Genomic DNA, 72,089 nt, shown 5'->3' with positions numbered 1-72,089 from the left:
GTAAGCCACACCCTCGAACGCGAACCTCAAGAATCGTCTGTGATGGGGGGCTATCTGGATGTGAAAGTAAGCATCTTTCAGGTCCAGCGAGAAGAACCAGTCCTCGGGGCAAATCTGCGTGAGGATCTGCTTCAGTGTCAACATCTTGAACTTCCGTTTCATGAGAGAAAGGTTCAGATGTCTGAGGTCTAAGATGGGTCTGAGACCGCCATCTTTCTTGGGGACAAGGAAATAACGGCTGTAGAACCCCGACCCGCTGTCTGAGGGAGGAACTATCTCTATGGCTCCCTTCCTTAACAGCGTCATCACTTCGGTGCGGAGGACCTGAGCATCGTCCGGCTCTACCGAGGTGGGAATCACTCCGCGAAAACGCGGGGGTCTTCGGGCGAACTGCAGTGAGTATCCGTGTTTTATTATCCCCAACACCCACTTGGACACTCCGGGGATGGCCTGCCAGGCCTCGGCCCGCGTGACAAGGGGCTGGATAGTGTCGGATGGCAGACCGCTGATCAGGGGCCTGAACACCGACGAGTGTGGAAGAGGAAAAGTGCTCTCTTTTTGAAAATGTGAAATATTTATTGTGTTCGCCATAACAACGGCGCTTTGCGTGGACGCAACAACAGTGGGCCCAGGTCGCACAGCAGACAGGCGAGAGAGCTTCTGGGGTGGTCCGGCCGCAGCGGGACTTTGCCCCTTCCTCTTTCTTCCCCAACGATCAGGAGGATTTAGAGGGCGTCGGGTCCAGCACAATCCTTTGCCGGGGGCCCTGACGTCTAGGCGGTTTAGCGCGCCTAGTGGGGCGAGCTGGGTGCTGCTCCTTAGGGGGTGCCGCCTGGGGGGTAGAAGGGGCAGGTTTGCTCTGGTGCTGAGTCGGCGCAGTCCTGGGGCGACTCGGGGCAGAGGTGGAGCGCTTGGGCAGGAAGTGTCGCATGGCTTGGGACGACTTCTGTGCTGCAGTGAAGCGTTCTGTAAACCCTTCTACCGCTGGTCCGAAGAGGCCGCATGGAGAGACTGGGGCATCGAGAAAGGCCACTTTGTCGCTCTCCTTAATCTCTGTTAGGTTGAGCCAGAGGTGGCGCTCCAGCACAACCAGGTTGGCCATGGATCGTCCGATGGCCTGGGCCGTGGCTTTCGTGGCTCGCAGAGCCAAATCAGTGGCGCTGCGGAGGTCACGGAAAGCAGGTTCACTACAGCTAGACTCATCCAGGGAACGGAGAAGCTTTGCCTGGAACACCTGCAATATGGCCATGGTGTGCAGAGATGAAGCGGCTTGGCCCGCAGAAGTGTAGGCCCTGCCAGCCATGGCAGAGGTCGTCCTGCATGGCTTGGAAGGAAGGGCTCTCTTATTTTTCCACCCCACAGCCGCGGGGGGACAGAGGTGAGCAGCCACGGCCTCATCCAGGGGCGGCAATTGCTCATAGCCCTTCTCCTGAGAGCCATCTACTGAGCTGAGAGCTGCAGAGGAAGTGCGTAGGCGGGCCGAGTAGGGGGCGCGCCACGACTTTGTCAGCTCGTCATGAACCTCAGGGAAGAATGGGGCAGGTCGCTGGCGGGGGGCCTGGCGGCGTCCTGGCAGGTACCACTCGTCCAGCCTGCTGCGTGTCGGCTCTTCAGGGGGGGCCCACTCCAAATGGAGTTCCTCAACGGCCTTGGAGAGGATGCGGAGAAGCTCGGCATCCATCCCAGCTCTGGCGTCGATGGGCTCCAGTGACGGCAGGTGGGCGGGGTCAGAATCGCCGGCCCAGTCCTCCGTTTCAGAAGCCGCGAGTGACATGGAGTCGTCAAGCGGCTCGTCCTCCGATCCGCCAAAAGAGACGAGGTCGCTCGCTTCAGCCGAGGGACGCTGCTCTGGGCGTGAGAAGAGGACAGGGGACGGCTCTCTCATTGGAGAGGGTGAGGCACGCGGGCGCTGAGCCGGCGTGAGCTCACCCAAATCCGGGCGCTGGGCCCCTCTTCCCCGCTGTCTTTTCCTGGCCGGCTCGCGGGAGGAAAAAGACGGGAGGGCGCGAGGGGCGGGATTACTTTCATTAAAGAAAGCAATCCGCGAGCGCAGAGAGGCGAGACTCATGCTTTCACAAAAGCAGCATGAAGTCTCAGTGAGTGCAGCCTCAGCATGGGGTTTACCCAGGCAGAAAACACACTCACCATGGCCGTCGTCCTCATGCAGAGGGGCTCTGCATGTGCCACAGCTGTGGCGCGGCATGGCCGTCGCCGTTAAAACGGCGTTAGAAACGCTCTTTTAGAGCGGTGAAAACCGCTGGAAAAAGCTCTTTTAGGATCGCCGGATGGCGGCAGGAGATCGCTGAGAAGCGGCCGGAAGCGGGAAGCGGGCGGCCCGAGATCGGCGCTGAGAGCGGCTGTCTGCGAGTACGCCGGCGCTGCAGGCGGTCGGCGGTCTCAGCTGGTCCGCTGCGGTGCCTCTTCGACGGCGAGAGCTCGTTCCAGGCGAAGGCGTTCAGCAGAGATCCAACGAAGTGAAGTCGTCGCTGAAGGAGTAAGATCTGATTTCCTCTGGCGATTGCCTGCTTATATAGCCATTCGCCCCGCCCATTCTGGCGGGCTTTGGCGCGCTGCATCGCCACAGGCTCGCGCAGCTACGCAGCGCTGTCATTGGTTTAAAAAAGTTTACAGATTAAACCAATGGCAGTGCAGTTGCACTGCGTTATTGAAAAAAGGCTTCAGTATCGAGGAAAAAAGGAGCTTTTCCCCATACGCAGTATGAGTGAAGTATCGAAAGGGAACATGGTATAGTTTTTTTTTTTTTTTTTTATTAAGTGAAAGATCTGCATTTGTGGTTAAAAAGTATATACTTATACATAAGTTGCTGTTTTTGTTGTTGTTGTTTTGTTTTAGTTTTTTTTTTTTGTTAGCTTGTTTGTTTGTTTTTTTATGACCAATCGTTTCACTAGATAAGACCCCTATTCCTCAGGTGGGATCATGCAGAGTCTGCATTAAAACTGGAGTTTGGACCTTCAGCCCGTTGACCTCCACTGAAGTCCATTATATGGAGAAAAATCCTGGAATGTTTGTCTCAAAAACCTTGATTTCTTTGCGACCGAAAACAGAAAGACGTGAACATCTTGGATGACATGGGGGGGTGAGTAAATCATCAGCAAAGTTTTATTTTGGAAGAGAACTAATCCTGTGTTTGTGGGTTTGTGTGAATATATTTGTGCCTATGTTATTCACACATCTCTCTGTCCCTCTGCTGTAGGGTGCGTGTGATATGACCAGTAATTGTTTCCTAGGAGAAACACAGGACAAGTATGAACCAAACCTGTCAGACACTTATAACACATTAACTCACACAAACAACCTCTCTGCTCATTAGAGGCTGTTGTTGATTTTACTGCACTCACTGATCATTTACAGATGCACCTCTGTGTTCGTGTCACACGAATTCTTTTATAAGTTTATAAGTGCCTCATACTTTTCTTTCAGTTAATGTATAGTTGTTTTCCATGTGTGTGTGTGTGTGTGTTTGTGTGTGTGTGTCTAAAAGGGGAAGAAAAGATAATCCAAAAATATTGTTGTGAAAACTCTTATTACTGTGTTGAGGCGAATGTTTTGGTTTTCAAAATGATTACAACGCCATGTTTGTTCTCAAAAGCTTAAAGCAATAATTTGATATAAACCAAGTTTATAAGTTTTATATTGTTTCGATATGAAATCATTATATGTATACCGGATACCTTTATGTGTGTATTGTCGCAGTCTGAAGAAGTTTCTGTCTCTTCTTCCCCAGCCACAGTGAGGAAACATCAGTAGAAGTGCAGCCAGACTGTCTCAGCATCCGCTGCAGATGTCAGCCACATTTATCATTCTGACTCCAACAATAAACTCTTAAGATGTTTTTGTTGGTTTGTTTATTTGGTCGGTTCATGAGTCTAGCTATGCTTAATCTTAATCTTAACTGGTAAATATCTATATGTAATTAACAACATGTCCTCCAACCAATACGCCCGTATATGTCGTTTGTCAAAATCCTTGAACTACGACCAATCAAAATCATATATTACAGTTTCGCCACTATCGGCAACAGTACACTTCATATTAATGTTTTGTACACTTTTATCTACATCATAATTTGCGATTCGTTGGTGGCTCATTATGTTGTATGACGATATGCAATCATTCGATCATGGGTTAGATCCAAGAGCACGTGCATGAACGCACATGTTCATAAAATGTAAATCGTGATTTTGCATTATTTCTGTGAGGCTAGGTTCAGGGGCGGGTTTTGGTGTGGACATTCTTATGAATTATCCACCTAGTAAAATATGTATGAATTGCCATGAGATCAGACCACAAGCATAAAAGTAGATAATCAGAAATGTAAATCATTACATTATATTATTCAGTTTTGCTAAATGTGATGGTTTGCTGGTCAGGTTGGTCTGGGGTCTGGTTTAGGTTCATGCTGGGAGACTAGTTAGAACTGCTAAAGACCATCTTGGCTAGGCTGGGAGAACAACAGATGAGCATAAGCTGGTTTAAGCAGCCTTTATTTCAATAGGATTTGATAAATTATTGCTAGATAATGCATATATTCACATTTTTAGGGACAATAAAATATTTATCAGCATCTGATTCACTTGTGTTAAATTTGTTCATCAGCAGACTGATAGATTGGTAAACAAACGACTGCAGCAAAATCATTGAATATTAGATGCATAATTAGTTGAATCCATGCGCTTTCTCTGTTCTTTACACCAAGCACAAGCTTCTAATGCGTAGCTTAATAGCTTTATAAATATTCAACTGTCCAGCATCTGTTCTTAACATATATACCATTAATTGATATCGTTTAATACTACAAACGAGTAGATGAAAAAGGTGGATAAGTTATTGCTCTGTCGTTTTCCTGTCATCGTTTGGAGGTATAATTCAATGTCAATTCCAACTGGGATTTGACCCTGAGACCCTCTGAGTGTCTAACACTTAACTTCAGTGTATCATCTATAGCACGTTTTACCTTTAAATAAACCACATCTTTGTTTGCAGGTTAGTCCCAGTGAGATTTCAGATCTCAGATTTTTTCTTATTTCAGAGATCCTCAGATCAGTCTTTACCCTGCAGGGAGCTCTGCCTTTTATACTATTTTAATTTGACAGCGCGGTAGGCTATTTGATTTTGACTGTATGGCAGATTTTTACACCTTGTATAGGTGGAGTCAGAATCAATGTTCAGCGATTATGCGCTCACCAGGTGTGTGTGTGTGTGTGTGTGTGTGTGTATGTGAATTAGCTGATGTGTAGGGCCGGAGATTGACCCTGTCGGCACTCTTTCCATGTTGCTGCTACAGAGCTTATTTCTGCTGCCTCTTTGTTATTCTTGTCCTCGGACAGGCACTGCATCATGGATCTGCTTGTATTTTCTCTTGGGATGGCTAAAATACAATGTTCAAAGGTTCGTCTTTCTTTTCCGAATAGCTCTTTGTCCCTCATGTGTCCTGTCAAGGTTTGCAAAAACTGCAAACAAACTGATCTTTTCTAGAAAATTTACATTTTGATGACAGGATAGTTATTTTGCCACTCACACCATTAAATACATTAAAAGTGTAAGTGTGTGTGTGTGTGTATATATACTTACTGTTGATATTTATAACGTGACAGAGGATTGTTGTTTCAAATAAATGTATATTCATCAAGTAATGATAAAAAATATATTATAAGATTTCTTATTTTTTTATACTAATACAAAGATTTTGTTTTTTAATCATGTAGAGTCAGCTGCCTATTTAAAAAAAAAATTAAAATTAAATTTGTGATCTGATGTATCTTGTATCATCCTGAAGGGTTTTGTTTTGACACGATGAGCGGCTGACTGTGCAATATCTGACTTATTACAAGCCTTCTTAAGTAATACATAAATAAATGGACATGAAATATTGATTTAAGTCAAAATAATTTTATTAAGAGGGAAGACAGGCACTGATACGAAAGACACAGAGACACAAAGCTAGCATGCATGTCAAAAAAAAAAAACCCTCTTAAAAATAGCTAATAGAAAATAGAAAATATTTGACCGATCAGTATTCCAGAAAGCTGTGTTTTAATAAATATTTAATCTAATATTATAATCTAATCTAAAAATTTAATAAAGTTATTCTACAGTGATTACAAAAGTTTTTGTCTTTCACATTTTTATTTCAGTTTATATTCTCCAGTTTCCTAAAGTTCTTAGACGAGTCTGTTTTAATTTGCAGCTAATAGCACATTTTCTATTATTAATGTGGTTCTTGTTAGGAAAACATTGTATTGAAATCTCTCATATTTCTTCAACTACTTCACACTGATCTCCAGCTGCTATGTTGATATTTTCAGCCTAATGTTTTTATTTAATTATTTATTTATTTTTTAACAAAATAAAAAAATGAGTTTAAAAATCTCTGTCTTACTGGTATTGATCTTAAGATCCGTGGCCTTTGACCCGCCTGCCTTTAGCTGCTAGTGTTTGCTTCCTCGCAAGCACTGTTAGTTCCTTCAAGAAATGCAAATGTGGTCTTTAGTCATTCTTTTATGCAGGTACTCAGAATATATTTGGATGTAAGTCCGAACATCTCTCTCTCTCGCTCACTTATTCTCCACAGAAATGAGGTCCACCCAGGTGTTCATTAAGGGCTGATCGATTCATCTCTGGCTCAGCTGATATCATATTTCCCTCAGAAAGTGCTCCTGATGAGCGGCATTATTGAAAACTGTAGATGTGGATGAGCAGCAGCAGGAGCCTTTTCTGCTTACAGTACAGCATAATGAATGATGTGATATTGCTTTATAAATATGCACATTGCCTAGTTGTGCTCGCTGATGTGAGATCCTGCGTAAAAAAACATTGACTTTCTGTCAATAAGTTTGTGATGGAGAGTAAAACAGGGTCGTATTTATTTGACTCATACTCATTGGGGATTGTAGCATTAAATGCCGAAGACATCAATCCTTGCCATGGGGCATTTGTGTTTGCATTTTCTCAATATCTGTTTATAGGTGTGTGCATTTCTGTGAGCTGCTCTGTTTTATGTTAGGGTCTATATGATTGGACAAGTATTAAGGTCAAATATTATGAAAGTTGCTGCCGCTGGTCATTCTCAGGAACACATTGCCATTTGTGTGTCACTGTTACTTACTAGATAAGAATTTAAGAATAGCACGATATAGATACTGAGACAGAAAAAAAAAAGAAAAAAGGAAAGGTAAGATGAGATGAACAAGAGACCGAGTTTACTATTTAAATGTTTGTCCTCAGTAAGATTTTTTTATTTTTTTAAAGATTTTTTTTTAAATACTTACCAAGGCTGTACTTGTTTGATCAAAAATCAAAAATAAAAATTAATATTCTGAATAATAATTACAATTAAAAAGATTTGTTTTGTATTTTAATTTAAATATCATCTATTATTTTTAACTGAAATATAATTTATTCCTGTGATGGCGAAGACGATATCCTTCAGAAATCATGCTAATATGCTGACTCAAGAAGAATTTATTATTGTTATCAATGTTGAAAAATGTTTGTATTGTATTGTACAGCATTGAACAGTAAGAATACAACATAGTGATTTATTAACAGAAACAAAATACTAATTAATAAATAAAGAAATATAAATATAAATATACAGAATGTTTGTTTGTTACAGAACTCAATAATATTGTAAATATATTTTTTATATACATTATAATGTGCAGTTGACCGTTTTGGCTTATTCAGACCAAAAAAACTATTTAAACTTAAAAACTATCTAAATCTAACCAGGTTGGCAGAAAACATGTTTTGAAAGAACATGGTTATTGATTTTTTTTCTTTCTTTTCCTGATTGCAGTTTGTGATCTATTCCAAAAAACACAGAAACCAGGAAAGCTATGAGAATATATATATATATATATATATATATATATATATATATATATATATATATATATATATATATATATATATATATATATATATATATATATATATAAAATATTATAATTATAATTATTATTATTTTTTTTTATTATTTTTTTTTTGGGGGGGGGGGACTTTGTAAGTGGAAGAAGAAAGAAAAAAGAAGTGTAAGATGATCATGCCACTGATTGCTCTGTTGGCTGAGAATGACCATATTACTGCACTTAAGAGTAATTATTTTTATTATTTTATTATTTTTAACTTTAATCAGCAAGAAAGTTGCGGGAGAGAGAGAGGAACCAGACACCACACAGGACACACATCTGAACCTGCGTCTCCCTTGTGTGCTCATGTTTGCTTGCTTTTTGCTCTCATTCACATTCCTCCCCCTCTCCCTCCATCACATGCTTTCATGCTGAAGATAGTCTTTCTGGTTAGTGGTGTATCTTGTGAAGAACTCCAGAATGAAAGGAGATAAGAGGAGCCCGACCTCCTACAATCACTTACTTGTTGGGATGATATTCCCCAGCTCTGGCAGTGTCTGTGTGGGATAGTCGGGCCCAGAGGAGGGGGCAGATTGGCTGATAACATGTCTTTGTCTGTGGTCATTCAGCGTTTCACTGATATCTCTTGACCTCGTTTTTATCTGGGTGCTGTGCCTGTCTGACATTCCATAGTTCCAGCCTCCTCTTTAACCCCCCCAGCCCCCAGATATCTTGTTCTTGGTATTTGGAGAATTTTGAAACTGAACTCAGCGGTTTTCCACTGGTCCCTATTACATTCTCAAAATGACAATGATGTGTTCAGAGACCCTTCAGGACATAATAGCCAGAACCTCAAATAGCACAGGCATGTTCTCAGAGATATGGCCATGAATGTACATTTGTCAGTTCTCTAAAGGCCATTTCTCTCTCTTCCATATGTTTAGGATCATACAGTGTCATATTAAAATATATATTTAAATTAGTGCTGTCGAACGATTAATTGCATCCAAAATAAAAGTTTTTATTTACATAATATACAGTATTGTTGAAAATAATAGCAGTACAATGTGACTAACCAGAATAATCAAGGTTTTTCGTATATTTTTTTATTGCTACGTGGCAAACAAGTTACCAGTAGGTTCAGTAGATTCTCAGAAAACAAATGAGACCCAGCATTCATGATATGCACGCTCTTAAGGCTGTGCAATTGGGCAATTAGTTGAATTAGTTGAAAGGGGTTCGTTCAAAAAAATAGCAGTGTGGCATTCAATCACTGAGGTCATCGATTTTGTGAAGAAACAGGTGTGAATCAGGTGGCCCCTATTTAAGGATGAAGCCAACACTTGTTGAACATGCATTTGAAAGCTGAGGAAAATGGGTCGTTCAAGACATTGTTCAGAAGAACAGCGTACTTTGATTAAAAAGTTGATTAGAGAGGGGAAAACCTATAAAGAGGTGCAAAAAATGATAGGCTGTTCAGCTAAAATGATCTCCAATGCCTTAAAATGGAGAGCAAAACCAGAGAGACGTGGAAGAAAATGGAAGACAACCATCAAAATGGATAGAAGAATAACCAGAATGGCAAAGGCTCAGCCAATGATCACCTCCAGGATGATCAAAGACAGTCTGGAGTTACCTGTAAGTACTGTGACAGTTAGAAGACGTCTGTGTGAAGCTAATCTATTTTCAAGAATCCCCCGCAAAGTCCCTCTGTTAAAAAAAAGGCATGTGCAGAAGAGGTTACAATTTGCCAAAGAACACATCAACTGGCCTAAAGAGAAATGGAGGAACATTTTGTGGACTGATGAGAGTAAAATTGTTCTTTTTGGGTCCAAGGGCCACAGGCAGTTTGTGAGACGACCCCCAAACTCTGAATTCAAGCCACAGTACACAGTGAAGACAGTGAAGCATGGAGGTGCAAGCATCATGATATGGGCATGTTTCTCCTACTATGGTGTTGGGCCTATTTATCGCATACCAGGGATCATGGATCAGTTTGCATATGTTAAAATACTTGAAGAGGTCATGTTGCCCTATGCTGAAGAGGACATGCCCTTGAAATGGTTGTTTCAACAAGACAATGACCCAAAACACACTAGTAAACGGGCAAAGTCTTGGTTCCAAACCAACAAAATTAATGTTATGGAGTGGCCAGCCCAATCTCCAGACCTTAATCCAATTGAGAACTTGTGGCGTGACATCAAAAATGCTGTTTCTGAAGCAAAACCAAGAAATGTGAATGAATTGTGGAATGTTGTTAAAGAATCATGGAGTGGAATAACAGCTGAGAGGTGCCACAAGTTGGTTGACTCCATGCCACACAGATGTCAAGCAGTTTTAAAAAACTGTGGTCATACAACTAAATATTAGTTTAGTGATTCACAGGATTGCTAAATCCCAGAAAAAAAAAATGTTTGTACAAAATAGTTTTGAGTTTGTACAGTCAAAGGTAGACACTGCTATTTTTTTGAACACACCCCTTTCAACTAATTGCCCAATTGCACAGCCTTAAGAGCGTGCATATCATGAATGCTGGGTCTTGTTTGTTTTCTGACAATCTACTGAACCTACTGGTAACTTGTTTGCCACGTAGCAATAAAAAATATACTAAAAACCTTGATTATTCTGGTTAGTCACATTGTACTGCTATTATTTTGAACAATACTGTATGCAATGAACAAAACATATGTTCTTATAATATTTGCATGTGTATTTATACATAATGAATATACACAGTACACACGCATATATTATGTAAACAAAAACTTTTATTTTGGATGCAATTAATCGTTTGACAGCACTAATTTCAATCAGTGGTATTTTTAGTAAGTTTAATTATAGATTAATATAAAATATGTTTTGTAAAAAATACAAGTAAATTGTTCAAACATATGGATTTTTATTTGTCCAGTTAGTAGTTATTTTTGGATTACCTATTAAATTATTTGGACAACTTGTCTGTTATTTTATTTCTATTTTTATATGTATGTATTTCTTTTGTTTGTTTTATTTATATTTATTGTGTGTGTGTGTGTGTGTGTGTGTGTGTGTGTGTGTGTGTGTGTGTGTGTGTGTGTGCGTGTGTGTGTGTGTTGGCATATAAACCCCGTAAGTCAAAAAGTATGACTATCTAATAAAATATTAGATATAAAATGTATATAACTATATGTTTATATTTTATAAAGACCTTTTTTATGCTCACTATGGCTGTATTTATTGAATTAAAACATACAATAAATATTGGGAAATATTGTAAAAATGTATTGTAACTTTTCTGTTTTCAATTTAAAATGTAATTTATCCCTGCGAGGGCAAAGCTGAATTTTCAGCATCCATTTCTTCAGTGTCACATGATCCTTCAGAAATCATTTTAATATGCTGATATGCTGGTGGTCAAGAAATATTTTTTATTATCAGTGTGGAAAATTGTGCTACCTAAACATTCTGTGGAAACTATTATACACTACCATTCCAAAGGTCAGGGTAAAGTAATATAAAGTAAAATAAAATGAATACTTTTGTCAAAAGTGGCGAACAAAACATTTATAAAAAATCTATATAAAATAAATGCTTATTAGATTGATTTCTGAAGACACTGAAGACTGGAGTAAAGGCTGCTGAAAATGAAAATATAAGTGTAAAGCAGTTCTTTCGTGGGAAGAAGGAGGCGGGAATCGGCGGACAATCAAATGACTTTAATAATAAAATAAAGACAAAACAGCGTGACAGCCCCTCACAGACGACTGCCGCGCACAAACAAAACCAAAACATAAAATAAAACCCAGGCACGGTCCTCTCTCGTTCTTCACTGTCGTCGCTCCTTCCATCCGTGGGACTCGAGACCGGTGAGTGTCGCAGGTGTCGCTGATTTCTAATCACTCCACCGGCCTCGCTCTGTTACCACTGCTCTCGGTCCCGCCTCACTCGTCACAATAAGTTATTTTTTTTAATTCTCAGCGTGCACCTTAATCTCAATTTGACGTCAGATATTATTCAAGAGTTGAGCAAGATGCTGTAACATCATGTCATGGCAATTTATTCCAGTGGTAACTAGGTTAAAATAGGAAGTTAATCCCGCACAGAAAATGGTTTAATGTTTATGTAAGCCAATATGTTTGATGTTCCCTTTATATCATTTTTTTTTCAGCCTTGCTGTAGTGTAAATATATGTTGGTTAAAAAAATAAAATCTTATTATCCAGTGGTGTGGATAAACCCCACAAATGAAGACTAAATGGAGTCCTCATCTTTACTTAAAAGCCATAAATCTATTATTGTGAATACTTATTGTGTCTGTTTAATTTCTACCATTATTTATCCTCTTAGTAAAAAGAGTGCTTGGTGTTTTTCTGTTGCTGATTAGTCATGTGGGAGTTTTCAATTCAAAGCCTCGTTTTTTTTCTTCTTCTTCTTCTTTCTTTTTTTCAATTTTTCACCCCTAACAGCCAATCAGGAAAACTGGATAAAAGGCCAGAGAAGTTTAATGTTCAGAACAGCTCTCTAATCACAGTCAGTGTGGCAGGACTGAATAAACATCCGCAATCAGAGTCTTTCATTCTCAGGCCAAGAAGCAAAAAAGATGTTCTGGATTGCTTTGAATGAAATTATGAGCCTGTGATCCAATGTGTGTTTTATATATATATATATATATATATATATATATATATATATATATAGAGAGAGAGAGAGAGAGAGAGAGAGAGAGAGAGAGAGAGAAAGAGAGAGAAAGAGAGAGAGAGAGAGGTGAGTTGTCACAAAAGACTGGATGTCAGTAACTATCTCAGCACAAAAACATGTTTTTGCCAGCAGTGAACATATATGACACCGAATTTAATTCCTAGATCTTTTTTTTGTTTTGTTTTAGTTTTTTTAATTCTGTCCTCCAAATTAATATTCTAATAGCATTGCTTTATAAATATTTTATAAATGTATAAATATAGCATATTCTCCTGTTGAGGAGACAACAACACTGACACATAATCAAACAAGAGGATTATGATAGAACAGGTTTTTAGAACAAGGACGTTTTGTTCCTTAGCAAGTCAGTTGTCACATTTACTGTATATTGGCGCTAATGACAAAAACCAAAACATTTTTGTATATTCTCATTTTGTGTTTCATAATTGGTTTTACTACAGTGGGTCAACTGTAGAGCATGTTGCATTAAATTTCAATGTGTGTTATATATATATATATATATATATATATATATATATATATATATATATATATATATATATATATATATATATATATATATATATATATATATAGCATGTATATATATATATATATATTTATTATAACCTTGTAAAATGTTTTTGTATTTAAGACTTGACAACAGATTTGACAACTAGCCCTGGTCTGACCTGTATACTGTATGTAATCTGTGCCTTTGAGAGAGAATAACATCAAATAACTATAGCATAAAATAATTCTGCATTTATAGACAGAAAGGCCACACAATTTGAAGCCCCGATTTTAATGTATTTTTTTTTTAAAGTCTTTTCAGCACTTTGTATTGGTTTATGGCAATATGGTGTTTAGGAAACTATCCAATGGGCTACACAGGTTCAGACAAAAAGTATATATATACTTATATATATATATATATATATATATATATATATATATATATATATATATATATATATATATATATATATATATATATATATATATATTTATATACTGTATATGTGTGTTTGTGTGTGTGTGTGTGTGTGTGTGTATATATATATATATATATATATATATATATATATATATATATATATATATAGTTATAGATATAGCTCGATTTATAGTTATTTGAAGCTTTAAGATAGAACAGTACACACTTGCACACATGAAGATAACCACAATGTCAGATGAAGTATCCACAGGCCAATAAGAGAACAGAATCGTCTTTTTTCCTTTTTTTTTTTTTTGTCCACCGCATCCACGCTTTTCTAAAGATAGTCATTTCAGGAGAACACTTGACCACACTGATTAAGAAGAAAAAATAAACGACTATAGAAAACAGTCAAGTCTAAAACGGATAGTTGAGTTTATAATGCACATAGTTTGGGCTGCTCTCTGTACAGTATGTTTGTACAGTGTGTACGCATGTGTGTTTATGTTTGTGTGTGTGCGTGTCAAAATGGGTAAAGGGCTCAGATAGGAATAGTTTACAGTGGACTGTAAACAGAGACACATTGATAGAGCGGAGAGAGCGAGGAAACAGCCGTGTCCATTGATCATCCATTTTTCTCCTTTTGTCTCTCCATCACTCCTAAGCTCTTTCCCTCTGTTCTTCCCTCTTCTCATCCAGTTTTTGTTTGGAGGAGATTTGGCAAGGTTTCTCAGTCCTGCTGAGATTTCTCAGGGTCCTTACGTCATCAGATCGCATCCCATATAATCTGTTTCAGATGTCCGACAGAGTTGGGAACGACCAGATCGGCCGTGATTGAGTTCAATTTAAAAAAAAAAAAATGAAGGCAACTTTATAAAAGAAACCCTTGATGCTTTTGGCCGGTTACATTACTGTGCAAACTCACGCTTTTTCTGGAATGTCCACACGGAAGGTGCTAGGAAATCCTTTTGCGTGCTATAGGGCAAAAAAACAAGAAAACACGATAATCATTAAAATCTGAATCTTACCAGTCCAAATATATTTCCCCAAAATGAGCTGATGAAGTAAAAACATCACTTAAACTACGTTTATCCATTCACCACAAAAACATCACGTTTATCTCTGGACAATTACATTAATATATAAATCAGATCATATGTTTGATTGATAACTGTATCAATGATTTATTGTGTGATTATTCAGTCAAATATTGAATGTAAAATGCACTTTATATCCCTTGTGCTGTCCTGAAAATCTAAGCTTATGCAGTTTTTGAGGGGGGAAAAAACATTATTTGTGGATAATTTTGGTAATGTTCAAAATTTTTCAGATAAATTAGGATAACTGAAAGAAAACAAGTTGATAAAAAGATTCAATTTAGTATTTGGAAATACTATAGCATAAGGAGAAATTCATAAGCAATTTTTAAAAGACTATTCATTTTCGATGAACTAGTGTGCCACCAGTATTTTCACCAGCAAAAAAATATGTTTTTTAAGTCAGTTATTTCTATGTTTTGTGTCAGTAGTAAATATCAGTTTACTTTTCCAAACATTATTTTTGCCATTAATTGTAATAATCCAGTGAGATTTTTGTTTGCACAAGGAGTCTGACAGCAGAGATCTGATCTCACCATCATCAGTCTGTCTGGAATAACATGAAGAAACCGAACAAACTGAGACAGACTCAATCCAGAAGAACTGTGGCAATGTCTCCAAGACACTTCAAGAAGCCTACCTGCAAAGCTACCTGAAAAACAATGCTCAAGTGCATATAAGACAAAAGCTTTTTTTAACGCAGTGTGGCCACACACCAAATGTTGATTTTATTTAGTTCAGTTAATATAATTTATGGCATTATTTCTGACAGCATTCTCACGTTACAGCATTTTTACCAAAATGTTTGCCTAAAACTGTACTGTAGGTTTCTTGAGGCGTTTTGGAGACATTGCCACAATTTTTCTGGATTTAGTCTGTCTCTGTTTGTTCTGTTTCTTCATATGTATATATATGTATATATATATATATATATATATATATATATACAGTACTGTAAAAAAGTATTTTAATGCATATATATATATATGTGTGTGTGTGTGAGTGTGTGTGTGTATGTGTGTGTGTGTGCATTTTTGCAGATAGACTAGACTAAACTAGACTAGAGGTGGTGCTTAGGATATAAGAACCATCATATCCATGTTTTTGGGAGAATACAAACACATGCACATGCACACTTTGTCTCCGCCCACAGGAAAGCACACAGTACACTTGTCCATGCTTTAGTCCAGTAGTAGAAGGTAGTAGTACCGCATTAAAACAGATACAGTGACAAGATACTTGATGTCTCAGCAGCTGTGAGCGTACACTACCACAGTTTGCATGCTATAATCAGAGGTGAAGAGGCAGTCACAAGTGTGATTACAGTAGAGCTGTGGCGTATGGTGATTAGAACAGACATAGAGGAAAACACATGTAGATAATGTTGGATTTTGTAGGATGTATATGAAACCCGAGAAATAACCACTGCCATTCAATATGGAATGCTGTGTATTTCTGTTTATGTCATATGATGGACACAGTGGCTGAAAATGTGCTAAATCATGATTATGTGAGATGCAGAACCTTGTGATGAGATATAGACATGTTGTACAGACATACCATGTGTCTTACATGATTACGATGAGGATAACTTTCAGCTTAAGGAAAAGTCACAGCACAAAGTATGTGTTTATGTAGGTCTGGATGACAAATTAGTTGCAAATTCAGCATTCATGAGCCAAATTTGTAATGGTTTTTCACCAGTGTCTTCAAATGCTTTGGGGAGAATTTAGAGGGCAAGGAGAAGACAAAATGTTGGACACAACTCCACAATTTCACTCAAAAAAGTCCTTTATTGATATGTCCATATATTACACATGTATTGTTTTTGTTTTTTGTCACTTTGCTTTTGAAGGAAAGGGGAAAACAAATTGAAAAGTGAGAGAATAGGTCAAGAAAGGGTGTTTAGAGAAAATGAGATTACATATATATATTTTTAGAAATATAAATAATTCTATACAAACAGAGCCAAGGGTTAGATTTGGAAGAGATGACGGCAGTGGATCAGATCTGGGGGGGGGTTCAGAAATCGTACACTTTGAGCGAGTACTCACACAGATAGTTGGGTTTGTAAGGCGCTTGGGCGCTTGGTAAGAGTGTGTGTAGCTCATGGCGTGTGAGCGTGCCGTGGTGTGACTTGTCTTTGCCGAACGTAGAGAATGATCTATCATCGGCCCGATTGCACGCATCGCCCGGAACCACGCTCTCCTGTACCTCAGTGTCCGGCACCGCATCCATTCCCGGGACGTGCAGGTTGCTACGGTAATCGGCGCCTTGGCGACTGTCGCCAGGCATGAAGGAGGGCATCCAGCATCGGTCAGAGTGACCCAGAGCCTTGCACTCTTCAGTGCAGTTGGAGAAAAGATCAGCTCCTGTAAAAGAGGAAATATTATGAGAGGAAATATTAGTCAAAGATAATATACAACAATACTGTATATAATTAATGGTGTTACAATATTTAAAAGTATAGTTCAAGCTAAAATGTTATTTCTGTCATCATTTACTAGTTTAAATGTAATTCAAAACCTGTACTTTCTAAAACTTTCCTTCTTTAGTAAACAGAAAGTAATAGATTCATAAAATAAATAAAAATAAATCAAACTATCTCCTTTTTTGTTCAGAAAAAAGTAAATCTACAGATTTAAAATGACATGAAGGTGAATAAATGTGACAAAATTAATTTTTTTACATGAACATTCCATTTAAGCTTAGAGATTTTAGAATTAATTTTCTTTATTACTGTAATTGGTATATTTCCAAGCAATTGGAGCCACTTTTTTTTCTTCTTTTTTGTATGTTTCAGAATATATTAGATATAAAAGCAAAAATACCATGCATAATGGTAAAATGAACTAAATTAGTGTGTGCGTGGGAGCTTCGATGTCACCCTTGTATGCGTTCCGAGATCTATTTAGCACAAAAATGTTTTGTGGAGGCTACACGCTTCCTCACACCAAAATCTTCTGCTTTCCCTTTATCTGCCGCTCTTCTGTGTAACAATCCGATGTCAACAGTAACACAAAGGCAAAATTACTATGAATTATCCAGAACACAGAGTCTGAAATTATTCATATTTGAATGGAGATGATTATTTAACCAGACAGATTGCGAGCTTTTTACTCGTTTTATAACCAACTGCAGCCATTGTCGGGCTTCAGCAAAGCACGGTAATTGACTGGAAGGCGGCCTGCTGAAAGAAGGATAGTTATAAACACAAAGCAGTGAACTCTCCAGCCCTTTGTTTCTCCCTCTCTGCCTCTCCATGTCCCTCCCACTAACCCATATTAAAACGAATCTGCTATGATGTTTTCATGCTCTTTTCATGCTGTTAATTTCACAGTGTCTCTCATCTGCCGGTTTCTCAAGTCCTTCATACAAACACAAGGCTACGCAACCAGAACTAACAACACTGGGAGAAACACACCCCGTCCTCCAAACACACACACTCACAAGCAGACACTTTTGCTTTCTGACTAATGACTACACAGAACATGATAATTAGCCGGTTTCAGAGGAAAAGAACGAGAGCGGAGCTTGAAAGGGAAATAAATGAAAGAGAAGGGCAGAGAGCAACGTGGCATCACACTGAACTCTAATAAAGGCCTCTGCATTCAACCCCAGCATGAGATGCAGTCATACAGGGAGCTTGGAGGCCAAAAGTTTGTAACTATTAATGTTTTGGCAAAATTTTGGCTAATAGATATAATTTAATCTGTACTTTTTCATGTTATCTGCTAACTCCAGTGGATGTACATGTTTTTTTTTGTTTTTTTACAGTTATCCACCTTGTAAAATACTTGTATTTTCCTGTGAGGTTGGGTTGGCTTTGACACATTGAGCTTTGGTGCTAATGAGGGAGATGCAAGTTTGAGTCCACTGCATGTTCCTGGGCTAACAACGTTGTTAATATCTTGTCATATTCCTCTATTTAAAAAAAACAAACAAACAGAAAAACAATTTGGGTGGGGTGGGGGGTGGATTAGTTAATGGCGGGTACAGTATCTTACCTGTGGGTCCTTTGCAACAGACTAGGATCAGCACTTGTAAAATATTTGCTAAGCTTAAGATCAAGGTAAGGGATATGAAAGTTTGGACTAGGAGGAAATGTAGAGTTGGGATCAGCGTTAAGCCTGGTTTACATTGACGCATTCACCCTGGCTTGAACCATCACAGGTGCATGTGCACTTCACAGCATTTATACCTCATGTGCACTGCATTGCATGGTTCTCTACTAAGAAGTGATATTTTTATTCAGTACACCAGTATATAAGTGCAGGTGAATAGGCAAACTATTACAAGCAATTTCACAGTGCAGGAAGAAAAATAGTGTTTAAAAATGATTGGAAGTCATTATCTGCCTTAAAAAGTTTGATACAGCTCCATCTGCTCAAGCAACCTTTGGTTTGCTGCATACAAAAATTGCAAGCATCCACTGATGTCACTGTTGGTGTGCACACCTTTTAGGTTGTGCAGATGCATCAAGCATAACCCTGTTCCAGGACCAACAAAACATGATCCAGGAGCATAGTCTGCAAAATAACAGTCAAGGTGAGCAGAATAATACGGCATGGTATGATCTATTATTCAGCACTCGCATGCCCTAATATATTACATGCAATATTAAACTCCTAATTTTTTATTAAAGATGGAAATCATATTAGTTCTTTTATCATAATATCGCTATGAAATAAGGTATTACTACTGTATGTCAGTAGGTGTTCTGTGCTAATGTCTAATAAGAACATATGTAAACACTTGTCAGTGATTTTGTAGTATTTGCCTCTGTACTCAATATCACTTTCTAACCTGTTAGTGTTTTTAATAGACTAAAACTGAAGTGCTACATGACATCATATTTTGAAATGTGATATTTCATATACTTAAAAAAAAACATTATAGTAATGAGATCCAGCAGCTTTAAATACCTTTACTGTAGAGTCAGATCATATCAATATTGTCCTGTCATGTGACACTTCCTCAAAATTAAATTTTGTGCTTATTTATTTATTTTGTAATTTCCATGCACTGCACTGGGAGTTCCGGTGACCAGAGAGGCTAAATGCAGAAGCAACTGTTCACAGAGTCCATTACAAAGAGCCAGGTCCTTAATAATATTATCCTTCAGAAGGTCATATAACTTTGGTAGGAAAGCAGCAGCACACAAATCTTTAAGTATTTGCAATTGAATTTTGTGGCATTCATTGCCTTATTTCGCTTTAAAATATTTAATCTTGTTTTATTAAAGTACAGAAATCGTTGTGATACTTTAACTAGTTTTAAAGGATGCATGCATCAGTCTGTAAATAGTTTTTCCCTCACTGATCTATGCCTCAATTTCAATCATGTTGTGTAATAAATAATCAAGTTATAATTGATTGAAGAACCTACGACTGGGTGTATTTCTGCACATCTTCTATATATTTCTATTTAATTTTCACTTAAAATACAAGTATATTCTTTATTTTTTTATTATTTAATTTTTTTAGTTACAGAGTGCCATAAAAAGACCCATATTGGAGCGGGTACAGTGATGCAGCAAGGTCATATTCAAACAGGTACAACGAGGAAGATCAATTTAAGAGAGGAAATGTGAAGTGAAGGAAAAAGGCAGTGAGGATGAAAGAGTCTGTAGGCTGATATGGGAAATCTGAGACACGTAAAGACAAAGGCTGACTGAGGAGGAGAGGGAGGGGGTGGATGCATGTCAGGACAATCTCTAATCTCTAATTCCTTGTGGCAGAAGCTTTTTCTGAGTGAGATCAAAGAACAAATCTGCCCTTCTGATAAACCTGACCATACTATGAGTGTGTGTGTGTTTGTGTGTATTGATGCTGAAGTGAACACACAGGGGAATGACTTTTTATTAGTGTAGAACTGTTGTAATGATCTGCATAGGTAACCAGGACACATGTTACTAGCGTGGCTTTGGGGCCTGCAGATATCTGCATAAAGCGCTGGAGATTAAATAAACTGACCCGGAGTTCAGAGCTTAGTAGTATCGCTATAGGTGACTCTAAAAGATAATGCAGCATTATTTAGTGATCAAAGTGTCTGGCTATGTTGTGCACACACACACACACACAAAAAATATGGACTTGTATCACTTATAGGTTGTTCATTTTTATTTAAATATCAAATCATTTATCAAATTTGCCTCAAAATTGGTGTTAACAAAGAATAGAGCTATAAAATGCTAAAAGATACTTTAGTTCATCTTGAAATCTCTGTTTTTTGAGTACGTCTAAGCAGTTTTTGACATTGCTTAAACCCTAAAGGAGACATATGTGAGATTACCTGAAAAGCTTAAGCAAAAGTCTCCATTTGCTCTCTGTATCATTGCTGTCAAGGAAAAGCGAAGTTTAAAGAGATTTCTTCTGCGATTCTTCTTTCCTACGTGCTCCTCAGTACTTCTAATCTTACAGATGCGACATCTGAACCCATACTCGGCTCACATCTCTGTTGTGAAATCCATAGATCACTTCCACAGCCTATCCACTTATTTATTTCGGAGTGATATATAAGGACAGAAATATGTGGGTGTACACAGAGGCATACATCTTGTTAAAGCAGGGCTCCAAGGCCATTGTGACATCATCAGTATTAAGTACACAGATAAACCTGACTTCGTACAATCAAACTCAATGTAATTAGAACAGCGGCCTCTAAATATCCCCACTGAGCGAGCAGATAGAAGCTCACAGCGTGACGTTCACATCAATATAACAGTCACACGCAGAGACTCGTGTAGAACATGTAGGACCTGATACCGTCTGATCTGACTGAGGTCTGCTGTTAATAACACATTAAACTACCAGACTGTCATGTCCTGATGGAAATAATAGTGCTTCAAAAACAGCTAAATAATAGAGTTTTTATGTATTCAGCGGAATTAAGGGGTAGAATTTTATTCTGATACAGATTTGAACCATCATATTGGGGTCACCAGAAAAGAAACCAATTTTGATGAAGATTGAGGATATATATGCAAATGCTGGCACACGGAAGCAACAAACTTGACAGGATTTTTACGTATGAAATACTGTCACAATTATTTACACAGAACATCTTTGATTTTATGTATTGATTTTGGGCATTAAAAGCTCACATATGATCACATTTAAATCATAAATAAAGTTGCAAAGAAACTTAGCTGTAGAATTCGAAGATCAAAAGTTGAAGCGAAACAGTAATATACCGCAATCACAGATGTTTCTATACAAACAGGATTAGATTTCTTAGAGGACCCCGAGTTAACAGCAATGGTTAGGAAGGAAAAACAGATATTTTCAATTTGGACAGGGTTTAAATCACTGGAACACAAAATGACCATCCTCAGGGAAAACAAATCCTATTCGAATAAGGATTTAGGTTGAAATGGTTTGGTTTGAATGCAGTTGTTAAATGGTTCAATCAGAGCTAAATGCTGAAATTTGGGCAGAAAGCTCAGCATTACTGCTCTTTGGATAAAACGAACACGACCATGCAGCATCCATGATGCGCTGCAAGTGGCTGACCTCAAGGATTTGATGATTTTGTTTTTAGCCATCAAGAGAAATCTGAGCTGTTAGAATAATTGTGTTTAAAATCTAACAGTGATATGGTTCAGCAAACAGCATTTGCATGGTTTATTCCATTATTCTGCAATACAATACATCCTCGCAATTACTAGTGTAGCAGGTTGTGTACTATAGATTAACACCTGCACTTCATAGCCAATAAATAAATACAGAAATAAAAATATCTACATAATTGCCCATGAAATCCTATAATTGCAGACCTGTATTTGATTAGATATTAGATATCCTCAGTGCAGCTGGGAGCTTTGTTGGAAACATTAATGATCGAACTAGATGCTGGACTCTGGGGCTGCAGACATCTAGAGAAAATAAAAAAGAGAGAGAGAGATGCTGCGCTGAGTACAAACACACTGACTAACTAAGCTGTTCTCCATCAGGAAGTGCTCTGCATCCCACTGTGTGCGTGTTATTTTCGTCTCTTTCCGCTTCTCTTGCATTTTCTCTTCTGGAGACCTCATCACATCTTTTATCAATGGTGTGCAAAAGTATCAGAACAAAAAAGGAAAAACACTGCCAAAGCCCTGATGAGCAGAATTTCCCTTCAGAACACCTGTCGTCGGGCTGACCAAAGACCAGAGCACACATGCCGAGGACAACAGTTTTTGCTAGGGTTGGGAGAAAAATTTGGCCAAATAGTTTTGAAGAACAATCAGGGTGGGATTTCATTCAAAACGAACTAACTACTAGATACTGAAATCACCTAAATGGTCAACCTTATCACCAATCTTGGGGAGTGACTCTATTAACTTCAACATTTTTCAGTAATGTTAAGCACCAAATGAGTTTTGGTGTAATGCGACAAAACACTGCATGACTGCTTTTTGTCACATTGTATTGAACACAGAACTTCATACTGAGCGAGCTGAGGCAATAATCCAAAGAATAAACAGCTGTTTGGATGGATAACGTAAATGAATCATTAAAAAAAAATCCACTAATTCGTTTTAGTTGCTGCATGGTATTTTCTGTTTTGTTTTGTGTAGCAAAACATGCTAAATGGGGTTGTTCATGACTATATTTCCGACTGTATGTCATAATGTACATGTATTTTAATTGTAATTCGATTGTATCTAATGTAAAATGTTGAGATCTTTATTGTATAATTTCCAGAATCATCTGTTTCCAATTTATTCCCCGAGCATTGGCTTTCACTATAGCTACAAAGTGTGTGTGTTTGTGTTTGCGCGTGCAGAGCAAATGGAGTTGCTCTGATTGGGATCTGATAGCATTAAATTAGAGCGACAGGAATGATTTGATTAACGTCATCACCACAGATTCCTCATTTATAGATACGCATCAATCTATCACTCACTCGTGTTAATCTAATTGTGCAATTTGTCACGCCTCTGTCTCTTTGCAAACAAATGCAGATCTAACAGTCTAAATCACGGAAAAGTGCCTTTCTCTAACCTCAGCTCTTCTAGCTTTACCCTCGTGCTTGTCTGAGAGACCCCAGGGCCATTTAAATAGCTTGAAAGATATGCTCGCTTTAAAGTACCAGGCTTTTCTGATCTTATAAGAATTATAAGGAAAATTTCAGCTATTTTAAAACGTGTCATTAAAATGTCACATTACTTACATCGGTGCATACACCTTTTATTACAAATTTCTTGTGTCTTGAAAAGGTCATATTAATCCAAAACCTGAAATAACCAGGCAGTTTGTGTTAAATATATATATATATATATATATATATATATATATATATATATATATATATATATATATATATATATATATATATATATATATATGAAGAAGAAGGATAACACTTCAGTTATGTCTGCCAAATGAGTTTTGATGAGGTCAAATGTACATTAAAGATTTAAAGAGAAAGAAATTTACTCCGTTATTTGGTAAAACTTTACAATGAGCTACCATTACTTTAGCTAACACATTATCTAATATTTACAGATATATATTTTGATGTTACTTATGTTAGAAAATTACCATTAAATAAGATGCATAAATATTAGTTCTTAAGACTAATAAATCTTAATAAATCTTTTGTTAGTTGATGTTGACTAATATAGTTAACTAATGATAAAAAAGTGTTACCTCTTATTTTTTACATTTTCATTATTGTGATACTAAACATAAGAGCAATACACTCAATATCAACAGAATATGAGGGTCCCAACATTTATTTTTCTGTCTCTTCTATTAATTCAGACTGATGTCTCCAAATTGGCACTGTAAGAACAAGAGGAGGTGAGGTAGGGGTGTGTGAAAGAGATAAGAGTGTGTGTGTGTGTGTGTGTGTGTAAGTGGTCGTTAATGCAGTGGTTCTACCCCTGTCAGTGTCCCAGGCCTTCATCTTAACCTTGCTGTGATAATTGGCTATGCGGAGACAGGCACTGAAATGGGAGTGCAGAAACTGCGAGCTTGCCAACATACACCCAGAGGAGAGCAAGGAAGGAAAGGACACACATATCTTCTCATTTTACCCCTTTGAAGCTCTAATAAGTTTCCAAAAAATCTCAATCCCTCTCTCCCTTTCTCCTTCTGTGATTTTCCTCCCAGAAAGGATCATAGGCCTTCCTACAGTAAAATGTTCTCATACTGTAGTTACCTTAAATGCGAATCCATGCTATTTTCAAGAATTTGTATTCCATTGTGTTCGGCACACACGTAATATGTGGCAACCCATCATCTATCTGTTTGCCAAACCAAAGGCTGAATGTCATGATTCTTTGGAGAGAAAGGTCAAAGCCTCATCCACCTTTATCAATAAATGAGCAGCAATGAAATATAGAACTTGAAAGTCAAAAAAGCTCATCGAATTGAATATAAATAAATAAAGAATAAACAAAATATAATCTAATTCGTCTCCAATGAATGACTGCCATTCTGTCATGCTTGACTCGGACGTTTATAGCATTTGATATGAATGGAAAAATAATTGTGTTTGGATGGTGTAGCTGGGGTGGTGGGCAGCTGTTTGAGTTCGCTACCGTGGAAGCTTTCAAATACTCATTAAATGCTTCAGAAAGCCTGTCCATCAGACAAGACTGTCTTGTTCGCAGCATTGACAGAAATCCATTTAACTCTGTTGACAGATGTATAATTTCCACGCGGTCCCTATATTGATCCACTGCTGGAATCGGTTGAAGGCTTGTCCCGTTGCTTTCAAAGCCAAGATGCGAACAATTTCTCAATGTCTATCGCTGCCTGTGTTTCCCCTCAGCATTCATTCCCCAGGGGTCTGTAACTCGTCTACGCTTCTTTCAAATCTACTATGAGGTCGACAGTAGGTGACAAACTCGTATCCAACTCACCTGCTGTGTGGCCCCGGTTGGTGGCGTCGTGGTCGCTGTCTCCTTGCTCGCTATCTCCATGTCCGCTGTCTTTAGAGCTGACGATATCTGCCTCTTGAAATGCTGAACTACAAGGGAATTTTTACAGTTTAGTAGTCATTTGGTAATTGGAGCTTTGTACTGCTTTTTCCCATTAAAAGTATTGATTGTTTTGGTTATTTAACACTTTTGGCATAGCTTAGACTGCTGATTAAATTCAGTATCAAATTTTGTATCATACTTGTGCTGTGTAGCATCAAACATAACGATGACACATGCAATGCAAAAATTAAGTTTTTTCTGATATGTATTGATGTGAAATGTATAGATTATAATATATTGATATGAAAATATAATGTATGTGCACATTGAATTTAATAAGTCGTCTCACCTGTTAACACGACGGGGCCTGTCAACCAGGTAGCTGAGTTCATTTCTCTGGTGCTTGGTCTAAACGACAACAACAACAATAATAAATAGTAATAATCATAACGATGATGAAGATTGTTATGATGATTAAGTTCATTTGATATTCTACATGTGTCACTAAAACACTGGTCAGGCCTCTGTTCTTCTCTGTTCATGCACTAGAGCACCTCAACCATAGAACCGCCTTTGTTCCACTGATACCCAGCGACTGTGTGCTTGGCATACTTAAACCCTCGTCCAATACACTCCCCCCTCCCTACTCAGATTGACTCCAGGGCTACACCCTTTCAGAGAGTGCCAGGGGACAGTAAGGTAGACTTGTCAGATGGGGGGCTCACTTAAGATAACATGGCTTGTCTCTGAAGCAAAAAGGAAAATGGTAGTATCAGAGCAGAAATGTTGTACCTGCTTGTAGCTACCCTCAATATTCATGCCGCCCATATATTCCTGTTATTGGTCAATCAATACAGGATTTTCATTGATCAATGCTGACATGTTTACATTTGGTTCTTATCCAATCTTGAATGTGTGGTTACATCCTTATATGTAACTGACCCTTAAGTGCTGTATGTAATTAAAGTGCCTGAAAATAGCACTACAGCCCCAAGCTACCTTTAAGAGCACTGGGTGAGTCATAAGCAAGCAGATGATTACAATCTGACATTACAAACACAGGAAGCTCAAAGATCACCACTGAATAGCTGCTTTAGGTGCATATACTGGGAGATTTTTACATCCACTGAATTTCTCACAAGAATTTTGATCAGTTCTGTTAAATTTTGAGATTTCACATTACTGCATTTGTAATGAATGTTGAAATGCAGTTAAGTTATCAGCGAAGATTGTGACTTTGGCAGCACTTTCCAATACAGCAATTCACAACGTGTAATTTGATAGCAAATAAATTAAAACACTGTCTAACCCTGTCAAAAAAAATATAGACTACACACACACACACACAAACGCGTGTTCATATGAGATCATTTGAATTTTCTATGAAAGTATATATAGGTTATAAAAACCTAAGATTGAATACGATAATGTTAATTGACGATAATGATGCAGATATTTCATACTGGATTAAGATAAAGTGCTGTCTGGATAGGTAATAAAATGTGTTTTCACCTCGCTTGATAAAATGCTCCCGTTTGAGATTATATCTGGTTGCTGATCCGCATATCCGGTAACGATTGCACCGCACGGGTTGTGCTCTGTGTCTGTGCTCCGGGATGGGCTGCATGGTTTAAGAAACATCAGGTCGGTTTTGGCAGACTCCGGTGTCAGACACACCTGGTAGCAGTAGTTTTGGTTCTGGTGGTGCGAGCCGAAGCTGCCAGACTCCTCCACCGGCACCTGTGCGGTGCTGGCCACGTTAGTGCTCTGGACGAGCATGATGTCCGATTTACTGAGCTTCTTCTTGCGCCCGCGCGCTTGGCGACTGCAGCACTGACAGCACGAGTCTCCGGCCATGCACGTGTAGATGTTCAGTTTCTTGTCTTTTTGACAGCGCACCGCCAGCACGATCATGGCGAGTAGGAAAATGAAGGACACGGAGCCGAGCGCGATGATGAGGATGAGTGTGAGGTCCAGCGAGCCCTCTTTGGACTTGACCGACCCCCGGTCGCCGCTCCGGCCCTCAACAATGCTGTCCACGAGCACTACGTTGATGCTCGCGGAGGACGACAGCGGCGGCTGCCCGTGGTCGCGCACCTCGATCAACAGGTCGTACGGGAGCGGCGGGTCCCGTTTGCTGGACACCCGGCGCGCGGTACGTAGTTCACCGGTTCTCCAGTCCATCCGGAACATACCGAGCTCGTTTCCTCGGAGGATGCTGTATGACAGGCGTGCGTTCTCACCATCATCCGCATCCGTGGCCACAATACGGGTGACCAGGTATCCCGGCTCGGCTGAGCGGGGTAAATGTTCCCTCGCGGTGCCGTTTTTGCCCAGAGGCGCAATTATAGACGGGGCATTGTCGTTCTGGTCCACTATGATGACGTTAACGGTGGAGTTGGCCGTTAACTCGGGCGCACCGGAGTCTTTTGCGTGGACCATAAATCTGAACTCTTTTATTTGCTCGTAATCAAAAGAGCGCAGCGCGTACAAGTAGCCGTTCTCAGAGTTGATAGACACGTAGGTTAAGATGGACATACCCTGTATTTCGCACTCCAATATGGAGTAAGTGACATAGGCGTTCTGTCCAACATCAGGATCCACGGCGCTCACCGCGTAAATGTAAGCCCCTGGGACGTTATTCTCCGTCACGTACACGTCGTAAACCGATTGCATGAATCTAGGAGTATTGTCGTTTTCGTCCGAGACGTGCACTTTGATGGACTTGCTTGTGGAGAGAGACGGCACCCCTTTATCTTTGGCGACCACCGTGAGCGTGTAAGACTCCACTTTCTCGCGATCGAGTGCACCGTCCGTGACGATCGTGTAATAGTTTTTGAAAGACGACTTGAGTTTGAACGGAACTTCGCCGTGCAGCTCGCAGCTCATCTGTCCATTCTCACCGGAGTCACGGTCCGTGACGCTCAGCAGAGCAATCACAGTGCCCGGGGCAGCCTGTTCGCTTACCGACTCCGTGACCGTGCTGAAAAAAATGTCCGGCGAGTTGTCGTTCACGTCGATGAGTTTGACCAGAACTTTGCAGTGCGCGGGCACGGCGTTCGGGCCCATGTCTTTCGCCTGCACGTAGATCTGATGCGTGCTGCTCTCCTCGTAATCCACCTCCCCGGTCACCTCAATCCTCCCAGTGCGCGAGTCGATGTTAAACAGATCCCGAATGCGCGGCGGATTGTGAGTACTTAGAGAGTAAACAATCTCTCCGTTTTGGCCCTCGTCCATATCGGTGGCGTTGAGCTGAATAACAAGCGTGCCAACTGGGGAGTTCTCGCGCAAACTCACAGAGTAAACGGATTGATCGAACGTGGGCGCGTTGTCGTTTGAGTCCAACACTTTAACCACTAAAAGTGCGGTGCCGGTCCTCTGCGGCTGCCCTCCGTCCACGGCGGTAAGCACGTACCTGTGCACCGCCTGCTGTTCACGGTCCAAGGGTTTATCCAGCACGAGCTCCGCAAAGCGGTTGCCGTCGCCCTGCGTCTGTACGTCCAAATAAAAGTAGTTGTTAGTGGTGATGGCGTATGTGCTCAAGGCATTAGTCCCCACATCAGGGTCGAACGCGTTCTCCACGGGGAAGCGGGTGCCCGGTGTGGCGCTTTCGGTGATCTCCACGGTGATGTCCGTCTCCGGGAAACTCGGCGGATTGTCGTTAATATCCATGACCTCGATCTCGACGCGGAAAAGCTCGAGCGGGTTCTCCAAAAACACTTCGAGGTGGAGGAGGCACGGGACGGTCTGGCGACATATCTCCTCTCGGTCGATGCGCTCGTTCACTACCAGCGCTCCGTTCTCTAAGTTGACCTCCAGGTACGGCGTGCGCACGCTAGGAACGGTCTGGAAACGGCGCGCGGAAAGTTTTGTGATGTCCAGCCCCAGATCTTCGGCGATATTTCCCACAACCGTCCCGAGCTCCTGCTCCTCCGGTACCGAGAAGTGCAGCTGCGATAACCCTCCATCCAAGATTGAGAAAAAGAGAAATATCAAGATCATCTCCAAACAACAAGTGCACTCCTCTTTATTCCCCCGCTCTGTCTTGACACCGTTTCTTCTCCAGACACAGCTTAGGAATAACCCATCGCTTTGGTCCAAGAAAACATATGCACTGTGCAACTTCCCAAACGAACCAGAAAGCTCCTTTGTTGTACGGTGTTAGCCTGAAACCATGTCGCCAAATGCGCAAGATCTATAGCCATTTGATATAATGCGGTCTCAAGAAGAGCAGAATTTAGTAGTCCGTGCGTCACAGCAAGACATTGTAGAAGCTACAGAAGTCCAGATCCTTATTACTGAAAAGCAAAATGTTTCCAAAACTCTTTTGCTTAGTGAGAGAGTAGATCACTTTGAAATAAAATCCTGAACGCGAGCTATTGCAGACTAATAACACTTTTCTACATATAGTTTTCTAATAGTCCATAATATCTGCGGGATGCTTAGAAATCCGTAGGTCCCCTCTTCTCGAGTTCTAAAAGGAGAGTGAGCGTCAGTGCGTGGTTTTGCGCAGAGCTCTTGCCACCAGCAGCCAATGGACGCCCCGGACTGCCAGCGCTGCGTCACCTGATTCGACCTAGACAACGTCAATCAGATGCTCCCTCCCTCGTCGTGCGCCCTTACCTTGCCACTCCAGCTCTCTTTAAACAGAAAATGTGAACTGATTTACATGTCTTAAAAACTCAAACAGTCGTATTTAAGCTAAATATCCAAGGCACGGGAGAGCATAATTCAAGGAGCACAGAAATCCGTTTTTTTTTTCTGTCAATTTAGTCTTGACCAATTAATTCGTCATTTAGCATTTATCATAAGAAATGTAAGTGTCTGTGTATATAACTATATATATATATATATATATATATATATATATATATATATATATATATATATATATATATATATATATATATATATACGATTAATGTGATTTAAGAAGCTATTCTTAATGATGACATTTGAATGTTTTGAATCTGAAGCACGGAAATAGAACTCTTTAGTATGCAGTTCACGCGCATACCGAGAGCGCGTGTATGTGGAGGAATCTGTAAAAATGCAAGTAATTTCAAGGTGGGTGGTAGAAAAGATAAAAATGCTTCATTTAAAAAACTTGTTAACCAGATGTCACCTCATACAGTATAAGGTAAAATAAGCTACGTGTTACAGTAAAATGTTGTACAAATGTTTTAGAGAAAGATTTAATTTAACTCTATACATTTAGTGTTTTGTTAAATATAGTTGGTGTTTATTGCATTATTTAAGCGTGTGGTACTCTGGTGGTATTTGGTGTTATTGTAACAGTACTGTTATGCTTTGTATTTTTTAGGGTTATCATCAGTATGCCTACAATTTACACTAACAAACAGATTTTAATAGCTCAAATTGGTGGGCATACTGACATCCTCTACACAATTCAATGACAAAATAGGCTACATGTCGTTCCATAATCTCTTCTTTTCCAGCAACGAAAGCAGGATTTTAAACGAAAATGTATCATTTTTATAGTGTAGCTTCTGCGCCGGTCCCGTTTGCAACTAATGAGATTTTGTCATCCGATTGTTTAGCTGCGAGCTTCATATCAGTGGTAACAAGATTTATCTCTCTCCGTTTGATCTCCTTCTCTAGTCTGCCGTATGCCTTCGACAGGCTCAACTTATTGTTTGCTATCAAGAAACAAACCCTCATTTCAGAATGCTCTCCTCTGCTTTTCCTCTGTTTTTAACACGGTAATGTGTGGGTGCTGTGTGGAGCTCTTGTAACACGCCTTCCAAGTTCTCTTCGTGTCGAAATGAGTTGAAAGCTCTCGCGCTGTTCGTCTCTTCTACGTGCACTATGCGCCTTCTAGCGGAAGCGCAGCGAATTACAGTTCTGTCATCTACAGTAGGCTGAAGGGTGAGAGGGGGATTTCTGGAACAAGACGGATAGCCATTTATAATGTGTTTTAATTGTCCCCTCAAGGTCAAATATAATTAATAATGCATATTATAATGTTGTAGGCTACTGATCTGAGTGTTGGTTTAATTCGTCGATAGTTCTAATCAACCAACAGTATTTTTCTCTCAGTGATTTTTATTGTGAGAGGAAGCTCTCAGCAGACATTGCGATATTCAAAAAGCATATATGTTCCTGAAACGTGTAACAGTTTGTTGCCCTTTATAATTCACAATTGGCCTCACATTAGAAAGCTCCCAGGCGTCTGTTTCTGGTCATCAGATGAAAGTTCAGCAAACAACAGCGCCTCCAAGCGGTTGTTAAATCTTCGGATATTCACACCGTCACACTGCTGGACATGATTATTTTAGGAGATGTGTAAATTAAGGAGCTATAATGCGAAAGTAATTCTGAGGAGCTGTAAAATAAGCATTTATGATTAACACTGTAACTCTGGAAGCGTGGGGATGATTAGTACAGTATTAAGAGAGACACAGATACATGAAGTCATTAATGGAAAAAATGAGGTTTTTTAAAATACAGCTGGGATTGTAGTTTGCTCATAATATGTCATGAACAATGTGCAGTCAAAAGTAGATTATCACAAAATAAACTCTGACTGGGTAAACAATCATCCTGAAGGGTTTTTCGGGGGTGTATGTCCTGCCAACTGTAGATTATTATATCACTTATTAGCCTACATGGCTACTTACTATATAAATGAATAAACGGCATGAAATATTGATCTGAGTTGGAATTATTTTATTAGCTTGCTTTCAGAGACCACAGAGAGACAGAACAAGAGGAAAACATGGTTTCCCAGATGAGCAATCATTTATACATCACTGCACTGGACAACAGTCATTGTTTGCAATATTTTTTTTTTCTTTTTTCTTTTGATGAACTCTCACCTACTCAAAGCAGGGCCCCAAGGTTTGCTTTGTGACGGAAAGCCAGTTGACCAATCAAATATTGAGAGAATAATAAATAATACAGATAGATTTAAAAACATAATTCACACACACACAAAAAAAATCATAATTTAATGGTATGACTTACTTTCTTTCTGTGGAACACAACCAAGGATATTTTGAACTTGTTTTTGTCCACCACAACAGTGAAAGTCAGTGGGTGTCCAAAAGACTGGACTCCAATGCCTTTTATTGTATGGACAAAAAAGAAAGAAACCAGTTTGCAGTGACATGAGCATTCTATTTTTGAGTGAATCTATTCCTTTAAGATCTTAAATGTTAGAACTGGAAGATTTGTAGGTTTTATTTGGTTGACAGCATGCCTCTCTCTCTCTCCCACACACACTCTTTCTCTTTTTCAGATGGAGTGAGTTGTGTTCCATTCATCAGTCAGCACGTCACAGCAGGAGGATGATGGGTGTTGGACTATACCACTCTTTCTCTTCCTGCTTGACCTTATGCACTAAACACATCTATTGCTTAAAATCAGCGCTTAACAATATCAGGGCTAAGGATATTGTGCCATTTTGAGAAATGAAATGACGGTTGCCAAGATATGACATGATGAGCATCTGCTGATTCCACCAGCATCCAACCAACAATTGTTCTCTTTTCATATCTGTCTCACATTCTCTTTCTCAGCAACATCATTCTGTAAAACCATGTCTGGAATGAGATGGGCCTTGGTATGTTTGATTTTGTGCAGTGACTGTCAAACCCTTTAAAAGATTTAAACCTCACTCATCCCTCCCAAATCCCACCTCACACTACTCAGCGTGGAATAACGGTGTTGTTCAAATATGATGTGAGAACAATGAGATTGAAGTCAAAGTTTACTGACACTAAGCCGGACCAATTCTCTGTTAAATGGGCTATTACACTCACAACAGCCAGCGAATGTTTGACCGGGTAAGACTTCATTACAGATTTCATTCTGGCTCAAGGTGTAGGATCTGTATAGCTGTCATTGACTGCATGAATGTGTGGGTTAATTGGCTTTTGGAGTGGGTTCTCTCTCTGTGATGAATAAGTAAGAAGATGAATAGCGAATCCTCTATTGTATGCATGCTTGTGTAGGATTGATAGATAAGGTGAGGGTGTTGGTGTTCTTCATTCTCAATAAGACTGTTGCACCGTTGAGATTTGTGCAGAGCGACCCTGAACATCCAACAATTCATTTAATTAGTGTGTATCAGTAATGGATGTAACTTATGTTTAGCACTTACTTCAAGGTCATCTGCCATATCTCATACAGTGGTGTAATGTAATAATACTTCTTTACTTACCACAAAGTTGGAAGAAAGCAGGTTTGAAGAATCAGTGGTCTGGCGCTTGGAGAAAAAAAAGACTTGAGTAAACAAGCAGTTCAAGAGAGAACCTTTAATTATTTTCCACGGCCCCAGGCTAATGATTTAGACTTTATGAGATGGCAATATAAATAATAGGGTTGTCTGTGGAGTTTAGAATTTGTTGTGGGTGTATAGGATGGCCTGGATAAGTGAGAGATTCCTGGCCTGAATTTGCATCCCAGTCCAGCCCTGGTTTAAAACAAAACATTATTTATGCATGTGCAACTGCTGGTTAAATACATCCATGTCCCCTCTGAGCTGCATTAAGCAATCTATGTAAATGAATCTAAATGCCATTCAGATGCAGATTACATATTTGCAAAAACTGTTTTCAAAAGTCAGAATAGTAGATGAAGTTATATGCTAAGAGTTAAAATTGAACGGAATCTTGCTGCTCAAACTGGGTAAAGAAGGGTTTTTAATATTTATTTTCCGATTTTCTATTCTGGATTTACTTGTACTTTAACTTTCAATACTTAATGAAGTTTAAGTTTTTTTTTAGAAAAAACTACTTTTCCTATTTAATATATATATAAATTGTTTCCAGCTTTGATAATGACTCATCATATTAGAATGATTTCTAAAGGATAATGTGATAATGATCCTAAAAATTCAGCTTTGCATCACAGAAATAAATGATAATTTAAATTATAATACATTTTAAAACAATTATTTTAAATTGTAATAATATATCACAATATTAAAAAAAATTCTGTATTTTTGATCAAATAAATGCAGGCTTGATGAGCAGAAGAAACTTCTTTCAAAAACATAAAAAAAAAAAAAAAATATATATATATATATATATATATATATATATATATATATATATATATATATATATATATATATATATATATATATCACATCCTATAAAACTGCTTCATACACTGATCTCACAACATGCGTGTTACTCTAAGATAAAGATGCTAAGTGTTTATACCTGTTATATGCCACTGTCCCTGTTTTGTGGTCTTTCCTGTTTGAAAAGCTTTGTGCTGTAAATATTTTAGCAGGTTTCTGTAATGGTTAAGGTTTAATAGAGTATTTTACATTAGAATTAAAATTGGCTTAACATTTTACTCACCCTTAGGCCATCCAAGATGTAGATAAGTTTGTTTATTCATTGGAGCAGATTTGGAGAAATTTTCCATTGCATCACTTGCTCTCCAAATGGATACTCTGGAGTAAACTGGTGCTGTCAGACTGAGAGTTCAAATAGGAAGTGAGAATCTGTGTGTTTGTATTAAACAATCCATCAATAAGATGTTTTTACCTTCATTCTGTAGCTACCGGCTGAAATGTGAATCCTCTATCCATAATATTTCTTTCACCAGTGAAAAAGTCATCTCGTCTGGATCAGATTAGAAAAATTAACAGATAAAGCACTATAAAAAAAAAAAAAAAAAAAAAGTCCAAAGCCATTCTAATGGACTTGCATTTGACCAGAAGTGAAGGTTTAATTTCATAATTCAAACAGTTTTTGCTTCACAAGATGATATTTGACGGATTGGAGTTGTGTGGATTAGTTGTGGATTTTTTATCAGATGTTTGAACTCTGATTCTGACTTCACCCATTCACTGCAAAGGATCCATTGATGACAAGTGGTGTAATGCTAAACCTTCCCAAATCTGCGTCAATCTACAAATAAACTAATCGACATCTTGGATGGCCTAATGGTGAGTGAATTTTCATAAATGTTTCATTCTTGGGTGAACTTTTGCTTTAAGAGTAGTTGGTATAAACCCAAGAAAATCATTGTGTCTCTGAGACGTTCTCACTGAAATAGCTTCTAAGGTGTATCTTTTTGTGTGTTGATCTGTTTTTCAATGTTATTCTTTAATGAAATGAATCTCTTAGAGACTGCTGACGTAACAATAAATATATAGAGTGAGGCAGGCAGCTTCAGGGGGAAGTGCTACGCTGCGATTACCACCAGAGCTGTAACAAACAAGAAGGAACAATCCATCAAGCGTCAACGCCGCTCCAGATTTTAATTAATTACACTTAGAACAAACTTAGAACAAGATCAGGGGTGCGCCGGGGGAGCAGCAGGGGGATGGAGCTATTTGAGCATGTGTGACCCAGAGAAGCAGAGCTTTTGGCTGAAGTCATTAAGAAGTTTGATTCCCTTTGTGTCCAGCTTTTGTTCCAGGCACCTCACCATCTAATTATCCCACGTAGGCACTGAGGTGGATTTAATGCATGCGCATAATACAAACATATTCATCGAGTTTAACATCTCCATCATGATGAAACAATGCACCTTTTGCATCCAGATTCTGTGTGCTGCAGGGAAGACAGAGCGAGGGAGAGGAAGGAAGAGTTTGTGAAACACATTTTTCATGCTATTGGAACTCGACCTGATGGAAATATAATTCTTATCTTTGACTCTTTAATTTTCTTTAATTTACTCATAGATCACTGTGCTATGTGGCCTGCTGTCCTTATGTATTCCTATTGCTAAGTCGTAATGTGGAAGACTTTCTCATAAATAAGTGAATTAAATGGAAGAAACATCCAGTTTATGCACTGTAAACTGAAGTGTTGTATTTCGTTGACATCACGAGAGCTGCGATTAAACGATTCCAAGTGAAGGAAAACCTAAATTTTACTTAGAAAGAGATGCATACAGTGGCCCCAAACAAAGTCTAATGGAACAAAAATTAAAATTTACTCACTTTTGTGTTGCTCCAAACATGTATGACTTTATTTTATTATGCACAACACATTAAAAGTGAAAGTGACGTGACATTCAGCCAAGTATGGTGTCCCATACTCAGAATTTGTGCTCTGCATTTAACCCATCCGAAGTGCACACACACAGAGCAGTGAACACACACACACACACTGTGAGCACACACCTGGAGCAGTGGGCAGCCATTTATGCTGCGGCACCAGGGAGCAGTTGGGGGTTCGATGCCTTGCTCAAGGGCACCTAAGTCATTGTATTGAATGTGGAGAGAGAACTGTACATGCACTCCCCCACCTACAATTCCTGCCGGCCCGGGACTTCAAAACAGGAATAAAATCTGACAAAAGTGGTATCATAGCTTAAATAACACAAAACAATGCTAGTTTTAACACTAGCCCATCTAATATTAATATCCACATTTAATAGTAAAAATAGATTTTCTTGACAAAATGTTCTTGTGGTATCAATACATCATAAATGAGACTTGGTGATACTTTGATTCAAATGCAGCGACATTCATACATTTGACATCTAGTGCAGGTATAACTGTATGATTAGATGATTAAGGATTTCATTAATGGCTGTGCCAACGCTATCTCACGACCAATTTGTACGTATTTTCCGAGTTGGCTAATTCGTTCGAAATTGTACGACCTCACTCTAACGATTTTGTACGATTTGTCTAGACCCCAGTGACGGGTAGGTTTAGGGGCGGGGTTAGGTGTAGGTCATTCGTACAAATTCATTCAAATTGGGCAACTCATAAAATACGTACAATTTAGCACAAATCATATGAATTTGTACAAATGAGGTCATACAAATTCATACGAATTAGCCACCTCTTAAAAATGTAATAAATTGCAGTGAGATCAGGCTGTCTATGCTTATAGCTACAACAGGACAGAGAAACAGGAAATAACATTTGTTTACTGTTTATTATAAACTGTAACTTGATCAATGAGGTTCAAAAGAGAAAGAGAAAGAGAAAGAGAAAGAGAAAGAGAAAGAAAAAGACCTTATGTAGTCAGAAAAGATCCTCTTAGGTAGCACTGCGAATCTCATCCCGAATATGGAAGAATCAGAGAGAGAGAAAACGAAAGGAAGTCCTTTCATCCAGAAGTATGAAGAGATGGTGTAGGTGGCCTGTGGAAAAAGAGCGTAATGTTGATACGTACAACAATATACACAATGTGAACAAATGCAGGCAGCACACTCTGTTCACTGTAATAACAACTCGGTTTATGAGTAAAATAATAAAAGTTGGCCATATCATATGCAGTTAACCTCAGGGCTTCCCTGAAGGTCAGACCAGGAAACTCTCACTCAGAGAATATCAGAGAAGTGCACACTAACTAATGCATGTGGGGATTGTGTAGACCAGTTTGCCCAAGACAGATGATAGACATGTACTCTATAACTAATCAATATTGTATTGATTTCTGAGAGGAAGTTCAGGTGCAAGACAGCAGCAACATCACATGTGAAGAGCACCATTTACACATAATTGTGCAAGTCATTATGTAAAGTGCGAGACACAGATTACAGAATGCAAATATAATGTAAGCATGTTCGAAATGAATTAGAAATTGATTAGTCTCAACAGACTGCAATGAATATAAATGTGGGCATTACAACCAGACGCATGCAGGAAAAATACCAGCAATCATATTTCAGATTTTAGTCATGCCTTTCGAAGCACAGTGCTCTGAGGTTTCTTAAAATACTCTTTTTATGGATTATTTAAAAGTATTATAAATTCCCACATCGATAACCACATTTTAGATGAAAACTATTTCCCGATTTGGCTTTCCTTGAGCTTACTGTGTTATCTTCAAGAGTGTGTTTTGAACAGCATGTGTGAGATTTAAATGAACTTTTCTTCACTAGTTGGAGTGTTGAGTTCCTCTGTTCATTATGCCACACAGTGAATACACAAGTACACATTAACAGCAGCACCTTTTTAATTTCTGACAAACCCCATAAAGCTCTGTGGAGCTTTAGATTGGAGAGACACCGCCTCAGAAGTTCTTCACTTCATCCTTGATGTTTCTTTGTGTGAATTTTATTGTTGAAGACTGTTTACATTTTGCAATTATATAAACAATCGCACAATCACCAATAGTATGTTGGACAAATTATAAAATACATTTAATTGTGCTAATGGTTTATTTTGTCAACTTTGTATTAAAATAGCCCCAAAGTATGTACTGAAAGCCAAAAATAGTGGCATTTCCTTGAGCCTAACTGATATACAATGTTTCTGTCAGAGCTTTTGTCAACATTGATGCCTCAGGGGCCCATAACCTGCAGTCTGAATGCATTTCATCCTCTTGTGCACGCCACCTATTTACACTGCTGCAGATGACCATATTAAGGTTCCTGCAGAGGGGTCAGAATGAAATGATCTTGCCAAGCAGTCCCCAACACCTACTGAAGAAAACGAGTGAGAATGAGTGAGAACCATGGGGATAATTATGCTCTCAGGAATAGACTAAAACCCCACACACCACTGTAAATGCTCTTCAACACATGTAATTTCATAAAGTTATATGGCAGCATTATGGAATCCTAGATGTTCTAAAGATAATAAACTGAAAGCGTTCTGCATCAGATGGGGGTTTAGAGGAAGCTGACGTTTCTGGTGATGCATGTTGGGTGGATTATAGGAAGCTATGGATTGTTTGTGATGGATGATAAGAGGTGTTATCATGTAAATATGCTTTAATAGTTTTTCAGCTCTCTCATTGTTATCGCTCCCTCTTCTCTACTTCCCTTGAACTGACAGGGTTAAAAAACAAGACCATGGCAGTATAGAAGGGGTCATCTGCTTTCCACCAAAAATTCAATCCTTTTGTTTTTCTGTGTAAAAATGTGCTGACCTCTCTCTCTCTCTCTCTCTCTCTCTCTCTCTCTCTCTCTCTCTCTCTCTCTTGGATGAGTGGCCAGCCCATTTAAACTGCGTGAAGGACGTGGCACGCATGAGAGGCCTTGTTCTGCATGTAGCTTTTCTTTCTCTCAACCTGTTTTATTTCATTTACTCTCTCAATCTGGACCCTCTTCAACTCACTTTAAAATAAGCCTTGAACTGGTACCAAAGAACATTAATACTCGTTTCCATTCCCCCGACCTCCTTTTCTGTTCTCCTTCTGGAAGAAGGGAGAAAAGACAGAAAACACTATCCATAGAGGATTACTTATTTACTTCCTTTTTATTTTTTATTTTTTTATTTTATTTATTTATTTATTTTGAGCTAATCCTGTTTAAAAAAAAAAAAAAAAAAAAAAAAAAAAAAAAAAACATATAAATCACATTATGGACTCAACATTTCATGTATCCTGCAAAAAAATCTCTTTTTAAATCTCTCCCAGAAACACTCTTACAATTACTAATGTATTTTAGTCGATCAAGGTGACCAGTTTATTAGTTGCTTTATAATGCTTTTGAAAGATGATTAAAAGAGAGATCGGCTACCTACCTTCAGTTTACAGTTGACTCTTGCTGAAGGACACCATTAGGACATCTTTTCCACATTCTTATATGTGATTGGATATTTTGTTCAGTTTATAAAATGCCACACATACACACTCTCTCTCACACAGCATCATAACTATTGAATACTTTTAACCCTTTGTTACATTACTTGTGTTACAAATAAAAGTTGATTTAATTTGTAATAAATATTTGCCTTTCCCTCAGGCTTTGTGTTTGCAGCATGCTAAAGCAATTTTTCATCTTAAATATTTTTGTACAACAACAAAGAAAGAAAGAACGAAACATTCGATTATTATTATTATTATTATTATTATTATTTTAAATACCTTATAATTTGGGTAACAGGGTCGAATAGTTAAGGATGCGGAAATGCTGTCAACACTGAAAATAAATAGCCTACTTGTGCCTCTAATGGCTTAATAGAGTAAAAAGCTTTATGAAATGTGCCACAGTGTGAGAAAAAAAATCCATGGGGAAAAAAAAGGAGGGAAAATATCCTATTAATTTTTCATTAAATGCACAGACATTTCCTTCAAGCCCATCTTCCCAGCCCCAGGACCCACCCCCCACTCCCCACCCCAAAAGATAAAAAATAAAAAAATACCACAAAAATGCAATGTGCAATTTAATAAACAGGTAAAACACTTAAAAAAAATCTTGTTAAGAAAATCCCTTCATACACAGTACACTGGGCCATATTTTTTAAAGACTTTTCTTAGAGAGCAGCTTGAGCTATAGCACATGTCTGTGTGTCTTGCCATTATTGTAACAGAAAGATGCACACATACACACAAGTCAAGGTTGAACATGTATGGGTGCAAGGAAAAATGCGTGAATAGGATGTGTTTAAAAACAATTTGTGGATTGCAATTCACTAAATGAGAAAAAAGGGCATTCAGGAAAATGATTAAGGACCATTTACCAGATAATTTTCAAGGAAACCACTGATATTTATATTCTCAGAAAATATACATCATTTTTCTAAAAGTGGAAGTATGTAATTTGTAAAACACTATTCTCCTATATAATAAAGTTCTTTGAATAAATAAAAATAATAAAAACATTATTTATGTGAGCATCCTGGCATAGCAACATTGGCTTAAAGTAACACTATGTACCTTTTTCTTTGTTCAAAATTTGCAAAGTGTATATAATGAGCGAGTACATCATAAATTAATGTACCGAACCATCTTTTTGTCAGTACATTTATAAGGGATTATTTTTGAAGTATTGTAGCCTGTTCGCTGCAGAGTAACACGTGTGAATTGCCATAGACATAAACTTGGAGAAGTAGCTCCGGTTAGAATGTTCTTCTGCGGGATGCATGCAGTTCTGTTTATGAACCGCTAGAGCGCAAACATTTACATAGTGTTGCTTTAACTAATGGAATGAGTTTGTGTGGGGCTTTTGTGAAAGACCAGTGTATGAAAGAGAGACTGCTTAACCTGTTTGAAAACACTCATGATTTTGATTCAGTTGATTTATTTTTCAATTCAGTTAATTTTACACATTTCATGGACAGTTATATTGTTCAGTCATCGAATCTGTAAAATGACAGTTTTTATGAGTCATTTGATTCATTCAATGAACCAATTCATTCAGGAACGTAACAAAACTGAATGAGTCATTGATGAGTCATTGAATCATTCGTTTAGCCAATTTGTTCAAACACACTGAATCATTCAGGAGCAAACGACTTGTGTTGTTCGGCGTTGCATCTACAGTGCGGCTTTGTTTGGAAATATTTTTGCTGGTGGAGAAAAAACAACAACATATTTGACAAAATGTAGGTTACTCATGATCAACTTTGTGTAGCGAGGCTTAAATGAAGCTTTGGGAAGCACTGAGGCTTTCCTCTGATTGTTTCAGGGAAAGATTCAAAGCTTTGAGTGTCAAAAACAGTGCTATTTGGTAGTTAGTAAAAATAAAGCAGCCAAAAGTGTTCATATTGCACAAATAAAAGTAAAAATGTTCAAATGTCACATTACTACCTTTGTGTTTTTTGGCATTCACTGTTGTGTAAAAACAGTATCTATCACACAATCCTGCTGCCTTCTTGTTACCCCAGTCATTGATGTTTACTTACTGAAAATACTGCTAAAATCTAATTCTGTGCATATTTTTTGTTACTAATATTCTGTGACATTAAGTTAGTTCCCATATAATGTGTGTTGTCACGTAGAAAAGTTTCTTTGACCCTACATAAGATAGACTAAACTTATATAAATACTTAAATAGATACATTTGAAATTATGAAATTTGTACTGCAGAACGGCACACTCCCCTGACAACAGTGAACCAGTTAGTCGGAGCTGCTTTTCAGAAAACTGTTTTTTGGATAGGAAATATGTACACTGTTGCAAGGAAACATCAGCTACCCACAGCAGCATCATACCAGTGTTAATTCTATCCATTTATAGATCATCAAATGAATTTGCATTGTAAACAGTTCTCAAAGTATTCTACCTTTTATAGTTCCAGAGATCCAAAGAAATGTCATCTCATAATGAAAAAAAAAAAAATCAAATACAAAAAGAGAGAATCTCTTTAATCCTACTTTGGTAGTTGATTCTTTCAGTTAGCTTTAATCTACCTTAGCAACAAAAAGGTTTTTAAAAAATAGATAAAGTTTTGAGAACAGTATATGGTCCAGAAAAGCATACTTCCATTCCACTAATGTAACTGAACCGCCAAGAATTAAGTGATAAATATAGATGAAAAAGTATTCCCTTCTTAATATAGCCAGTGTGTGAACTGTGTGGAATTAGATGGCCGTGTAAATGCATTCGTGCATGTTTTAATCTACACAGTAAATTCCAACTTGCTAACCAGGAAGCTGACATCAGGTCTTCTCCTCTCAACCCACTAAATCACCAGCTTCTTTATTGGGCTAATTAACCTCCAGCAGTCACCTCAATTACACCTATGTTTCCGTGGTGACACAACCTTTCTTGCGGTTCATTTGCACCTGAGTATTAACAAGAAGTGACTTGGCGACTGCAAACATCATGATGACACACACACACTGTGGCATTTTGCCAATGTTGTTTTTGTTCTTGTAGTTTCAGGCTCCCATTCTTCATATGTAGGTTACTGGATTTATGATGACAGAATCTTTGATTTGACATCACAGGAAATCCTTCCCAGTCATCCGTAGGTTCACAATTTGTGCAGAACAATTAGTCCACAAATCTGACTGATTTGCTCACGAATGAAAATTTGTCTCGTTTAGACTACTTTTGAGATACACTTTTTTGTCATTTTGAAGCTTGTCAGTTTCAGTTTCTTTGAACTGTCAGATGTAAAAGATACGTGAATATTGAAAAGATATATATTCTTTCTTTGTGTCTGTGTGGGTGTTCCTTTCTAAAGTCGTACAGGTTTAATGATCCATGAGAATGTGTAAATGATGATAAAATGGCCTAGAAGATGGAGACATCTTAGTAAAGAGTGAAAAGCAGACGCAACTCTTATGAAACTTTGATGGTCTTTGTGTTGCAGGCAGTTAAACCGTTTTTATGTCATCATATTTTAACTTAAATTGTGTGACTTTGTAAGTTCAGTGAAATAATAAAAATAATAATAAAACATAATTCCTGATGGAATGTAAAAGTAAAATTTAATTTGTCTACAAAATTTTTGAAGACCACTTTTGTGGTTCTTGCTTATGAGAGATTAAAAGTATATGGCTTACTAAAAGTAACTTTTTGTTCAGTCTGCATTTCCACAGGGTTTTTAAGTACCGTATTTTTTGGACTATAAGTCGCACCTGAGTATAAGTCGCATCAGTCCAAAAATACGTCATAATGAGGGAAAAAACATATATAAGTCGCACTGCACTATAAGTCGCATTTATTTAGAACCAAGAACCAAGAGGGCGCTCTATGTTTTCAGTGTAGACTACAGGAGCACTGAACAGCATAGAGCGCCCACTCGCGGCTGTAGACGGTAATGTTTTCTCTTGGTTCATTTCTCTCGGTCCATGTCAAATTAATTTTGATAAGTCACACCTGACTATAAGTCGCAGGACCAGCCAAACTATGAAAAAAAGTGTGACTTATATTCCGGAAAATACGGTATGACTAATATGATTACTAATTTAAGGTTGGGGGTTCCCTGGGAACACATGATAGGTAAAAATTTATAGCCGGAATGCACTGTAAGTCAAAGCATCTGCTAAATGCATACATTTAATTTATTTATATTTCTAGGAGGAACGTATTACAATATTCTCTTCTTCTCAGAATTATTGCACACCCAATCAATTTGATCTGTTTCATGCACACATGTTCGCTGGCTCTCATTCAGTCTGTAAAGTTGTGTAACGTTGCTGTTTTCTACATGCATTTTTTGTCCATAGTAACTGATTTTAGTGATATTTCCTGTCCTCTGTTCTTCCCTCATTTGTGTTAGGACTCTGGGTGACACCCATAATGAGGACGTCACAAACCAGATCTTTCAAGACATTCTTCAAAGAATTTACGAACACAAGTATGAGATTTCAAGTCTAAACTATCTATATTGTCTGTGTTGTTGTGTCCACATAGCTTCTTATTTATTTATTTATTAAGGATAATGAAACATCAGTGGCATCCTGGAACGCAGTATTTGGTGTCTAGACAGACAGATAGATAGTTACAGAGAAAAACTAAATCATTGGAAGATGGAGAAAGACCCTGAGGGTGCACATGCCTCATGCCACAATAAGAATAAGCATGACTTCTTACATTTTAAGAGTATTGAGCTATAAAGAAGTCATTTTATTTTGACAAGGAATCAATTTTCTTGTGGGCTAAAATTGATATTCTGGATGGCAAAGCCTTTGCAAATGAATTGCTGCAGTGCATAATGCATATGAAAAAGAAGACTGATTTTTGCTACATGAATAAAACTCACCCATCATGATGACAGTTTCTCACTTCTAAGTTTGTTATTTATTTTATCACTGTATATGTGCAGATATAAATCATACAGCTGTGCAATCACTTAAAGTAGTGTTGACTTACTGTATCTTTTACCATTATTCAACTTTGGGATCTCACAGAAGATGTCTCTTTACTCCCATTGGTAGTAGCTATATCACATGACTGCTCATTTATCTAAATTTCGTTTACAAAAATCGGCAGTCACCAGTTGTTGCTGAAAACCTCTTTACAATATGTCAAGAACTGTCTGATTTGTTTTACTTTTCTAATTTTATATAAGTTATATTGCATTTACATTTAATCGTTTAGCAGACACTTTTTTTTCTTTTTTCAAAGCGACTTACAAATAAAGAGAACAATAGGAGAAATCAGACCAACAAGAGAACAGCAGTATACAAGTAATGTGACTAGTCTCAGTTAGTCTAGCACAGTACGCACAGCAAGGTTTTTGTTTTTTGAAAAAAAAAAAAAGCTAATAGAATAGAAAAGAATAGAATAGAATAAATAAGTGCCAGTATTAATTCATCAGGTGTGACATGGGCTATCTTCGGCTTGTTGAAGACCACTCTCGCTGCTGCAGTTTGGGTCAGCTGCAGATGCTTAATAAGAACTCCAAGGTTCCTGACTGTCCTGAAAGGAGTTATGGTTAACAACCCTAGCTGTAAAGAGAAGTTGTGGTGAAGTGCTGGGTTGGCTGAGACCACAAGCAGTTATGTCTTAGCAAGGTTGAATTGAAGGTGATGGTCCTTCATCCAGCCAAAGATGTCTGTCTGACAAACTGCGATGCAAACAGCTACTGTCGGATCATCTGTTTGGAATAAGAAGAAGAGTTGAGTGTGATAGGTAATGCCATGTTTCTGATTGACCATAGAGCAGGGGTCACCAAACTCTGTCCTGCAGAGCCAGTGTCCTGCAGAGTTTAGCTCCAGCTTGCCTCATCACACCTGCCTGGACATTTCAAGTATACCTAGATCGTGATTAGCTGGTTCAGGTGTATTTGGTTAGGGCCTCCAATGTAAAGAGTATGATTTACAAGTGTTAGTAGTAACAGTAGAGATTTGAAAGCACATAGTGAGTACATCTGACTAAAACAAGCAGTGTCTTGTTGGTGTCCTTGCTGGGTGGAGTAGCACATATATTATATTATATTATATTATATTATATTATATTATATTATATTATATTATATTATATTATATCATATTATATTGTCATTCATTGCACTTTTACCACATGGACCAAAAAAACTGACATTCTTCAAAGTACCCTCTTTTGTGTTTGTAAGAATTACAGAACCTCAGACACTTTGATCTTCGGAGACATACAGTACAATAGACACAGTGCATTAACATACAGACATCTGTTCCCACATCTCACAAAACACCTCTTACATATGCACTTGTTCCCCCTCATACCTTCCCCTCACCCATCCTTCCCTTCACCCAGCTCACTCAGAATGGTCAATAGACTCTTAGATTCATCTTTGAGAATTTGATGTCCTGTATTGATTTGATATCTCTGAATTGACTATGTCATTGGCATAATACCAATGACTTACCTGACTGATAATGAATTGTTACATTTGGTTTATTCTGACTTAATTATTTTCTCAAGTAGATTACAAATCTGCGTCCAAGGTTAAGTGCATACTATATCTCAGGTTAGATGGAGCATGGGGCACATCAGGTGAGATTCTAGATTTCTGACTAACTGCTTGACGTTAGTTAAGTTGTACTCAGTTGCATTAACTAGGTGGGGGGGGGGGGTAGTCATAGTACTGGTCATAATCGCTGGTTATTGTCTTAGCTTTCATTAAGTTGTACGTAGTTATATTAACTATCAGGGCTAGACAGATAGAACTAGCATAACCGCTGACTATTGTGTGAGCTTTATTCATGTATGAAGTTATATAACTATAGGGGGCTAGGTATATGGTACTAGCATAACCGCTGATTATTGTTTTGAGATTTAGCCTTGTTGTACGTGGGTAACTATAATTTAACTGCGGGGGAATAAACAGATCTACTAGTTAAAGAATGGTAAGCATGGTCAACCTATTAAATAGTATTAGTTATAACCTCTGACTAATGTTCAGACTGGCAAGTTTGTGATCATGGAGGACATGTAGAACGGCCAGCGTGAGGCAACCTGTGTGACATAGATTCCTAATGAATGAGTAAATATAAATTAAAGAGTTAACTAGAATAATCAAATGTCATAAAAATATTAATAATTGAAGACAGACAAGCAACCAGTCTGGCTTTCAACCTATATTGGAGGACATAATAAAATGGAATCAGCTTAGAATTGAACTGAATAACTCTGAATAACTGAATAGCTGCGTGCTGAAAAGACTGAACACACGAGAAACCTTCAGCCAGCACTGGATACCTTCCTTGGATCGAGTGCGTGGACCTTACATGTTCCACAAAATAAAGAAAGACACAGATGTTTGAAAAAACATTAATGTGAGCAAATGATGACAGAATAACAGCTCAGGACACAAATGCTGCGTTTCCCAGAAATTACCCAGAACAATTGTACCAGGAACGTTTTTCCCCAGGAACTATTTTCCTCCCAGAGCTGTTGCCTGTCCTTTCGTTTTTCATTTAAACTTAATTATAGCCGCAGAAATGTTCTTTGCTCAGGGAAATGTTTATATACAGCCATTACAATGAAACTAGATAGATAGATAGATAGATAGATAGATAGATAGATAGATAGATAGATAGATAGATAGATAGATAGATAGATAGATAGATAGATAGATAGATAGATAGATTGATTGATTGATTGATTGATTGATTGAATACAGACCAAAAATTGCCTGTTAGATTTACCCAAAACAAATGATATTTTATGTTTAACCACTAAAGAGACATCAGAGCCAGCGGCAAATGTCAGAAGGACTAGCCGAGTAAAGACTGCTCTATAGGCGGATACTCCCGCTAATCACGTGGAGCTGACCATCTTCGAATTCGGCGAAACACATTTTAAATAGGCAATGTCTTTATAAATAAACCACAGATTTTAGAACTACATTCTTGCCTGAAAAACTGTAAATATTAAATTTCATGACACAATAACAGTAATATTTTGAAAATTATTAGAATAAATGGTGGTTGAAATCACAATGCTGCGTGATCCAACCAATTAACACATTTAGCGCCCAAGTCCCGCCCCCTAGAAAGTTCCGGAACCTTGAAAAAGTACTACCTCGCCAGCAGGGACTTTCTGAGGGGCATTTTTTTTACCCGGAACTTTATTTAGATCCTGGTTCCTACGGTGGAAACACACCGAGTACGAGGCCAAAGTCCTTAGTTCCCGGGTAGCATTCTAGCGGTGGAAACGCGGCTAAAGTCTCCTGAGCTTTGAAAACTCAACCTCAGAGCAATAAAGTTGGCTTCTGGGTAGATAAGTCAACTTTTCATGCAGGGAATAATTATTGTCATTGCTGACATAATGCATTTAGAAATGTTCTGTTTGTAAAAGTGATGGTAGACTGCATGTACTGTACAGTTTGTGCCCGAGAGAGGGAGAGATTGACAGTGACAGACACCTTCTTCACACTTTGACAGAGATTAAACTCTGAGTGTTCTTTTGATCTTTCCTGTATAATCAGCTGTAGTAAAGCACCATCAGAGTTTATGTGTATATGTATGATCCTAGGGATATTTAAAGCTTGTCCCTATAAGGGTATAGCTGGTAAATTTGCTGATGTCAGAAGCAGAGATGGAGTGCTGTCAAAGCATCCTTCTCTCACACACACACATCCAAAGAACTGATTGCCTGTCAGACATCTGAAGAATTTAACACATTCTTGTTCCCCCCAGAGAACATTTTTACTGGTGTGAGTCCACATACTTTATGCTTTAGTAATTGTGTTAATGTTGGGATATTGAGCTGATTTTGTATACTTAAAAATTGCATGTGTTAGCACTAAGAGTGTGTTGCGTTAGTTTAAAGACCTAAGCCAAGAGCAGAAGGCTGACTCAAAGTCACTCAGAAAAAAAGCTTTGACTGAAAGAGAGGAAGAGAAGAGGATTATGTGAGAGAGAGTGAGGGAGTGACACCCAGTGAGCGGTTTGAAGTAAAGAGATTCTTGATCATAGTATTAAAGCATCATGCCTATTCAAACTGTGTGCACCTCAGAATATTTATTTTAATTTATTGTAGGATTTTCAAAGCAATGTCGGATAGATATGCACCTTTGCATATCTATGTTTAACACAGTATTTTTATATACCTTATATACTATCCAATTCCTTTCACAAATTCCAACAGTCCTAGTAGCATGGAAATAAATTGTAATAGTTTTACAATTTTTTTGTTTGTTTGTTTGTTTGTTTTTTTGAGTAGCTTAATACAGGCTACTGCATACTGTATTATATTTTTTTTTTTGTGAAAAAGTATACAGTATGCTTAAAAATGTCTGATCACTTGAGTCGAAATGTGCATTTTAAAAATCTGAATTATTTTATTTTATTTTATTCTATTTTATTCAGTGGTGGACAGTAACGGAGTAGCTTTACTTCGTTACTGTACTTAAGTACATTTTTCAAGTATCTGTACTATACTGGAGTAGTTTTATTTTGAGTAACTTTTACTTTTACTTCACTACATTCCAAAGCATAAGATCGTACTTTTTACTTCACTACATTTCATAAAACATATCATTACTCCCCATAATATATCACGTGCTCCGACACGCAGAAACGGTGTCTGATTCATCATGAACGAACTGAGTCTTTTCAAAAAAATAAACTTTTAAATCGGATCGCAAATCGCACCAAACGATTCGTTTACTAATTAGAGTGATCCGATTGCAGCTCTTCTGGAGTCGACCACTCACTGATTCGAATGAACCGTTTAGTGCGAGTCAGTAAGAACCGGGAGATCTTCTGAGCGCGTGTGCGTCTGATGTTGCTAAAAGTAAGTTATTGATGTCGAAATTTAGGATTCATTATTGTAACTGAAAATCATATTTAGGTCAAAATTGTCAGTTGTTTGGGAACTAAATCCGCTGTAAAGAGTGATACATTTAAGCCCACTGAAATGCTCGAGTGCAGACGATGCAGACACATCAATCAGCGTCTCTGTGTTTTAGGTTAAAAAAAATCCATTAAATTAACACGGATTAAATCAAATAACTTGTGTATGTTCAAATCCCCCGCTGCCGTAATATTAACAGTTTTATTAAAATGCTAACAGGTCCTATGTGACGTCTGTTTTTATAATGTTTATCAACAGTAACGTTAGGCCTATATTGTTTGGATTAACTAGTCTAGACGAGTAGACAGACATGAATGTTTATTCATAACCGTACTGAAAATAAGTAAATATTGTTAGCTGATGATAACTGTCTAGCTAACAAGCTTGCTGGTGCTAACTTGAGGTATTTTTATAAATAATTTACAAATATTTTTATTCAACAACCAATATATATATATTACATCTAGGGACAAAAGAAAGGATGTGATGTTCAGAACATGGTAACTACAGTAATTATCAAAGAGGGGAAGAGATGCCCCCTGTTTGGCTAGGGGTGTTTTTACACCACAGACAAGATTTGAGAAGGAAAAATCGTTATGAAAATATAATTATATTTTCCTTAAAATTTTCTTCCTAACTTCAGGCCTTATTATCATGTCATATATTACTGTGATGTTCTGTAAAACAACAAACTTTAAAATACTTTGTTCTTACTAGTGAAAATCAGATGGTCAACTGTGTTTTCTCTCAGGTAAATCACAGTGTAAGCTTCACAGTGAACATCACTCTCATCAGCGTAGTCCATATCAACAACAAAAATATAACTTGACTCCATATAGTGGTTATTTTGGAAAAAAAATCCCAGGTATTTTAAGCAGTATGATTATATAAAAAAAAGTGCTAATATAAAATTAAATTAAGTAGCCTATATGAAATTGCAAACATCTATCTTTCAGTACTTTTTAAATTAAGTACATAAAAAATTGAGTACTTTTGTACTTTCACTTGAGTAAAATTGAAAAAGGAGTACTTTTACTTTTACTGGAGTAATATTTTACTATACGTATCTGTACTTTTACTCAAGAACTTGATTTGTGTACTTCGTCCACCACTGATTTTATTTTATTGATTTATTTTGTCACACTGAAAATGGAAGGTCAAGTCAAGCACATTATAGTATTACATGCAGTGTGGTATCTAGGTCATCCAGAATTTGTATACAAAATTTGTAAACTGCACACTGTATGCATACTGCTGTCTTTCAAAGATAATAGGTCGTACTCAACATTCAAATGTGAATGTTGAACATCACAGCAAATCACGTTAAATTCCAGATAAATATTGCAGTTAAATTAACAACTTTTAGAATGATGGGTTTAAATCTTTCAGTTTTGCTCTTTCTCCTGTGCGCTGCCTCCTTTTTCCCTCACACACAAATTGCAGTTTACAGCTATTATGATTCCTTATCACCTTCAGGTATGCTAAAAGTTTAAAGATCAGCTCTCTGTTTTCTCTAAGTGTGTGGGGGTGCGTGTGCCTGCCTGCACAGGAACAGTGTCTTTGAAAAGCAGATACACACACACACACACACACCGTTTCTGTTCTCATTCTGTTCTGCAGAGAGAGTAATTACTTTTCTGGGCTGCTTGGATGCTTTGAAAAGGCAAGCACGCGTACACAAGTGCTCACACAGTTTTTGAAATTCTCTGGAGGACATATTCTCTTGTGGCTCACTGAAATTTACTCAAAGGCTTTTTTCACCACATAAGCATTCTTAGTATTTTATTTATTTATTTTGCTATTTTGTTATTGCTCTCTGAGGTGCTGATTGGAGAAAGTATTAGCTGGGAGACAACAAAAATACAAAATCTCTAAATAAAATGGTTCACTTGAAGTTTTCCCCAGGGCGGGAGTTAATCAAGACTCAGAAAATGTGAGTTGGTTAACCACCCCCCACCCCCATTCAACACACACACACACACACACACACCACATGCACAGGTGTATACCATCACAAACACACATTAATTCCTTAGACTCTCTTTCCTCTTACACAAGAGGAAAGAGTGTAAGAGGAAAGAGACTAAGGAATTAATGTGTGTTTGTGAGGGTATATACCTGTGCATGTGGTGTGTGTGTATATATATATTGTTGTTGTTGTTGTTTTTCCACTATTTTACTCTTGATTCAAAGCAAGATGTTCAATGTTTGGCTGGTTAACATGATCTTCCAGTGCCCTTGCTGTTTTGAACTGTTCAGAACTGCACCATTCTGGATTCATCATCAATCAATTTATTATTATTATTATTTATTTATTTATTTATTTTGCTAGGAATGTAAACCAAAAATAATTAATTATATTATAACATGCTTCAACCTGTACAGATTATTTTTGAGGACTCTTAAAAGCATGTAATTGATATTGATATTTTTCTGTGTTTTAGAAAAGTAAAGTCATCAACACTGAAATCTGATTGGATATTTTATGCGGGAGAATGGGAATTTTGCTCTTAAATAGATAAACCAAATTCTCAAGACACTAGTTTCTTGTATTTAATTGAATAAAAGTTAATGAAAATAGAGTATTTTTGCAGATGTGCCTCAAGGGTATATAAATGGACCATTGGTTTTATTCCCATCTCATTTGTGTATAATTATAGTCCCTTTATGTGTTCAGGCACACTTGTGTATGTGTGGGTGTGTATTTGACTTGTGTATGTGTGTCTGTATTTGAAGAGGACAGACACTGAGGACATACACTCTAGCAGGATGACTGAGAGAGAGGAAGTTGATGTAAGAGTATGTACCTTTGTGTCTAGAGTGGCATTTACTTCAGAGAGAGTTTATATATTTACTTCTTACACAGTGGAGTGTCCAGTGAATCCCTACCAGTATTTGTCCTCACAATCCACAACCACTATATGACAAGTGGCATGACATTTTGTCTCTTTCTTGGTTTCTTTTTCTTTTTTTTTTCTTCCCAAGCAACTAAAATAGATTATATATTATATAAATTATACATATATTTTAACACTCTCTACATAAGCAGTGTAATGTGAGTTTGACAGAAGTTTTTAGGCTGTGTCTTTGTAAAATCTTCTTTCTCATTTGTCTCTGAATTACTATTTTTTTTACAAAATTCTTTACCATCACCTTAGCAAGATAATGCTTTGTAAGATTCTTGGTGATTGAAAGTGAAAAAAAAAAAAAATAATAATATATATATATATATATATATATATATATATATATATATATATATATATATATATATATATATATATATATATATATATATATATGTGTGTGTGTGTGTGTGTGTGTGTGTGTGTGTGGTTTGTCTGCATTAATTAACATTGGAGGGAACTGAATTAAGTAAAGTAATCAGCTTAATCAGGCTTATGAATATAAACCTTACTGAAACTGACATGATGCTCTTATTTATGTACAGTTGTGCTTTAAATATGTTTTGCTACATATTTTGGTTTGAGCATTGCTGTTTTCTGGTGTTAAACTGTTGTTTGCTTGGTACTGTACATTTTTACACGCATATTTAATGCACATTTTATTTAGAAACTGCTGCTTTAAAGCAAAAAAATTAAAATACTTTGTTTTAATTAGATTTTTTTAAATAAAATGAACTCATTATACAATGTAATGCTATCACTGCATATATATGTGCTTAGAAGAAAAAAAGAAGAAATAATAAAAAAAGATGATTTAAACAAGTAAACTGTTCCTGCAGATTACTTTTAATAAATCTTGAATTTTAACCAATTATTTATATTTATATTTTTAGACTGGAGAAATATTGGGTTTTTAAAGTTACAATATGTTGCATACACTCAAAAAAATGGTTTTCCGGCACTGTTCGTTTTACACATATATGTTTTGTTAAAACAACACAAATATATTTAGTTTTCCGACAAAACACAATTGTATTGTGTTTAATCAACTTAAAATGTTTAATTTTAAATTTTACTTAATTATCAATCGTTAAAGTAACGTAAAGGGTTTAATTTCGTGATTCAAAAAAAACCGGAAGTGACGATTTCCAACGCATTTGATGACGGTGTGGAGGGGAGCAAGAGGTATCAGTCAGGTAAGAAAATCTAAAGTTTTTATTGTGTTAAGTCAAAGTCTTTAATTTCTCTTAGAGTTTCTGTTTTGGGGTGCTTTTGTTTTGCAGTCTAGTATTGTGTAATCGGTTTATTGCACCGTTAATAGATGATTTTGAAGCGTTGGGAGATGTGAAAGCGCACGACTCTCTGTAATGTATTTACTTTAGTATATATATATATACACTAGGGCTGAAACAATTACTCGACATTATCGACAACGTCGACGATAAAAATAAAATTTTCAGCAAATGTTTTTGAGTAACGTTAGTGGTTTGATCTCGTATCTGCCTGATTTGAAAGCCTGCATTAATGCATTTTGACCAGTGTGGCGCTGTAGCGCAAGATTGTAATACACTCTCCTGATTCAATTAAAAAGAAGAAGATAGCACTTCAGTTTGAGGCAAACCGACCCGATCCGAACCTTGGATGAATATGTAAATATATACTGCACGCCTTCCTCTCAATAACTGCATAAACACAACAAAAAACTGACCGCGATGTAAAAGCAGCTCTTAAGAACACAGCGATGTGGATGTTTGCACGAACTCTGAGGTTCTCCAGGCACTCCAGTAAAGAAAAGTCCAGTCACGTTTATTTATATAACAGTCCTTTATGCAATCGATAGCTTTTCAATATTAAACATGAAAATACAGAGTAAGTGTCGCTAGAATTATAACTTGATTTCCTTTTATAAAGCAGCTCTCCGGTATGGAGCTAGCTAATAATAAAATCATTTTATAAGTGGGTCTTAGTTCTGCGCTAGATCAAACCAAACTGTTTTGATTATCATAACCCAATAAGGTATTTTAAGAGAGATTGTATTTATTAATAAAATGTTTATCCAAAAATAAAACGTCCTATCACTTACCTTTACTTTATATTATACATATGGCTTACAATAAGAGATGTTAAGAGACAGAATGATTTGTCATTCAGCTACTTCCTCATATAACTAATCAAATGGCGAATAGGAGTTTCTCTCTTATCTCATTTTGTGTGCAAAATATATTTGTATAAATTAATTGTATTAGTAATACATAATGACTTTAAAAAGTGGAAGTAATTACCTTTATTTGTTATAATATGTATATTTTAACTAATTTAAAAAGATAAATAATCAATAAATGTCCAACCATGAGATGTTGACCGAGTTTTGAGAGCCCTGGCTCAGCACAGTGGGAGTATTTGAAGCTTTGTTTATGAACATGGCGGTGTGGTCATACAATGACTTTAAACCGGACACTACTCTGAGCTGTTCACATTATACATATGCTCCAGATATGTAATCAGGTCCTCCTTTAGGAATGGTAAACATGACACTATTCATCACTCACACAAATAAATCACTTAATATTTTGATCATTGAATTGGTTTTTGCTGTTCAATTTTTTTTTTTTTTTTTTGTAACACATTGCACTTCATGTGTACAGGTTTGTGCAGAATTTGAGACATCCAGAATTACCATAGGCCCATTAGAATCAACAATCTTTGCCAAACTTGATTCGGACTGCAAAATTTACGAAGATGTTTTCATACTGAAGAAGAGACCTTGGACAAATACTGAAACCCTCTTGGTGCCCACTACACAGGTAAGAACAACTGCACTCAACACAACCTTGTATTAAAACATTATTCTCTCACTGGTTACTGGAAATTGACAAAAAAAGACAGATAAGATAAGGTTTATTAATACAATAAATACAAAATATGTGGTATATCTATAAACTGATGGATTTATTTTGATGCAAGGCAGGGGTGTCCAGACCTGCTCTAGGAAAGCCAGTGTTCTGTGGGGTTCAGCTCTAACACACCTGCCTGGAACTTCAGGTAAGACTTTTTTGTTTTAAAATTCCCAAGAACCTTGATTAGCTGGTTCAGGTGTGTTTAAATGGCTAGATCACCCAAAAATAAACATGTCATTATTCACCCTCATGTCGTTTCAAACCCGTAAGACCATCATTCATCTTCAGAGCACAAATTATGATATTTTTTAAGGATGCCCCGATCATGATTTTTCATGGCCGATACCGATTTCTTTTACAAGCAAACTGGACGATTTTTTTTTTTTATCTTTAAGCAACAAACAAGAAGGAAGGACAGTCCACAGTCTACAGTCCAAAATTGAGGGAAAGCTCAATAAAGCCCCTTTCACACTGCGATTCCGGCAAATACAGATCCCGTAACGACACGTGACATCAGGGCGTGACGTGTAATGTACGAGTCGAAAACATTAGGCATGTAATACTTTCACTGAATCTGGCGAACGATCTCGGTGTCACCGTGGAAAGTGAGGAACTAACTGATCTCTGCTTCATACAGTTTGCACTTTTTTTTTTTCAGTGAACGTTGATCTTCCTTCAAAACAGCCAGTAAAAGAGTCACACGATAATGTCATCACTACGACACGGCATTAGATCTGGCTTTTGTTCACACAGCGCTTGTCCCGGGATTGAACCCAGCAATGTTAGTACGTCCCCGACCCGAGTTCAATGCTGGAATCAATCTCGGGATGTGTTTGCTTTCACACAGAAGTAATGTAGTCGGAGCACGCGGGCGCACTTCCGGAAAAATCGGCTGAAAAAAATTCCAAAGACCGGCCGATTACCAATTGCGTATTTAAAGCAAAAACCGTCTGGTTTCCAATTTATGGCCGGTCAATTGGTGCATCCCTAATATTTTTATGAAAATGCGAGAGATTTCTGAACCTCCATAAAGGCTGCAATGCAACTGAAATGTTCCCAGAGTCATAGTAAGGACATCAGTAAAACAGTCCATGTGGCATCAATGCTTCAACCACACTTTTACAAAGGTACAAGAATACATTTTGTGCAAAGAAAACAAAAATAGCGACTTTAATCAACAATTCTTCTCCAAATCACATATTCTGCCATTATGGACAGTAACAAGAGGCATGAACATTGCTTTCCTCTGCGTGTAATCAAGGCTCAGTGCAGGCGTGTTGTAGGTCAGCAGCACCATGTGCATGAATTATTTACGTGCTGTTGATAATGGTGGAAGATGCGATTTGGAGAAGAATTGTTGAATAAAGTCGCTGTTTTAATTTTGTTTGCACAAAAAAGTATTTTTGTTTACTTTGTAAAATTATGGTTGAACCACTGGTGTCACATGGACTGTTTTACTGATGTCCTTACTATGTTTCTGGGTCTGGGAACATTCCAGTTCTGTTGTTAACCATACAGGGTCCAGATGTGTAACATTTTCCACTGTAATGTTTGTTAGAATCCCATCTTGACTGCTTGCCTGGATTTCCCATAAGAAGATGAATGACTGACTTTTTTTCATGTAATTTTAGAAAAAAAAAACAAAGGCTAAATTTTGTTGTTTTCATCTTCAGACTAATGAAATTGAAGTATCCAAATGAAGACCCTAGCAGTATGGAGTATATGGTGAGTTCAAGGTTAATAAATTATTTGTTAAAGTTAATACACAAGAATTTGAGTTCTCCATCCTTTTAAATACTTCTAGGATAGAGACGTTGCCGGCAATCAGGAGGTGATCCAGAAGACTCGTGGGAATCTATTTGAAGCTGCATCATTGAAGACAGTCCAGCAGAAGTTGGAGTTTTAAAGGATAAAGTTCTTCAGGACCTATAGCAGTTTACAGTCTGTAAAACCATGTTGCTGGGACTGATTTATGGACTGAACTTGAGCAACCCTCCTGAACTCAGGTACACATTTGGAATACTGAAGAAGTTATTTCTGGAGCCACTTCCTGTTCCTGGAATAAGGTTTGATTGGTTGCCCATGAATGCCAATTAGAATTGTATTTGCTATTTTGTGTAATTTTGTAATGTGGTTTAAACTGTATTTTACTGTGTGTAATTATTTATTGCTTGTTTAACAAATACACTTTGATCATTTGTGACATCTTGTCTTTTGTCTCATTACAAGACAAAACATACAAAAAATGCTTTGTTGAAGGGAGTAACTTCAAAAAGAAAATATTGTGTTAAAGTAACTAGAACTAATTGTGTGGAACCACTGTCCATAATTGAAATGAGTAATTTGAAACAAACCTCCTTATGTTGATAGAGTGAAACAAATTTGGCTAGATTGTAATAAACCAAAACATGTTGGGTTAACTTAACCAGTTTAAGTTGAAGCAAAGTCAATAAATTGAGTTGGTTGAACATTACTATTTCACATAGATTCTACCTCATTCAGTTGTGTTGTCACAACACAAGAAGTTTGCATAGATTCAAAAAATTCCATTAATGTTATCAAAACACAATTTGGTTGTGTGGAACCACTGTCCATAATTGACTTAAGTAAGTTTAAAGAGTCATTTTTTTGAGTGTACTTGTTGCATAAACAAACTGAATCTTTGTCTAAAAATGGCCAAAACTGTGGGAAAGTGATATATATACTTAAATCACAAGTCAGTCTTATTGAAGATAATATTGTGTTGTTTGTTTTTAACTAATGATGGCATTCTGAACTGTGTCTGAACTGAATCTGAAAGAATCTATCTCTGTCGGAAGGATTTTATGAACTTTGGGAACTTTACAGGGGGACAGCTTTAACTTCTTAAAAGTATTCTGCAATTCCTTTTTTATTCTTGTCAAATAGGGACTTTTTCTTCTCCTTAAGCCTAGGCCTCAGATGCACTGATTGGCTAATTGAACTTAGCCTTTCATGTTGGCGATGCTTGTACCTGAGCGATGGAACTTGACGGAAACTTTGAAGAAGAAAGTCAGCGCGTTAATCAGAGTATCTGTCAACTTCAAACACTGTCACAGTTTTACTGTTGCACACAGCTTAACACAAACACACACGCATACACACACACAAACACCTAGACACGTATAAACCCTCATTGCACTATTCTTAACAAGTCTTCCATTTTTCACACACACAGACACACTTTGGCATAGCCAGAGCCTGTGAAAGCAGAAAACTCACTTTCATTAGCGTTCGCAGTTTGATGTTCATACATCCACAAAGTCATCCACACTCATCTGTTCCTTCAGAAAATTCCAGCTTCAGGTTGTTCCAGACTCTTAAGAGAGAAATTTAGTGCTCTATTACAAGTTTTAGGACTACCTTTTCTTCCTTATGGCTCTTTATGGCTAGCAGTGTGTCATGCAGCGTCTGTTTTGGAGCCAGCTTCTAAATGGTATCTCTGGTTTGGTTTAGATGTTCAGTTACGCTTCCACTGCTCAGCGCCACCTGTTCTTCATTCTTCCTCTCTTTTGTTTTCCCTCTGGTGTCATGCTTGCATTGTGCAAGTAGTTGTTGGTTAGAATTGCTTTTGGCCCAGAAAATGTACAGGATTCTTTGGAGGCTCCTCGTGTGGAAAGTTGACAGTTTGGTAAGGTTTTTCTCTGTCATTTTCCAAAATTCAAAGCCATAAAGTGAGGTGGAATTTGTTATTAGGATGTTTATTGAAAACTATGTGTGACTAACAGAACAAAATTAAGATTATTCTCTCATAATCTTTCCTACCATTGAGCTGTTAACCAGTTTGACTGGAACATTGAATCAGTGATTTGAATTTAATTTGTGAATTTATGAACAAAGCATTCCGACCGGTCTTGTGAACCATTTAATTAAATTTCACTGTCACTGAAAAGAACAATTCATTCTTGAATTAGATATTCTATCACAAATGTCCAAAAATGAGTTAACATTTTAAAATTTAGACTGGTCCTGTCATATTGTCAGCCTTCAGAAAACCTCTAAAAAGTTTATTTTAATTGTACTTCTCCATGAAATCAGTTAATTAGGACAGGACATTTCTGGCTTTATAAAGCACTAAAACAAGTAAAATGATACATTTAAATCATATGGTATTGATAGCATAATAAATGATGCCATGATGGCAAATTGTTCCCTGTCAAGGGAACTTCGAACTGCGTCCTCTGAAGGGACACTATGGGGAACACCTCGTCGTGACCCGTGTCTGAAGCATACTTTGAAAAACGCCAATGTGTTGGCCGGCGACAGCCTCTGACGTCGCTACCGGCGCGACTATAAATACGCGCCCGTAGGACCCGTCACTTATCTTCTTCGTCTTCATTGACTGTTTTGTTTGAAGCGTGCATCTGAGAAACGACCAGAATGGTAAGAGCGATCTATTATGGTTATCATGGCATCCACTAGCAAGGCGTTTAAACAGTGTGTGCATCCATGTCAGCGTTATTTGACACCTGATGACACACACAGTCTTTGCGTCTCTTGTTTGGGCAAAGAGCACGCGCGCGATGTCCTTGAGGGGGCAATCTGCGCGCACTGCGAGCGTTTTTCTGTGGAAAAGCTCCGCTCTCGTTTGTCATCTGGATCTCGCGGCTCAGGACCCGCCGTTGCCGAGGCACGGAGGAGAATGAGCTCGTGGGGATCGCAGGTGGATCTCGCTGAGGAGTTTAGAGAGGGACTTTCCTCTCACACTCTCCGGCGGCAAACGAGAGCGAACTTCGAGAGGAAGATGCGTTGTCATTAACCCTTTCTGACACTGAAGTTAGTGCTCTGCTGGGTTCTAACCAGAAAGAGCAGGAGATATTTGAGAGTGGTGAAGAAGCTGAGGCTGAGCCGCTCATTTCTCCTGCTCTGCGTAAGGGGAGCTGTTAGAGGTTATGGATCGCGCCGCGGCAAAAAAAAAAATATATATATATTTTTTTTAAATAAAATAAAAATAAATAAACTTGCCATGGAAGTGTGCCAGAAAGGTAACGTCGCGAGGTAGACTCGATGAGTGTTATTTTTCTGACCATAGCCCGCAGCCCAGGTGAGCCTTCCATTCTTGCCTGACTTACATGCAGAAGTTGAAAAGGAATGGAAGAGGCCGTTTTCTCTTGCATCCATCGGTTTCAGCATACGAGTTCTGCTGATATCGATGGCATGCACGAGGACGGCTATGAGAGGATGCCCCCTGTAGAAGAGATGCTGGCTTGCTATCTCTCAGTGGGGGAACATCCTCTCTAAAATCTCCCTCTTTGCCATCTAAGCCCTTCCAGGATACATCCCGCTTAAATGGTAAATCATACGCAGTAGCAGAGCCCGAACAACAAAGGGGTCCTGGCCCATCTCGATCTGAGGAATCGAAGACGGGCGCAGAAGGCTAGTGTCGCGGCTCGTGCTCCTCCCCCGCCTGAGGGCAGGGGCAAGAGGAATCGCGGGTCACGAAGAGCCACCAGCGCTCCACCTGATCGTGGTTAGGTGGAAAGTTTCTCACATAACAGTCTCCTATCCTGGACCTATTATGTTTTTGGTTGGTCCTATTTTCATAGTGACCTCCTTACTGACGGTCCGGACCAAAAGGGGACGCCCCGTAAAGCGGGACTCCAGTACAGGAGGGTGGGTGAGTATGTAACCCTTTCTGCTTATGGGTGTTATGTTGCTGGTGGTTATGTCTTCTAACAGACTCTGTGAGTTTCCTTTTACAGTGCTCAGTTCCAGCCTTGTGCTCTGGCCACGATCACACGCTTTCGGCAGGCGGCCGTGCCGCGTGGGTTCGCCCCCCCAGGGCGCGACACCCACCGCGGAGCGAGTTCCACGTGCGGGAAGCAAGCGCTCTGCGGTTGCTCGTCCCACACCCCTCCCGAGGAGCCTGGCTGATCGTCAGAACTGGCATAGCACTGCAGGGAATATCATGGATATCCGGCCAGGTCACCCTGAGGGGCCGCCTGGCCGCTTGGCGCATCCGGGGAGGTGGTAGTTACGGAGTCCTTCTGTATGTACTGCCTCAGGTGATGCTCCCCTCGCTTGAGGGTTGGAGCTCGCCTCTCCCGTGCGATCCAGCGCCTCTGCGATGCTTAGGAACCTTTCTGTACACACGCTAAGCCTGTGTACTGTCTCAAAACCACATGGTGGTCAGTGTGCACGTGAACACTTTGCGCACTGTCTCAAATCCACGTAAGTGGTAAGTGTGCACGCAAGGCTCTGCGCACTTTCTAAAATCCTATACGGTAAGGGTTACGCGCCCTGCTTCGTTCCCTTTCTTAAGATGATTAGCCCCGAGGTTTCTTGGGCTTCATTCAACCAGTGTGTATTTGTTATACACCCCAAGCATCGCTTCCCTCAACATGAGGGGCTGTGTGGACTCCCGCATATTGTGGTCTTTTCAGATAGTAGGCTTCACCAGGCCTCTCTGATGGTGAGCTCCCACATACTGTGGTTGTCAGGTAGCAGGCCTCACCAGGCCTCCCTGGAGATTTAGCTCCCACATGCTGTGCGTTTCCACTAAAACAAAAAACAAAAAAACAAGCTCCCACGGTTTGTGGTTGTCAGGTAGTAGGCCTCACCAGGCCTCCCTGGAGTCGAGTTCCATATTAACTTCCACTGAGGTGGTTATCAGGTAACCGGTAGTAGGCCTCTCTAGGCCTCTCTGTTGGTGAACTCCCACATATTGTGGTTATCAGATAGTAGGCTTCACAGGTCTTTCTGAAGGTGAGCTCCCACATACAGTGGTTGTCAGGTAACTTTTTTCTGTACACACGCTAAGCCTGTGTACTTTCTCAAAACCACATGGTGGTCAGTGTGCACGTGAACACTTTGCGCACTGTCTCAAATCCACGTAAGTGGTAAGTGTGCACGCAAGGCTCTGCGCACTTTCTAAAATCCTGTACGGTAAGGGTTACGCGCTCCGCTTCGTTCCCTTTCTTAAGATGATTAGCCCCGGGGTTCCTTGGGCTTCATCCAACCAGTGTGTATTTGTTATACACCTCAAGCACCGCCCCTTAACATGGGGGGCTGTGTGGGCAATTCTCGCGGTAGTTTAGCAGCGCTCCCCTTTTCTAAAAGGGTCGCCTATGAGCATGCTGCTCGGAGCTCGGAGTCCTCCTCTCATGGGAGACTGAATTCTCGTTTTTTTCATCAGAGCGCTCCAGTACTACATACTGTTTTGAGACGCACTGTGAGAGCAGACATCCTGCTGAGGCAGGGGCTGAGGCTCGGGGAATGGCGCCTTCGCACCAAGGTGTTGAAGTAGAGTTAGAGAGATTGGCCAGACCTGGGTGGATCGGTTTTGCGGCTCAAGAGAGCGTCGCACTATCCCCTCTGGCTTCCTCTGACTCATCCAGCTCCATTGGGGCTGGACGCCATGGTACAGGCGTGGCCGAGGCTTCATCTGTATGTTCCGTCCTCCAATTGCTCTGCTCCCGGGCCATTCCATCTACGAGCTGCTCTTATCAGAGTGCCACGAGAGCCCCTCCTTTGTGACAGGCAAGACTTGGTAATAAACAGTGCTAAGTTCTTAGCCGTATCCCTCTAAAGGAATCTTTCGTGATTCCAAGCCTTCAGCTCTACCCCGGGCCGAGGCCCTTCAGGTAAGTTGGGTATGTAGCTTAGGCCTTTGGCCATAAGGGATAATGTCATGGACAGCCGTCGAACCGTCCCAGGGGCGACTCCCGGTGAAATGGTAGAGTTGGTACTTAGTGTTTGCCATGATTCTGGCCTGCACTCCCCTCAGCATGGCGGCGTGGGTATACTGTTCCCCATAGTGTCCCTTCAGAGGACGCAGTTCGAAGTTCCCTTGACAGGGAACGTCTCAGGTTACGAATGTAACCATGGTTCCCTGAGAGGGAATGAGACACTGCGTCCTCTAGCTCCCTGCCATGCTTCGGACGCAAGCTTCACGAAGAAGATAAGTGACGGGTCCTACGGGCGCGTATTTATAGTCGCGCCGGTAGCGACGTCAGAGGCTGTCGCCGGCCAACACATTGGCGTTTTTCAAAGTATGCTTCAGACACGGGTCACGACGAGGTGTTCCCCATAGTGTCCCTTCAGAGGACGCAGTGTCTCGTTCCCTCTCAGGGAACCATGGTTACATTCGTAACCTGAGACGTTCTTTTAAACACTCTTGCAATATGATCAGAGAATGAGACATGGAGGTAGGCTTCTTCGAATTCCTAAGGCAGGTTGATTAAATGTGGGAGTTAATGAGGGTTTCCGGACGAAAGGGGGTCGGAGTGAGAGCGCAGTCTGTCTGTCTGGGTGAGGGTCTGACAGGGTCAATGCTAAGGTTTAGTGGTGAGTAAGGCGGTAATTAATTTTAATATGTAACATAACTCGGCTCTAATGAAGAGAGAGGCTCAGATGCAAAAATGTAATAAACGTGAGGGAGAGAGAGACGGTGAGTTCAAGCAAATGTTCAGAGCATAATGAATGCTTCTAACACCTGATGCACGTGTGTGTGCGCATGTCACTGAAGTGATGTCAGCAAGACAGTGAGGGAAATGAACACAACACCAGTAAAATGATTTTTTTGCAACAGTGGATGATTTTTGCCTTATCTATCATTGTGGCAGCGAGCAGCCTGGTCATAACATTTTAAAATGATCTGATATTTGTGACTTTGGAAGATTGCTATTCTGCTCACATGAATTTGATTGCTCTGTGACTTCCATGCACTATTTCAATGCTTTATTACCAGAAAAAAACATGTGGTAATTTATTAGGGAGAAGTTTGCGGAAGCAGTTTGGTAGTCGTGAGAATAAAAGAGTCATGAACAACCTAAACTATCTGTTTCCTTTGGTAAAGAATGGAGCTTTTTATAGTGGGATGTTTATCAGAAGGAATCTGAAGTGAAGATAAGAGCAAATAAACACACTCAGAAGGAGCCTTAATGACTTCATTAGACATTACAAACGAGGACAACAGACCTGCTGTCGGAAGAGTAAAAGTGTGTGTGTTATCACATGTGTGAGTTGATGTGGGTGTGAGTAAAACCTGACATGTGTACTATAGGTGTCTAGAGCACTATCAGTGTCTATGAAGAAAATGTATCTTCCTTTAAATAAACAAATCAATTTACATTAGAAGAAACTTATATATATATATATATATTTCTTAAGGACTACTATTTGCAGTGAAGCTAGCTGCTACTGAGCAATATTTACTAAACAAAAGAACAAAAGTCAGTTTTCCTGTGAAATCATGTTCACAAAAACAGAAACCCTCCCACACCTACACTAAAGCATCTCGTGATTCATGTTCATTGTCAGCGTACATACAAATTAATTCACACTGTCACAGTTATGTTGTGTGTGTACAGTCTATCGTCCTACAGGAAGAACACCGAAGCAATATTCTCAAGAGACAGTACCCACAGTCCCTCTTCAGTCATTAGAGATGCTACTAATCAATCTTATATCTCTCTTTTCCACCCTGTATCTCCCATTATCTCCTGCTCGCTCCCTCTCATCTCCGCACGCGTGTGAAGTTGTCTAAAGTAGGCCGCCTGAAAAAGTTCTGTGGATATTAAACTGCCTCTTTTCTGCCCAACACTTTGTGTTTGCATATTTAAATGTGACAGACATCACTAATATGAACAAGAAAAAGATGAAGAGAGCGAGCTAAAAGCGGTTTTAAGTGTCATTGGAGTATTTAAAGAGTATTAGCTAATCTGTGTGTATTTGTGTTTCAGCTCCGCAGTGAAACTGGTGCACTGGCTTACCATGCCAACATGGTTTTGAGTCTGAAGCGATGGCAGATTGCCCGCCCCGATGTCAAAGGCCCATTTTTTTAAGACTGGGATGTATCGCTGTCATATTGCATGGCTTGTCTTGCGGATGAATAATGCTAATGCAAGCAGAATTAACCTATGGGGGCTCACTCTTAAGAAATAATGAATGGTAGAGTGGAAAAAGAATTATGCATCATTTGTCATATGTAAACATTTTAATATTAAGAATAGTTCACCCAAAAAAACCAAACCTCTATGAGTTTCTTTCTTTCGTTGAACACAAAAGATGATATCTTAAAGAATGCTGATAAGCAAACTTGTTGGTAGCCACTGAAATACCTTATTTTCCATAATAGAGCAGTCAATGGCAGCATCTGTTTGGATACCAGGATTCTTTTGTCTTCAACAGAAAAATGAATAAATTCATACGGGTTTGAAAAAACATGAGGGTGAGTAAATGATGACAAAAAAAAATATTTTCAAGTGAACTATGCCTTTAATGCCGCACAACATCATGTAAGACCATGTGACTGTTTCAGCAAACTGTGATAAGATACAGGTGTATCTCACTAAGTTAGAATATTTTGTGGAAAAGTTAATTCATTTCAAATTGTGAAACTTGTGTATTGAATCAATTAAATGCACACAGACTGAAGTAGTTTAAGTCTTTGGTTATTTTAATTGTGATGATTTTGGCTCAAATTTAACAAAAACCCACCAATTCACTATCTCAACAAATTAGAATACTTCATAAGACCAATAAATAAAAAATAAAAAACTTTTTTGTTTTTTTAATGAACCGTTGACCTTCTGGAAAGTATGTTAATTTACTGCACATTTACTCAATACTTGGTAGGGGCACCTTTTATTTTAATTACTGCCTCAATTCTGCGTGGCATGGAGGTGATCAGTTTGTGGCACTGCTGAGGTGGTATGGAAGCCCAGGTTTCTTTGACAGTGGCCTTCAGCTCATCTGCATTTTTTGGTCTCTTGTTTCTCATTTCCCTCTTGACAATACCCCATAGATTCTCCATGGGTTTCAGGTCTGGTGAGTTTGGTGGCCAGTCACGCACACCAACACCATGGTCATTTAACCAACTTTTGGTGCTTTTGGCAGTGTGGGCAGGTGCCAAATACTGCTGGAAAATGAAATCATTCACTTGCATTATATGGACTCACAGAGATGATTTATTTTTCTAAAAAACAAACAAAAATCATTCAAATATGTTGTTGTTAAATTATTAAAATCAAGCTATGTTTGTGATCAAATATCTTGCCTGAGAAGCGCTTTCTTTAAAACAAATGCATCTGATAAGAGAGCTTGATGAGGCCAAACTGAGTAACCCAATTTTACTCATTTGCCAATTTGCTTGCACTTCTGTCAGTGCCTTATAATGTGCTTCTATTATTATATTCACTAAATTATTGTCTCTATTTATTAATTAATTATTTTGGATCAATTGATTATGCTCTCAGTTACCAATAAGTGTTTACTAGTCTTAGCTTCTTTGCTAAACTAAATAAGGCAGACTTAGAAACCAGCTGAAGATCAGTTTGGGCTACAGGTAGGTGAATAGCTTGAACCATAAAATATCATCAAAGAAGCTTAGGCTGGTTTTAGCTGGGTTTTCTGTAGGAAACTCCTGATTTTCTCTCAAATTACAACAGAAAATGCTACACATTCCATCTGAAGCCCAAAGTATACTTTGGCTGCCCACAATGGTCCACACCCTATGACATATTTTCTATCATCAGATAGGGGCCAAGGACACCGTCCATGTGCAGCCCAATTTTGTGTCCGGGTGGGCTGTACAAGTACAACAGTGCTTGTGCAAGGTGAATGTTGAGACAGATGGTTGTTGTATTATAGTTATAGTTAATGGATTTTCGTAAAGGCCTTTTCACACCAGGGAAGATAACTAAAATGATTACTATGTTTTTTTTATAAGGCAGATTCCATCTTGTGCTCATTCCTCTTATCCTGTAATTTGGTATCAGAATTCATATCTGTTTCTGAGAGAGATAAAGAGAGTGAACTATATCTGTTGTTCACATACACACACACACACACACACACACACACACTGACTGTCCTCTTTATCAGCGGTTGTACTGCATTAGCACCACGTGCAAGCACTGAAAACCTCCTTCACGTTCATACTCACACACACACTGTAAGCGGAAATTCTAATAAAAGCTCTTTAATGCAGAAGATTAAGTGTTTTTCTGTTTAACTGAACAATGCTAATGTGGAGGACAAGCTTTTTTCTCACTTTAATGTGTGAATATATACAACCACACAGGAATTCACGCAGTGTTAATAGATGCACATCTCTCCTGCAACTCTCACCAGCACACACATTAAAACTATAAACACTCATTCCATTACTAGTCGCTATCCACACAGATTCGTCTGGTACTAATATCATGCTGCCTTTTTTAAACTCTTATGTGGCTTATAAACAAAGTTAAAATATTTGAATTATAATATGGTTTCTTCATTTAATTGCTTATTCATGTGCTTAACATGTTCATTGAACACTTATTAATAAAGTCAGGATTCAATAACCTGTTGTTGAAGACCTGAGTCTCCTTTTAAAATATTTCTGATAAATGCTGTTTTTTAGGGTATAAAAATGCATTTTAATCGGAGCACCAGCTCCACCGGGCTCCCTCATCCCTCTAGCTCCACCTTGGTCTGTCGTTAACTATCCGCTGCCTCGGGACTCCACTCACCTGACTTCACCTGGTCACTCAATCCCACTGGCTCTGTCAGGCACCTCTGGCTCTGCCTCCATCCTCAGTCGCTCCACTGCGGTCTTCTGGAGCCCCGCTTCGGTTGCCTGAGCCTTTAGCTCTGCCTTGGCCCTCCAGACCCCTTCTTGTCAACCTTGTCAACCTCTCTGTCTGCTCAGCTCCATCCTGGGCTCTTCATCCATTGACTCAGTCTCTGTCTGTCAGCCGCTTGTTCACCATGGCTCCTCCCACCATCGACTGCACTGTGGACCACTATCCTGGCTGACATCTGGCGTTCCCTTTGGCTCCAGGTTCCTCCCCTCATCCACTCCTCCCTGTCACTGTGGACTATGCTCCCTCTCCATTGCCTGCCCCACGTCCGCCTCCTGAACCTCCACCCTCCTTCCTCTGGACATTTTGTCCAGTCATTATTAGTTAACTCTCTCCACCTGTTTTCCCCTCATCAGCTGCTTTAAAGTCGTCTTTAAAGTTCAGTGTTTTGTCTGTTCTCATTGATTGTGTATTCGTTGATCTGTAAAGTAAAAATATCTTTTTTGTTGATCTCCTTTATCCTCCAAGAATTTAGACTATATTACTGCTGACAGTAAATATGCTAGTAATATATGTTTTTTAAATATTTGTTTCTCAGTAGTTTTTAAGTCCTAAAAATTATGAAAATGTACATTATGACTTAATGTTAAATACTACTTTGAAACAGTTTATGTTGAAAGCACTATGCAAATAATTTTCTAATTTACCCGTGATGTAGTAGGTAATACAAAAATATTCCTTGAACATGAGAATGCTATTAATTCAGCACATTTACTGAGTCTGTGTAAACTGAGTTGCCATCATTCCTTCACTGCTCCCTTCTGACCTCTTCTGTCCCTTTTTCTAAGGCTCGCAATCCCAGATTACACCATTGACATTTAACCGAATGAGAGAGTGATAGAAAATAGCTTCAACACCTGTAGCTCTGGGGAAAGTGTTTGTGGAAATATATCAGTGAGGAGGTGGTAGATAAAGGGCCTCTGACATTTTTGCCTGTTCACAGATCAGCCTGGCCATTCACATCCTTGGTACGTGGCTGCCCTAGAGCATGCTGGGAGGAAAAGGGATGGTCCTATGTTCCTGATGCTTGTGTCAGAGTCTCAAAGGATGATCTCATTTATCCTTTTCACTTTTTAACTATCTTTCTCTCTATCTCCAACTGGGATAATGTCATTGTTACCTTTGCTTTCTGACCCTATAGTTGTGATATTATGTGACCAAAAAAAAAAATCTCTTAACGATCTGTTTGTGGGTACTGAAACTTTTATGGCTAGTCATGTCTAACCTTATCAAACTGATCTGCTTTCAGCTTACTCTTACAAAAGTGTGTTGAATCAGTTCAGTAATATCACATTCATAATAACACTTATCGTGAGAACTCGTGAAGACCGTTGCAGACAGATGATGTTCTGTCATCAATTCGTAGCAGTGAATGATGATGTTTCATATTGATTGCAAGTGCAGTATGGAGTACCAAATGGCTCAGTATTTAGACCATTGCTTTTCACGCTTTACATGTTATCCTTGGGAGATATCATCAGGAAGCATGGTGTTAGCTTTCACTGTTATGCTGATGATGCACAGCTCTATATTTCTTCTCGACCCTATGAAGCATACCGATTTGCAAAGTAAGATCCTACAGCTAAATTCTGAAAATAAAAATTTTAAAAAAAGTAAAAAGGTGTTAATTATCAGACCAAAAATTATTAGACCTAGAACACTAACACTGGATGGCTGCTCTATCAGTTCTTCATCATCAGTTAAGGACTTAAGTGTGGTATTTGAAAGCAAACTTTTCTTTGAAAGCCATGTTTCTAGCATTCTTAAAAATATATTTAAATTAAGACCTATGCTTAATATCAAGAGCCGAAACTTGAATTCATGCATTTATGTCCTCAAGGTTAGAATATTGTAATGCTTTATTGGGTGGTTGCTTTACATGATTAATAAACAGACTCCAGACTCCAAAATGTAGCAGCTAGAGTTCATACTAGAACTAGCAATTATGACCATGTTGGCCCGGTTCTGTCAACACTTCACTGGCTCCCTATTAAAAATTGTATACATTTTAAAGTCTTGATAATTACTTATAAAGCCCTGAATGGTTTAGCTTCTCAGTACCTGAGCAAGCTCATATCGCATTATAGTCCTTCACACCTGCTGCAATCTCAAAACTCTGGCCATTTGATAATACCTAAAATATCAATCAACTGCAGGCGTTAGATCTTTTTCCTATTTAGAGGCATAACTCAGGAGCAATCTACTTAACATTGTTCGAGAGGCAGAAACATTCTTTCAGTTTAAATCCAGATTAAAGACCCATCTTTTTAACCCGGCTTAGACATAACACACTATCACATTTTTATAATTAGGTCAACTGGAACCGGGAACACTTCCTTTAACACCCAATGTACTTGTTACATCAGAGAATAATGGGATCTAACTAATATTAGTCTATTTCATTCTTATTCCGAGGTCACCATTGCCATCCAGATCCACTCCGTATCCAGATCAGACGGTCACTGCAGTCACCCGGATCCAGTCTGTGTTTAGACCAGATGGTGGATCAGCACCTAGAGTTGACCTCTACAACCCTGTATGTCAGCGGAGACCATGTCAACTGGGCAAGGCCCTGAGACAGATTCCCTGCAAAGACCTTGTCAACTAGACAGCCATCAGCATGAGATCACGGAAACCAGATGAGTTCTCTGCTCAATCTGACTTGTGTTGCAGTCTCTAATTAAACCATGTCGTGCCGGTTTTGTCTGACCAGAGGAGAACTGGCCCCCTCAACTGAGCCTGGTTTCTCCCAAGTTTTTTTTTTTTTTTTTTTTTCATTTCAGTCACAAATTATGTTTTGGTTCCTTGCCACTGTCGCATTTGCCTTGCTTAGTTGGGGACAGTTCATTTATGGCAAAATTGTCGACTTGATTGCACAGATACTATTTGAACTGACCTGAGCTGGACTATGAAATCACTGAATTAATGATGAACTGATTTTAACAAAAAAAAAATGTTTTTAACTGTTGTCCTCTTTCATAATCAGCACATAGTTTTTAGTTTTTTTCTGTTTAATACAGTAAAGCTGCTTTGACACAATCTTTATTGTGTAAAGCGTTATATAAATAAAGGTGACTTGACTACACTCTTGAAGTGATTTTCTGCTGGATTTATGCAGCAGCCAAATCATTCATTATCATCTCTGTTGGTAATATGAATTGTTCAGGGAAGTGTTGGCGCAGTGGATAAGACACATGCCTTTGATACGAGAGACCTGGGTTTGAATCCACTGTGAGACACCAATGTAACCCTGAGCAAGACACTTAACCCCCAGTTGCTCCAGAGGCATGTGACCTCTGACAAATGTAGCATATATAATTGTAAGTTGCTTTGGATAAAAGCATCAGCTAATTGAATAAATGTAAAATGTAATGTTTTTCCGTTAATAGTAAATTTTCAGCAGGGTTCATCACGGTCCTGTTGCTCCAGCAGGGTAAATAAGAGAATGACTGCTTGGAACTGTCTGCAGTTGATTGCTTTGTCATCTGCCCACCTATTAAAGTGGTTGAACTGAATAATGAGGCCAGCATGGTGATATGGATTCCCCAATTTAAGACTAACAGCAACAAATAGGAGTGAATCAGAATTCTGACATGCCTGTTATTTCATCAGAGTAAATGAAGTACAGTTTGATGTCATAAGATTGACAGCTGATGGGCAGAGTCACAGAGTTATTGTTGGCCTTGGTAGAAGGTGGGTTTTGAAATGGATAATGTGGCCAGGGCTGTTTGCGATTTAATGTCTCAGATCACCGCCCTCAGGTTTATCAGCAAGCATGGAAAAACAGAATGTGTTTCTCATTGAAAAAGGAGAGTGGAATAACATGTGAGCATATTTTTCAAAGATTCAG

At 38.5% G+C, this 72,089-nt stretch overlaps 1 protein-coding gene and 3 long non-coding RNA genes across 6 annotated transcripts; 3 read left to right on the top strand and 1 right to left on the bottom strand.

Moving 5' to 3' along the window:
* Positions 1–2,933: 2,933 nt before the first annotated feature.
* Positions 2,934–3,841, top strand: LOC113063082 (uncharacterized). The gene is made up of 3 exons (XR_003278663.1): positions 2,934–3,097; positions 3,215–3,264; positions 3,746–3,841. It is a non-coding gene; the product is annotated as an uncharacterized LOC113063082 (long non-coding RNA).
* A 9,821-nt stretch (positions 3,842–13,662) lies between these two features.
* LOC113105734 (protocadherin-10-like) lies at positions 13,663–29,969 on the bottom strand. Of its 3 annotated transcripts, none has more exons than XM_026267002.1 (5): positions 27,009–29,969; positions 25,846–25,904; positions 25,437–25,543; positions 16,636–16,953; positions 13,663–14,459 (listed from the first exon to the last, which is right to left on the bottom strand). In XM_026267002.1, exons 1-5 carry the CDS (start codon positions 29,496–29,498, stop codon positions 14,440–14,442), a joined length of 2,994 nt encoding a protein of 997 aa, XP_026122787.1. In that variant the 5' UTR covers positions 29,499–29,969; the 3' UTR covers positions 13,663–14,439. The 3 variants fall into 3 exon arrangements, with proteins under 3 accessions (XP_026122787.1, XP_026122797.1, XP_026122782.1); XM_026267012.1 differs by having other exon boundaries at positions 16,796–16,953; XM_026266997.1 differs by lacking the exon at positions 13,663–14,459 and having other exon boundaries at positions 16,355–16,953.
* A 23,748-nt stretch (positions 29,970–53,717) lies between these two features.
* Positions 53,718–55,780, top strand: LOC113062582 (uncharacterized). Its single transcript, XR_003278597.1, has 3 exons — positions 53,718–53,951; positions 55,401–55,559; positions 55,720–55,780. It is a non-coding gene; the product is annotated as an uncharacterized LOC113062582 (long non-coding RNA).
* A 535-nt stretch (positions 55,781–56,315) lies between these two features.
* Positions 56,316–57,853, top strand: LOC113062113 (uncharacterized). Its single transcript, XR_003278523.1, has 2 exons — positions 56,316–57,377; positions 57,457–57,853. It is a non-coding gene; the product is annotated as an uncharacterized LOC113062113 (long non-coding RNA).
* The last annotated feature ends 14,236 nt before the right edge of the window (positions 57,854–72,089 follow it).

Source organism: Carassius auratus, chromosome 1, assembly GCF_003368295.1.
Source record: "Carassius auratus strain Wakin chromosome 1, ASM336829v1, whole genome shotgun sequence".
Taxonomy (NCBI): domain Eukaryota; kingdom Metazoa; phylum Chordata; class Actinopteri; order Cypriniformes; family Cyprinidae; genus Carassius; species Carassius auratus.
The sequence above is the reverse complement of the archived record's forward strand: the minus strand, read 5'-3'. Positions and strand labels throughout refer to the sequence as shown.

Coding starts and splice junctions, on each gene's coding strand:
- LOC113105734 (XM_026266997.1), bottom strand. CDS start 29,498: ATGATCTTGATATTTCTCTTTTTCTCAATCTTGGATGGAGGGTTATCG. Junction 25,905..27,008: donor GGAGCATTTTATCAAGCGAG/GTGAAAACACAT, acceptor GTTGTCGTTTAG/ACCAAGCACCAGAGAAATGA. Junction 16,954..25,436: donor CAACCGGGGCCACACAGCAG/GTGAGTTGGATA, acceptor CCTCTTTTACAG/GAGCTGATCTTTTCTCCAAC.